This window comes from Osmerus mordax, chromosome 9 (genome assembly GCF_038355195.1).
Source record: "Osmerus mordax isolate fOsmMor3 chromosome 9, fOsmMor3.pri, whole genome shotgun sequence".
Taxonomy (NCBI): Eukaryota; Metazoa; Chordata; class Actinopteri; order Osmeriformes; family Osmeridae; genus Osmerus; species Osmerus mordax.
The window spans coordinates 9,083,713-9,155,801 of NC_090058.1; the positions used below are offsets into that span (position 1 = coordinate 9,083,713).

The 72,089-nt window shown below is 44.9% G+C and overlaps 1 protein-coding gene across 1 annotated transcript; it reads right to left on the minus strand.

Moving 5' to 3' along the window:
* Window positions 1–11,327: 11,327 nt before the first annotated feature.
* bcl11ba (BCL11 transcription factor B a) lies at window positions 11,328–60,019 on the minus strand. The gene is given in 4 exon segments (XM_067243155.1): window positions 11,328–13,899; window positions 44,967–45,468; window positions 45,470–45,513; window positions 59,086–60,019. Coding segments are annotated over 4 exon segments (2,589 nt in total). The 5' UTR covers window positions 59,144–60,019; the 3' UTR covers window positions 11,328–11,914.
* Between the last annotated feature and the right edge of the window lie 12,070 nt (window positions 60,020–72,089).

The following is a 72,089-nucleotide window of genomic DNA, read 5'->3' on the forward strand; positions in this document are numbered from 1 at the left end:
ACAAAGGACCTTTTGAATATGATGTGCTCGTTTTAAGAGTGTTTTTTCTCCTTTTACTCCTGCTCTCCTGTCCCTTTCTCGGCACCTCTGCCTCTCTATCTCCTTTTCCTTTTTCCCTGGGCCTGTGTCCTCTCTCCTTCGTCTTTCTGTCTTCTTCCCCACCACTGGTTCTCTGTCTCTCGTTCTTGATCCATCCCCTGCACAATCTCTCCCTTTCATTCTCTCTCGCCCTCTCCTTTCCCTTCCTTCCTTCCCTCCCTACCTCCCTCCCTCTTTTTTTCTGAAGAGAAATAATAGCGGGCCTGCTTGTGTAGATCCCACCTCACGGCCCTGGGAGCTACTTTGTCTTAATTACCGCAGGAGGAGCGAGCAGCCCCCGAAGCAATCATCTTTGTTTGTTAAAACAGCCGTTATCTGCCTCAGTAAGGCCCATAAATAAAACATGGCCGGGATTACAATGTCATGTTCCTGTATACGGACTCCCACACCCCGGCCACTGATCACAACAGAAAACAAGGAGAGGTGGAGAGAGGTGGAGAGAGGTGGAGAGAGGTGGCGGAGACGAGGAGGAGAGAGGAGAGGAGACGAAGGGAGTGAAGGGAGGAGGAGAAAGGAGAGGGGCACGTTAGAGGAGGCGAGACGAGGGGAACGCGTGACAAGCTACGATAAAGAGGAGCCGATGACAGGATGCACACCTCTCCCTGTGTTTCCCCCTTGCATCGTCTTTGTCCCTCTCTCTCCTCTCTCCCCTTCCCATCACACCTCTTCCCCCCCCTCGCCCCCACCCACCCCACCCCCTTTTCCCTCCGTCGTTATCTGATGTCGGCTGGTAGGGCCTGTCACAGCTGAGTGATCTAGTGCTGAGGGGCCAACGGAGTCGTCGTCGTCGCACCCCCCCACCCACCCTCCCGCCCCCCACCCTCACAAAACCACCGATGTAAATAACCTCCTCCCCCGGTTCAAGGTGGGACGTCAGTCCGCCATCATTTGTTTATTTTAGTACCACCGAGGGAGGGGGGGGGGTGGGGGAGCAGCCCTGTGTAGCCCGGGGACATGTGTGTGGAATGGGGGGAGGGGGGGGGGGAGGGGGGGGGAACAAGGGGCGTAGATGGGGGAAGGTGGCGTTGAGAGAGGGTGCAAGGAGTGGCATACAGAGATAGAGAGGGAGAGAGACACAGAAAGACAGAGAAAAAATGGAGAGGGAGAGAAGGGATGTAAGGTAGCATTGGAAGACAAAGTATAGGGTTTGAGAGGGAGAAGAAAGAGATTTAGACAAGCGTGGAGAGAAGGACAGTGGCAGGGTGGCATAGAGCAAGGGCAGAGAGGGAGAGGTAGACAGAGAATGAAAGGGAGGGGAGAGGCAGGAAGGGTGGGATAAAGCAAGTGGGAGGGCATGGGGGTGGGAGGGCATGGGTGTGGGAGGGCATGGGTGTGGGAGGGCATGGGTGTGGATGCGATGCTTGCAGGTGGCACATTGAGAGGGCCGCGTAGCATATTGCGAGGTTGTAAAATGATGCACAGACACAGAAAGAGATGGGAATAAAAGACAGGCCATGGCAGATGACGAAGAAAGATTGTGCATGTGGTGTGTCTGCGTATGTTTGTGTGTGTGTATGTATACATTTGGGCTAGGGGGTGATAAATAATCACTTTTCTATAGGAGACAACTTGGCTATAGGGATGCCAGGGGGCTGTGGGGGCCCTGTCCCCTCCTCCCAGCAGGAGTTCCTGCAGGCATATGTGGGACATATGGACCCTGCCCCGGCCTGGTGTCACATATGCTCTGGGAAGGTCCTAACTGACATACATGAGGAGAAACACTGGATCAATAGGGAAACACACAAGTTATCTGGGGAAGATTGCACGGGCACTTATAAGAAAGAAGGTTAAAATACAAACGAAAATGTACATATTTGCTAGCTTAATACTGATTTTGGAACTAACTTGTTTGAAGTTTCGTTTTTTACTGGAAAGGCCTGAGAGTCTCCTAATTAGGATTGGTTGTAATTGTCCCACTGTTCTGCAGCGATTCACCAGTTCATATTACTGTCAATTTGAGCTAATTGGTCTTACAGTAAGTCTATTTACCTGTTCAATTAGAAGACTAGGCGTTGACACTCCGAAACTGGACAAGACCAATGCCCAGTAATTGAATAGACATAAATGTGCTGTAAAATGAAGGCAATAAAGCCAGTAGTGGGAGAGGAAGGTTCTGGAAGCTCTCTGATAATGATGCTGATAACGTTGTCTCTACTTCCTTCTTACTTTGCCTCCTTTCTCTTTCTGTCGCTTTCCTCCCCTCACTCCCCGCTATCCCTCCCCTCCCTATCTCCTTCACTCTCACCATCTATTCCTTCTCGCTGTCTCTAGGCCTATAATCTCCATTTTACAGTAACCTCCTCTCTATTTAAAAAGAGAATCGCCTTCAGTGGTCAGATTTCTGATCCAATCTCGGGGCTTTAATGTAAGCAGATCCACAATCACGTCAGATGAATCCAATCAAGAGGGGCGGGGAGGCGCAACAATCTAGGTCACTTTTCAGAATGACTGCTACAGGCTATAAGATTAGAGAGAGAGAGGGAAGGAGAGTAAGAGAGAAAGACAGAGAGAGAGAGAGAGAGAGAGAGAGAGAGAGAGAGAGAGAGAGAGAGAGAGAGAGAATGAGAAAAATAGAGAGACGATGACAACCAAGAAAGGCTTTCACAAGCTGGAGATGAGGACGCACCGCTAAATCAGCGCTGAATACGCCACTTTCGGCCCTCCACCCCCTCGCTCTCCCCCCAGTGATACAGCCCATGCTAATGTGAATCCTGCTTTTCTTCTCTCTCTCTCTCTTTCTTTTTGTGTACACTTGGACGCCAAAAAGAGAGGGAGGGGAGGAGTGGGGGCACAATATATCTTTCTATCAACAGCACGCTGGTACGCACATGTACTTTTATTTAATTCCTTCATTCCATCCCTCCATCTCTCCCTCCTTTAGTAGCGTCTCCTCCTCCACGACATCGTCCCTCCATCCCCTCCAACGTAGCCACCGCCGCCCCGCAACTTTCTTTCCTCCTTCTCTCCTCTTCCCCCCCGATTTCCAAAGCTTAACTTCATTGTCTCAGACCCCCTTTTCTTTCATCTTAAGACAAAGATTTATGTAAATCTGTGGGCCCGTCGTTAATGCGAGGCGCCGTGTGAGAAATAGCATCCCTAAATCGCCGTATTGTTGTTGAAAATGACAAGGCAGCCCGTTAATCCCACAATGCGATCATCCAAATGTGTCATAATGCTGTGTGTAGGCAGGCGAATCTGAATATCAAAAAGGCGCCTTGCACCTCTACTGAGGCTTCAGTTCCTCGCAGCGCACGACTTTTTTTCTTTCATTTTATTTTTTTACAACAACCCACCCCATTTGTCAGAGAGAGAAAGAGAGAGAGTGTGTGTGTGTGTGTGAGTGAGAGAGAGAGAGAGAGAGAGAGAGAGAGAGAGAGAGAGAGAGAGAGAGAGAGAGAGAGAGAGAGAGAGAGAGAGAGAGAGGGAGGGACGGTGGGAGCGTGAGAGAGAGGAAAGTAGAAAAGCAGAGGATTCAGATATTGGAAGTTTGACTGACTGTGTTTGTAGTCATGCAGAAATGATGGAAAACAGTCTTCTCCTTTATATTGTTCTTTTGTTAAGATTCTTTTTTCTTTGCCTGCAACAGAAGAGGTTCTGATTTAAAGAGATAATGAGGGAAAGCGTTGAGATAATTGCCTCAGTGGGTGTAATCACAAGATAAAATAAATTGATCAGTTTCTTTGTCTCTATGGCGTATTTATTTCTTTACGGATGAATAGGGTTTTGTAATAAAACAATGCGACAAATACAACAAACAAAAAAATTCAGTCTCATGATAGATGTATCAAGCCTTTAAATGAAGCCACATACTGGCTCGTATTCCATGCATACCTATTCCCTGTGCATTGTTCATTTGGAGAAGTGGGTTGTGTGAAATTAGAAAAAGCCTCACAGTCAATAACCTCAAATGATCAGACTATGGCCCTGGAGTGCTGGGCTTCATATGCATGGCTCCCCATTCCAGGGATCAAATTCTCCCAATAAAACTTTGATTAGGCTTGTCCTCATTTTGCATGCTTCTGAAACTGTCAGGGAGAGGGAGGGAGGGAGGGAGGGAGGGAGGGAGAGCGAGAGAGAGACCGATGGAGAAAGTGAAAGACACACATGAAAGCTAAGAGTGATACGACTACTTCTTTTGGAAACACCCATGAAACAGGCATGCCAATCAATTGGACAGGGACAAGGCTAGTGAAAAATAATGTTAATAATTACCAGTGAAGTCGAGGGACTCTTCTGATTCGCCATGACACCCTCATTCAAATGCCCTCCTCTGAGGCGTCTGTTCTTTAACCATAATTAAGTGTACCACCCCCCCCCCCCCCCATACACACACACACACACACACTCACACAACTCACCAATCCTACTGTAGGTGTCTGACACCCTGACATCAACCCCCTCCCCTGGATGTCCCCTCTTTCCTTTTTTCTCTCCCATGTCGCAGTTCCTCATTCCCCCTCCCCCCTTCCCCCGCCCCCCTTCTTCCCAGGCCTGCATTCCTCTGCCATCACTCCCCCAGGCCCCCGTGGGGTGGATTTTGTCAGGGAGAATAGCCAACGTTGATCTTGACGCCTTAAGACCTACTGTACCTGTCAACACAGTGGCTTTGGTGCTGACGACCGGGGCTTAAGTCATTTGAAGTTGCCTTTTAATGAGTGGAGGAGGAGGCAGGGCTCACTGTTGACAGGCCTTCAGAGCTGGATATAATTCCATACCTCCTGAACTACCCAGGGGTTGTCTGTTGACTTAATCCCCTCCCCAGCCAGTTTTAAGGTAATGGGGATAAATTCGCTCTGAGGTTAATGAAGGGGGAGGTAGCACTTAAGTGTGCTTCGAGATATCTACACAGACATTTAAAAGGTAAACACACTTTAATGATAAAGTCTGTTTTAGTGCTGTGACTTCTCGGTGCTTCCTTGTGAGGCTGGTTTCAATTTGCCATTGTGATGAGGTTTCCTGCTAATTGTAGATTGATGATGATGATGCAGAATTGATGTACAATTATTTAATGCATGACTGAGGCGGGCCTCCTGAGTTCTGTTTGCCAGCTCTGTCATCAACTGAGCTGGTCACTTCTTCAGGAAAGGCCTGCGAACTACATGGCACTGTCAATCATTGATGGGCCACTTTAATTGGCAGGACACTATGAGGTATTGCAAAAGCTTAAAACCATCCCATACGACTTATGAGTCCACTCAAATACCTCAGTTTGAAATTTGACCACATGGCAGAAGGCAAGTCTAGACAAATCTCCTCCTTTGTGTGCTTTGCATCTTCACGATTATTCGAAATTGTATTCATCTGTTTGTGCTCAAGTTTGTTCATTCAGCCCAAGCAGCAGCACCTTCTCAATGTCCTTTCAGTTCACATGTCGGCCGTTCTTTTAATTCAGACCGACTTAAACTTTCCCCCAATCCTCCTATCGCTTCCTCATTTTATTCCTCCCTCATTTCCCTCTTTCTCTCATTCTCTCTCCTTCCGTTCTTTTTCTTCACCAGGGATAATCCCCCCTGTAGGGCTCTTCAAAGCGCGGGCTAGTCAGGGTTCGGCTTAATTACCCGTTTGCCTTGAAACTGAAGCCAGATCGCAGCTCGCCCCGGACCGGCTCACTCCTGTCTCCTCATGACTAATTGTGCGTCTAGATTTACTCGGCAGAGGAAATAGAAAGAGGCAAATTAAATCAAAATAAGAGGGAAAAATGAGAAATTCTCAAGAGGGTGACTACATAGTTAATGACCCCCTTCGTATGTATTGATTTGCCTCCCTGGGTCTCTTTCCTTCTTTATCGAGGAAGTGTGAAATGTGGTCTTGTGGTTGGAGTGCTATGTGATATGGCCCTATTAAGAGTATCTTTGCTTATTGAAGATGATGTGTGCTGCTATTACTTTTATTGCTTGGTTTTGGTTTTGGTGTCTATTGCCTCTATGGATGTCACATAGGAGAAAAAATGGTCATGTACATGACATAAACAATATTAAATGGGAGACTACCGTTGCATAAAACATGTACAGCTCTTTTTTCTTAATCAGTGTTTTCTAACTTACCTCTATAAAGGTCTCATTCATGAGAATGTATTTTGTTTTTATTGTGTGTCAGTCAATGCTTGAAGCAATGGAACAGATTCATTCAAAAAAAGTGTTTATTCTGCATACTACATAACTGCTTTCCAGCTTTATGTTTAATATTTAACTAAAATTAAACTATATTGTTCCAGGAAGGGTGTGCTGGTATGTGTGTTACACTGAGGAATAACTGGGAATGCTTATGTCTAATGGATTGATTAAGCGCTGACTTAAAGTTGAGAACCAGACATTGTAGCATGAACTGAACTCCGATCCGGCACCTGCAGTGCTGGCCCGTCAGTCAGCTTAACCAGCCTCTGCAGGGACCCTCAGCAGGAAGATGGATCCATATCCATCCAACACCACTCCCTAACCCCCGATGGGTTTTCACTGCTTGGAAAAGTAGTTCAGGAATTGTACCCCCCTCTATGATTCTAAATCTAGGCCTGTTTGTGTGTGTTTGTTGGTGTTTTAGAACTCACGTTTACGTGTTTGATTCCACACGTGTTTGTGTGTCAGTGTTTGATTATGCACGTGTATATGCATTGCAGTCTGATTATGAATGTCCACATGCACATGTCTGAGTGTATGCAAACAAGCCCAGGATGATACCTTATGCTTTTCAAATAAAGAGAAGTAGACAGTCGGATGTCTGAATGTCATGTTTACTGTAACGAACCAATGGCATTGGACTCAGGCCTGAGAACGCTGTCCGCACCTCAGTGACATCATAGACAACACAAACCGCAGCCTATCAGAATCAGTTCATGTATTTAAATAAAGTGACATCACACACAGCATAACATCCCTACTCAAAAAGCCCCCAGCCCTCCCCAGCTTCATCCCATCCCTCTGGATTTGAACATTATGACATTATCAAAATTACAGATTTTTCATTATCATCCCAACCCTGTATTATTCTTAAATACAAACATGAAAAAGAAAGGAAATAGTCATTATGGAATGTAAAAACCAAGAGTGAACAGCAGCAAAGCACTTTTTTCTCTCCATTTTGAACCTGCGCGTTGAATTCAAGTCCGGTAAGAGGGGACATTAGCTTGCGCCACAAAAACGTCAGAAAAACAAATTGTAACAAAAGGACGGTTCCCCCCAGACAGAGTATGTCCCATGAAGAATGGCAATACACAAGTGAACACCGTGGTCATCCTAACCTAACTCTGCCCAGGGCATGGCTACGGTGGCCTGGGGCAGACAAACAATGCAGCCAACAGGAAATAGCTCTTAGCATATATCAAAGCACCAATTTCTTAGAGAAAACTTAGGAAGAAATGACAGATAAGGGAGTTTGTGCTGCTGAGCAAAGAGGTCAGTTTCATAGATTCTAAGAAAGCAGTTTTTAACTACATCCCCCGGGAATGCCTTGATTGATATGCATCCATATGATTGTGGTCAGTTTCAGTAGCACTAAGTGCCTCTAATTGTGGCCTATGGTTTGAGGCGAGTGAATGCTTTGATCGTATCCTGCCTCCACTGTGCTGCATAAATAGTTCTGCCAGCCGTATTGTGTGGAATTCCAAACAGGGTTTTTAGATGTATAATCTTCCTGGACTTCATTAAAGACCCACACACCCCCACCAATCTTTCTGCACTCAATTTATTGTTAATGCAACCTATTGTCATACTTCTAGATTTCCGTTATTGAACCAGTACATTTTAAAAAGGGGTGAGGTGTTCTTCATCAGGGCCATAATCAGACAGGACTCGATTAACACTGTTGGTGATTGGAGTTGAATAAGACAATGGGGAACAGTGACGGCTTGTATTTGTGCTCTCGTTTTCTCACGCACAGAAATGGAGTTGTGGGAGGCAGGTACCTGAAAACTGACTGGGAGGTCACCAAAGGTCAAAGGTCAAAGAAAAGACCCAAAGAGGGGCAATCACTGTCAGTGCGAGTTTAAAGCATAAACATAACATAACAAAAACGAAAAGAAGATAATGTCAGGGTAATCATAGAAAAAAACTATGTACAACCAATAGAACAGTAAACAAAACATCTACTTGTGTATGTTTCATCTCACTAAAAAGTTGTCAAACAACCTTTAATCCCTTCTGTACAATTCATTTTAACAATACAAATTCATCAGGTATTTGCACTATATTTTATTCTGCCAAATTAAAGAAAAATATATTGTGGCAGCCTGTGAGTTGTATCTTGAAGTCGGAATGATGTTCCGATGCCCCAAAGTAAAATAATGAGAGCATGGGTATTTTAAGTACCCTTTTCACAAAGGATGCACAAACAAGTTAAAAAATACAAGCTCCTGTATAAAGACAGCGAGTGCCTACACATGTATTTCAAACCAGCCATGAAGAATATCCATTCCAGAAGAAGAAAAATAGATACAGATCAGGAATGTCAGTATTTTCCTGCAAAGCAATAACAATGTTCGATTGCTTCTACATGAGAAACGTCCTTTACGTTATGCAGCTTGTCACATTCCCTCCATCCAAGTTTGTTACAGGTCAATTTTTTTATTCCTTTATTTTTATTTTTATTTTATTACACCCAAGGCAGAATAAAAGTTACTAAAACTTAAGACTTTACAGTTACAGTGACAAAAAACATTTTAAGAGACCCACAATTTAAATTGGACTGTAAAATAAAAATAAAAAACAACCTTTTTTCTATTTTTGTAAAATGCCCAGGCATTGTCCAATATTACAAATACTGGTATACTTTTACAGTAAACAAGAAAAATGTAATATATATTCATATATATTTATATATATACTAAAACCCCGTCACCAAAAAAACAATATACACATCGCCACTATGGCATTCAGAGAAACTTTATAAGCAAACTTGAAAAAAAAAAATACTTGTTTGTTTAAAACACACATACACACAAACATTATTTTACCCTTGTACTTGTTTCAATACTGTAAACGTATTTTAAGACAGAGTGCACTAAATTATTTTTTAGTATCTGCAGTTCCTGATTTTTGTCCAGTCTCTTCCTTGACTATTGTGTTGCGTAACAATCCACTCCGGTGATTTTTCAATCGAGGGACGCAGTCTTGTCCTGAAGTGAAGAATTTGATATATATCTATATATAGGTTTGTGCCTTTATATGTACATATGCATACATATATACACACACACAGACACATCAATATTGTGCTGGGTACTCCTAACTTAAATTCAGTTTATTTTTATTTTTAGAAGTGATATTCAGTGGAAATTTATTATGCAAATTAGAGCAAAGTTTACACATAATTTGATAAATTGTCTTTTTGTTTTATCAATTCCTTGCTTCACAAAGAATTAGCTTTTTTTTTCGATCTCAGACAATAAATAGGAAGATCAGTATTCAAGGCACACTCATGTCAAATTGAACGGCAGTACAAAAACTGTCCCAAATAAATTACTTTCATTTTTTTTATAGTGCCAGCATTGGAAAAGCCAAGCCTAACAACACTGGCACTTCAATCTCAGGTGATTCCAAACTCAAGAACCCTTTAAGCAAGGACCAGTATCAGTATATCCAGTAATTTCTTGCTCAGAAGCCGTACCTTCCAATTTCCTGTCTTTTTGTGTGTGTAAAAAATAAAAAAAATAAAAAATCATAAAGTGCGGGTCAATTGCGAAGAGCTGTTTGTTTCTTCCTTTTTTTTGACAGACTTTGCCTCAATCCTAAAAAAACTGCTTCATCTTGGATGTCTGGGGAGGAAAAGGGGAGCTGTCGGGTTTGCATTTATTCAAAGTAACAAGGAGGGAGGTGGTGATATTGGGCAAAAGATGGTGCTTGCTGAAGATTGAGAAAAGGTTTTCCTAAAAATCTCAGCTGTGCATTCTGTGTGTGTCAGAGTTGCTACTTCTCAGAATGCGTTCAACTACACATCACAGGGAGCCCTGAATGAGAGGAAAGAAAGAAAAAAATAGTCTTACTGTTTCGGCACACGCTCAACAGATATCTACACACAAATTGTATCTAACTGTGCAATTTTACTGGTCTGCATAACTGCCACTGATTTGGGTCTCACAGGGGATGTGATCACATTAACCAGAAAACATTATTGTATATAAACATTTTTGACTATGGCACACTATACAATCAAACTACCTACACAGTATAAACCCATTCATGTTTTTAAAAATGACAAATAGATATTTCTAGAAAAGAATGCATAGGGCTGTTTTCAAGTGATATCATAAACATTGTCGCATATTGTAGTTTATTTTGAAATAGAATCTGATTTAGAATCAAATCTGGTTAAAGAGGTGACATCCGCCTTGGCTGCATGTACGACTGACTAAGTCCCCTTTCTTGGATAAACAATGCATTTAATAAATGATGTATCAATTACAAGCAGTATCATTTAAATATGAGTTAATGACTGCAATTGATTAATCTTAGATTCAGTATTGTTTTGAAATTCTACAATATTGCCCTTTGCCGTAACTATAACATGTGCGTTACATCATTTAAAATGTGTCTAGGTTGTTTTGAATAAGATTTTAATTGTACTACTAGGTAATAGAATGTAACAAACTATTTTTGGATCTAAATATTGACTGGCAGAGAATTGAGCAGGGCAGGGGAGGGTTAATTTGGGCATGGGCAAAAACAAACATTTTAAGCTCATCCAAGGAATGATAATGAAGGGATGAAAGAGAAAACAAAAAAGGCAGGTCCTACAGCTCACCCTGAAATGTCCCTGTGATCCAGCTAGATGCTACACTGCCTGGCGCTATAGTAGCGGAGGCTAAAACAGACCATCCTTAAAAACAATTAAACTTGTCCTATAGCTATGAAATCAATATATATACAGACCATGACCACTATCTGCTCTAAGTGCAAACGGTCTAGTTAGATTGGGGATAGGTGGGTTTAGGTGAGGTGTTTTGATGTAAACAGTTTGAAAGTACAAAGTGGGACTTCTACAAGAATATATGAGTAAGGTCTTGGTGCTCTAGAGTTGTCAGGGGGTAAGTACTAGGTACCAGTAAGCAGCTGCCTTCACCATAATCAGTTTCTTCTTATTGGAAGGGATGTCCTCTACAGGAGGCATGGTTTATGAACCTCACAATCTACTTTTGATTTAGATTTACTGTCATAAATGACACTCAGTGCTACATATCCAATTAAATTGACATGTTTAGAAATCAGTTCATCCTACAATTTCAAAGGATTGTTGTCCGCGCATATCCTGTCATGTAAAAGAAACAAAAAATAGTTTTCTCAGTTTTGTTTTTTTTAAGATTTGAAGATTAAATTCGGCTTCTCTTCAAGAAATTACATGTGTAGCTTTAATGTACATGTCCTATAAGCAGCAACCTATAGATTATTCAATGGATTTCTGTCTGCTAAAAAATCTCAGGATATTATCTGGGTATTTTTAAAAGTTAAACAAAACTCCCAGCAATTTAAATCAAAAAGTAAAACAAATTTTAAAATGACAAAATAAAAATGTACCTGCACATGCCACAATACAAAATCCAATAAATACAGAAATTATTGCACAGTTAAAGGCTCCACATGTTATGACTTAATTTGTTGTCTGATCTGTTGTTTAAAAAGGAACGCCAAATGAGGCAGCTTAGACCGGCTTCAAATGGTGCTGTGTGTTTGTCTGTCTGTTTTCTCAGTTGGCAGTTTCTTAGGCAAAAACATAAGATTAACCCAAAATCAATATTTATGAAAGAGTATCCAGCTACCCCCTTTGTACTTTTTTTTTTATTTTTTTTTATTCAAGTTGTGGCGAAGAGCTTCAAAATAGGAAATCTGGCTTAGCTTCTCTCTGCTTGTTCAATTTTGACCTCGTTGGTCATCAAATGTTCCCCGTGCCACTTTTTCATGTGTTTCTCGAGAGTGCTGTACACGCTGAAGGGCATTTGGCAAATGTCACAGCGGTATACTTCCTTACCCAGCTGGCCGTGTGTCTTCATGTGGCGCGTGAGCTTGGAGCTCTGGGCGCAGGCGTAGTTGCACAGCTCGCACTTGTAGGGCCGCTCCCCCGTGTGGCTGCGCCGGTGCACCGTCAGATTGCTGCAGTTCTTGAACACCTTGCCGCAGTACTCGCACGTGTCGCTCCGCCGACTCTCCTTGGAGCCGGGCCGACCGAGGCCTGCGCCGCCCAGGTGAGGGGTACTGCCCCCGCTGGCAGTCCCGCTGCGCCCCGACAGCCCTCCGTCCAGAAGGTCTCCGGGGGGTGTGGAGAAGCGCAGGCTGCCGTTCTCGGAGGAGTGCTCGGAGGAGGTGGCGAAGGGCGATTGTCTGGAATCGGTGAAGCCCAGGAAGGGGTCTTTGATGAAGTGCCGGGACGCGGCGTATCCCACCAGCCACTGGGAGTAAACGTTCTCGGATGGGATGAGGGGTGCCGCGGGCATGTCCAAGTCCTTCTCGATCTTGATCCTCTTGTTGGAGGAGTTGGACAGGCTGGGGCTGGTGATGGGGGTGGGCTTGCGAGGGAACAGCCCTGAGAAAGAGTCACTGGACCCACAGTTTCTGCCATTGACAGTGGTCCTCTCCACCCTGTGGTGGTCCATCTCCCCCACAACTGAGTCCTCGTCTCCGGTGTCCCGCTGACCGTCTAAGCCCCTCTTGGTGAAGGGCATTCTTTTACGATTGTCGACTATCATGTTATTGTACTGCTGTATAGTGCTAAGGCCCACACTTTCCACCATCTTTCCCAAGGAGAGTGAAGATTTCTCGTCTGAGGAAGGCTTGGAGCCGTTCTCACGGTTCCGGTAGAACTCCGACTCCATGCTGAAGTTTGACTCCGGTCGGCTTTCGTTCTCCAGCTCCTCTTCCTCCTCCTCTTCTTCCTCTTCCTCGTTGCCCTCGCCCCGGAAGTCCCCGTCACGGTTCTTCATGCCTTCACCCGTTACATCGCTGGTTCCCGGTTCTGGGGAACTTGTGGCAGACAGGCCATCGTCAGAGCGCCCGGTCATGGAACCTGCCTTGTGCATGTGGGTCTTCATGTGGCGCTTCAGCTTGCTGGCCTGTGAACAAGCGTGGTCGCACAGCTGACACTTGTAGGGCTTCTCACCGGTGTGGCTGCGCCGGTGCACCACGAGGTTGCTCTGGAACTTGAAGGTCTTGCCGCAGAACTCGCAGGACTTGGATTTGTTCGTCTGGGGCGGGGTGGTGCTGCTGGGTGGCATGGGCGGTAGGGGAGGGGTGCTAAGAAAGGGCGACTTGGGGCTGGGCTGGAAGGGGTTGGGATTGAGCAGGCGGTGCATAGGGTTGGCCCTGCTGGGGGAGAGGGGCGGAGTGGCATTGTTGCCCGCAAGTTCGCGAAGCCGCCTGGAGAAGTCCATGGACTGGGACTCTATGGCCATGGGTGTCAGGCGCATTACCCGCTCAAAGGCACTGGGGTGCTGGGAGATGAGACCCATTTCCTCTGCGCTAAGGCGTTCCAGACGGTGTGGGTCCAGGTGGTGGCGGGGTGGCGGGCTGACAAAGGGGGGGGTGTTGGGGAGGCGGTTCTCCACGAAGCCTGGTGGGGGTTCCCGGAGCAGGGGCCCAGTCATCCTCAGCAGGTGGAAAGGGTTGTTGTCACCCAGAAAGTTGGTGAGGGGGGACTGGGGGATAGCTTCTGGACCCATGGGGGGCGGGATGGTGATGCGTGGGGTAAGGGAGGCGCTCGAGGGGTTGGACTCCAGGTAGATGCGGATACCGTGGGTGTTCTGGGCATGCTGGAGGAGGAACCAGGCGCTGGGGAAGGGCTGCTTACACGTGGTGCAGATGTAGCTCGATGGCTCGTCCCTTCCTAAAACACAGCAAAGGTAGATACAAAAAATTTGATTAGGTTTGACTCACACAATACCTTAATATATAATACAGCTACAGTATATAGTTTGATGAAAACAAAATGGAATTCAGTTTTGGTGTGTTTGTGTGTGTGTGTGTAGGTGTGTGTATGTGTGTGTGTGTGTTACAAGTCATCCCCCAAAACAATAACCATTCCCATATTCTAGTCAAACAAATATCAATAAATATTAGTGGACATGCAACATCTGTATCAATATGATTTACAGTCACTCACTGAGCTGGTTCTCACTGAGGTTGAATACAAACTATACAAAGAGGCCGAAAACAGTGGACATGGTTATGCATTTTATATTTGCCTCATACTTCCAGTGGATCAGACCGTCTTGGATCATCATGTTGTCACATAAATGGGACATACTTATCACACTTTTGACAAGTGCATTTCCACAATCACATAGGATTGGCCAACACTGTAGAAACAACGTATCTACGCTTCAAGTGCTTTTTAATCTTTCCTCTCAACAAATCTCTAAATTATTACACCAGACAAGTGCGTGTGTGTGTATTTTTATGCGAATGCAAGAGAGTGTCTGTGTGTTCACATGGATGTGTGTGTTCACATGGATGTGTGTGTGCAATATGTCTGAGCGTGTGTGTTAGCCTCTTAAAAACCGGGAACCCCTCCAAGCGGAGGGACTTTCATCATTAGCTAGCCCGAAATGCCAAAGTAATATGGCTGTATACTGAGAAAGCACAACTTAAACTGTGATTTAAGGAACTCTTATCACTCTCAAGCAAATAAAGAAGCAGTGCCTCTAGGAAACAAATAAAAGAGGGAAGGAAGCGAAGGAAAAGAAAATAAACCCTAATCGAGAGTGCATCAAGATAAATGGCCTCTAATAAAAACAAAAAAGAGAAGAGACTGAGAGGAAAGAGGGTAAACGCATGCTAGTCTCTGAGATGTGATTTGGTGTTTACTGTAAGCTGTTGCTATTTAACATGGATCCCCAGGGTTGTTTATGTCTCTTTAGCCATTCAAACTCGATCAGTCACTGTTAGCAATACCCCACCATTTTGGGAGGAGTCTCTCAATACATGTTTACTTCAGACTCATTGTACCTGTTTAACTGCAGTCTTTATGTCCACCATTGAGCTGTGTAAAGGGACAGTTGTTCAACTACTTTCCATATATACAGAGGAGGAACTCAAATATTGACTCAGCAATTATTGACTGAGAGGACTCCGCAGCACTCCATCCTGTACTACACCACTTTCCCTCCAACATGGCATGAAGGGAATGTGACAAACCGACTCAACAGCTTTCCATCCAAGAGCGTAACTCATAGAAAAAAAACCAGAGAGGGGGAAAAAAAAGCAATATCCTGGGCTGTTGTGTTACGTAAGAGATGCTTCAGAGATCAATAGGGATTTGAGAGTGTCAAAGACTTGCCTGTGATGGAACTCTCTGGCTATGTAAGAGTGAGACTACAGAGTGAGAGTATGTTGTTGTTCTCTACCTTTAAGCACACAATGACTAATTCATGCCCCATCATCTGTGTTATTCAGAGTCCCTGAATGCAAAATTGACTTGTTTCTGTCATGACACAAACAGGTCGGATGTGCAGAGGATGGAAAAGGATACTTCACATAACATGCATCATGCGTCTCAGAGGTGCTGAGACGCATGACACACACACACACACACACACACACACACACACACACACACACACACACACACACACAGACTCTGTATAGCTGTTTTATGTAAACTCACACACACGTGTCTGGTATTATAATTTAGAGATTTGTAGAGAGAAAAGATTAAACCGAAATTACATCTCTGATGTAAATGTTGTCTTTCGTAAAATAATGAAATATAATCTAACTGGCTTGAACTAGTCTAGTGCATCATTTTCTGACACATTTAGGACAGGCTAATTCATTCAGTGTGTGTGTGTGTACTAACTGGCCAACACACGTGCCCAATTAAAATTACAATATTATTGTTAAATAGCATAATAAAACTGAAATATATTTAATAGCCTATGCAAGTATTGACAAGATGTCTTTCCTGAGGGAGATTGGAAGGGAACTTGTGGGTGAGCCAAAGTGGTTCAAGGTTAAACCCTGCACGAGTTCCCTGCACAAGATAAACACTCAGAATTACCTTCATACCCTTCACACACATCCACAACATCAACATGCAATGCAGTTTCAGAAAGAAAAGTGAATGGTAATTTTTTGTTAAACATCTTAACATTTGCATCCTGTCAATTATCTACAACTGGTTGCTGACAGTAGAATAGCTTAATCCATCCGGTTGGACAGAAAACTTTTACACCCAGTCTATTCCCCGTAGCACTTAGCGGTGAACATCAGAAAGGTCTCTTTGTAAAAGCTTTTCTTTCTTCCTCTCCTCTGGTTGGTAGTTTAATGTACTTCTGCGTTGAGGAGAGGAGGCGGAACAGCTGCTTACCTCTGCAGTCCGCCGTGGTCCTATAAACCTCTCTGACTTAATTCTAGTGGACATACATACAGACGCACAGGCACATGCCTGAACTTACACACGATCACACACACACAATTCCGCATGCATGGATAGACCCCCCCCCCCCCCTCAGACCTCAGTCAAAAGGCTACCCCCCCCCACACACACACACACACACACACACACACACACACACAGCCTCCTGCCCCATTTCTCAATATTTTTCCCTATACAGCCCCCCCCCCCCCTCCCACCTCCACTACATACAAACATAACAACAGGGTCCTTATGCCAACCACTCCATCTTGTACCTCCCCCTCCTTTTCTAACACCCCACCATTCTCTTCATTGTTTTACAGCCTTGCCCATTCAAGGGCCATGACATTCCATAAAGAATTTGCTGCTTGTGCCCCTCCTTTTCACCTGCCCCCCCCCCCCTCCCCCCGCCTCCCCTCTCTCTTTCTCTCACTGCCTGGGTATAGCAAAGAAAGGATCTTGTCAGCGACACCCGACGTCTTGCAGGGCTACAAAAGTCATCGGGGGTGCTAAATGTTCATTTCTGCCCACAGTGGAAGGGATGGGGGTCGAAGTGACAGAAAGATTGAGAAAGGGAGGAGGAAATAGAAGGAGGGAAGGAGAGAGTGGCTACTGCTCGCCTGAGATGGTATTTCTTTCTGTGATGAAGGGAGTCGGGCGTGAGTTTATTGAGGAGTGTTCAGTGCTGTGCCCTCCCGGGGGGAGACGAGACCAACGCAGATGGCAAATAAAGTATGCAGCCCGAGGCCACAGCACATTATGCTAATTCTAATGTCAGCTGTACTTTAATATACAGCTCTATTTAATCACCCCATTATTTCCCATTTCCATATGAAAAAAAGAGAGGCGAATGAGAAAGAGAGAGAGGGAGAGAGTGTGGGGGAGAAAGATGGGGAGTAAGAGAAAGAGAGAAAAAAGAGAGAGGGAGAAAGGGATAACCCTGGACAGCCACTGCTGCTGTGGTAATGTGCTGGGTGGAATGGTGGACTTGCGTGTGTGTGTGTGTGTGTGCGTGTGGAATGTGTGTTTTATAACGAGTCAGGTGGCTGAACGGTGAGGGAATCGGGCTAGTAATCCGAAGGTTGCCAGTTCGATTCCCGGTCATGCCAACTGACGTTGTGTCCTTGGGCAAGGCACTTCACCCTGCTTGCCTCGGGGGAATGTCCCTGTATTTACTGTAAGACGCTCTGGATAAGAGCGTCTGCTAAATGACTAAATGTAAAATGTAAATAACGATACATAAGTTGAAAGAAGCCCTATTTATTTCTATTAATACACTCTTGCATTCTTTCTCTCTCTGTCTCACACACACACACACCTCATCACTCAGTCAGAGATGACCCGTTGCCATTCTATTCTCTCAGAATAAGTACAAATCGAGCTTCTGCACTCCACAAGGCCACACTTCCACTCAAGCGCGGCCACCACTCACACGCCACCACCTCAAAGTCATTCAATTGCCAAAAACTCACTCCACAAAGAAAGTTCCTTAAGCATAATCAAAAGTGACTGAGGGGCCCTGAACAACGCTCTTTAAGAAAAAAAGAAGAGTGAGTAATGATCTTGTTTTCTCCGAGACACCCTTGCTGTGCAAAGCAGCTGCTCCGCTGAGGGGCGAGCGGGGAACGCCACTGTGTGTGTGTGTCATCCACGGACGCCGCCTCACACCACGCAACGCCCCAGATTCAATTAAGCAGAAATTATGGCTAATAACCGTCTTAGGTTTCCAAACAGGCCATGTCAAACGCTGCATGCCAATCTGGGACTTTATGGAGCACACACACATGAACACACATATACATATCCACACAAGTACACGCATGGATGTTTGATCAGACATGCACACACAAACACACACACGCACATCTACGCACTGCCACATGTGCTCACTATGTGTGCACAAAGACACACACACAAACACACACACTTAACCATAGAACAAACACCGACAGCCCTGAAGTCTCGCTCATCTTAGAAACGTTGCCAAGGAGACATGAGGCACAGGACCAATCATTGTCCTCGCTTTCCAGGAAGTAACCCGCAGAACGCTACAGTTATCCAATCAAAAAAGCAGGTGGTTTACCAATATTTTCTCACGCTGAGGTGTATCACAGTACTACCTCTATTGTGATAGATTGAACCAATCACGCTTCACTCATTCCCTTTCCCTAAGCACTGGAAACTGAGGGGGAATGAAGCAAATTGGATGTCTGTGTGTTTGAGAGTAAATCACTTCAAATAACTGCCGCTGTGATTGTGAAACACTGTCCGCTCTCCCATTGTCATCCGCTGCATTTACGGGATTAAAATAAAAGCTCTGGAATCATTACGCCATATCATTTTAGGCGTAGGAGGCTGGGGAAGAATAAGACTATATTCTTTTCATTCATTGGACACATTGAGTATTCATTTGTTGTCGTGGGCTCTACTGGTTTAGAGGTGTTTGTGTTTGCCCTGAAAATAGGAGATGCAAAAAGAGAAAGAAGAAGAGACTGAAAGACCGTAAAAAAGAAAGAGAAGAATCCACAACCAAATTGTAATCACCAGCTCTTAAAACATAGAAATCCAAAACACAAAAACAACAAATGTCATGTTTTTCACCACCGCCGCCACAAAAGCCTGGGTGCTAAACTGGAAACGAAGCAAAGAAAGGGGGGAAACGATTCGACGAGAGGAAAAAGAAAGAAGAAAAAAAAAAGAAAAGAAAAAAAGAAGAGTGTGGAGCAAAGCTATAGCATCTTTCTAATGAGGTTCTCATTTGCTGACATTGGTTTTTACAGTGGGGACTTCATTTAGGCTGTCATTAAAACCATTATCCGCCGTGAAGAATTCCTACGTTTCGTACGAGAGCGCCGCCCGCCCGCCCGCTCGCTCGCCCGCTCGCCGTGTTTGGGTCTGGAAGCCCTTTCTCTCTCCATTAGTGGAAGCGTGCCGCACTGGTCTGGCCCGCCGCCTGTGTTTTGTTTGGCGGCGGTTCACACACATCCTTGGCAGCGGAGCCTCGCTGGATGCTTCACAGAGCGCAGAGAGAGAGAGGGGGAAAGAGGCGCGCGAGAGAGGAGAGGAGCGGACAAGAGGAACGCAACAGTGAGGGAGAGAGGGAGGGGTGGCGGTGATTGTGTGTGGTGAGCTGGATATCTAAGGGAGGGTGTGTGTGTGTGTGTGTGTCAGTGTGTGTGTGATTTCTCAAATGAATTGAGAGAGATAATATTCAGAGGTTGAGATAATACATCAAATTGTGTCAGAATAATAAAACACAGACATTATAGAAACACTGAAGGAATCAAGAGCCGCAATTGAAAGGATGTTATAGATTAATTCGAAATTGCAAACACTGATAAGAATAATAAATATTTATAATAATTATGGAGTATTTCACACACAGAGTACAGTACACACACACATAATACTTCACATTTTCTGTCACACAGCAAAATATCTACTAAATGGACCCTCACCAATAGTTCATGCACCTCACATCTCTTTGGACACACACACACACTCTCACATCCTGCACTTTGGGTGAAAAATAATAATAAAAGGGTCTAATATATGCATGCATACCACCAGAACACACACTGGGTCTCCATCATCACAAATGCCATTGTACTGTGCTTCTCAATAGTCTGAAGAAGAGTAAAGAGAGAGAGAGAGAGAGAGGTGGGTGGAAAAAAGAGAGGAGCAGCCTGCCGCTCGGCATTCTGGGTTCTCCTCTTCCCCCTGGGGCGCTGTGATGTGTGTCTCTTTAGAAGGGCCCATGTCACAGTACCCAGCCTCATACACAAACGCCCCGCAAATTTGCATCTTTCCACGTGGTACAGGACCAGCCATATGTCACCAAGCGAGCAGAAAAAAAGCAAACACGAAACGGGAAGTCATCCACCTCTCCTAAAATCATCTTGTCAAAGAGTATTTATATATTCTAAAGATTGGAAGAGGATTGTGAGAGGATAAAGATAAATTGATGATGGGTACTGTGATCAACACAAGTCAACGTTAATCAACACAAAAATTTGCCCCCATTGAGAAGAAAGAAAGATCATCAGCTAGCCATTTAAGAGAAATTAATACCATATTTTATTTGGTCAAGAGTGTTTGTGTTGGGTATGACTGCATGTACACAGAAGAAGGTTGACCTTGTTCATAAACTGAATGGAAAATAAATGCTACAAGCTGTTAATTTAGAACCAACGCTGCTGCACTTGCACGTTTCTCTATCTCCTCTCTCTACGCTCTCTCTTCACACACACGCACACACACCCACACAGGCGCACACACACACAGGGATGCCACACTCCGCTGGCCAGTGGCACTTATGAGCAGCAGTGACTGCAGCCAGCTAGACGAATAAAAACACTCATTACCCAATGATTTCAGTTTTCACTATGATTCAATTTGCGGTAATTACTGTGGCCGGCGCTAATAAAAAAAAATTAGAAACGAGAGAGAGAAAAAAGAGAGAAAGAACGGGCTACAAAAAGCGGAAGGTCAACCACCAGTTAGGAGTGTTCATTTTCATCTCAATGTATTCATCCTCTGCGCCTAATGGCCCAATTTCCTCCCCCTCGCTCCTCAATAAATATTGCTGGAATTACAGGTTAAATAGCTAAATTAAATCATGGCTATTATGGCTGGGCCGTGTTGCACCCGCTTGGCTTCAGCTCGAAAGAGAGGGAGGGAAAGAGAGAGCGAGCGAGAGAGATGGAGAGAAACCAGACACAGAAAGAGAGGGAGGGGGAGAGAGAGAAAAAGAGAGAGAGACACAGAGAAAGAGAGAGCTCTTCATGTACAATTACTGGGGAAGTGCCAATTGGTAGACAGTGGGCGATTAATGTCACGAGTGTCGGGGCCATCAAATTATTACATTCATTTCTCTCGCCTCGGCCCTCGTCGCCATAGCCGGGAATAGAGAAGACTAACGCAGAGAGGGGGGACCCTTGCTACTGGCAGACAACAAGGCTTTATTTGTTCCGCTTTATGGGGCTGATAAGGTACATGGGAGAAGGAGGCCAAGGACAATGTACAGCTAATTATAATGTAAATAACGAGACATAATTCAACTGTGCTTTTTTAAGGCTAAGTGATTGTCACTGTTGTCAGTTGTTGCAAAGGCTTCGTGATCCGGTTTGAGAGGGACTACTTGCGTTGGAAGGAGTCACAATTAGCTGGAGGTGATGAGTCATAATAGTGTGCTATAGTAAGATCAAATCCAAGGCAAAGACAGAAAGGCAACAAACTGTACATTTCTCATCATGGTATCGTCTCGTCACTGTGAATTTGTGTGTTTGTATGCACACATTTGTGGATCTGTATATTTCTGTGTCTGTATGTGTGTAGGGGAATTACATTTATAAATGTATGCACGTGTTTGAGTGGGTGTAAGTGTGTGTGCAGGCAAGAAAGGTCGGAGAAGGCTGTATCCCACTTCAAAACTGGACATCCTGTTAAGCAGGGCTTACTGATATAACCTGGTACTTAACTCTGTGTTAGAGCCTGGCTTCACTAAGCTTGCCTTGGCCCTCTTTCAACCTGCAGGAATACTCACAGTAGGGTGCTTAAATTATTAAGAACTAAAGATTATGTTCATTATATTTTCACTCTTACCTTCCAACTCAATTCCTTTCAAGTGTCCTCCAGTCGTTTCCTATTCTGTCTCTCTCTCTGACTCACTAGCCAAGCACTCTCACTCATTCGCCTCTCTCTCTCAACTTTCCATGTTTCTATATTTCTCTCTTCGCTCCATTCTCTATCTGCTTGCACTCTCTCTCTCTCTCTCTCTCTCTCTCTCTCTCTCTCTCTCTCTCTCTCTCTCTCTCTCTCTCTCTCTCTCTCTCTCTCTCTCTCTCTCTCTCTCTCTCTCTCTCTCTCTCTCTCTCTCTCTCTCTCTCTCTCTCTCTCTCTCTCTCTCTCTCTCTCTCTCTCTCTCTCTCTCTCTCTCTCTCTCTCTCACCTACTTTAATTCCCATTTGTGTAATCACACATTGATGCAGAAATCATTAAGAGTCTACCGGGCACGTCCACTCGCAGCCAATCAAAAGAACTCTAAGCGTCCTATATTTGCATACAGGAAGTGCAGGAGTGTTCTCAGTAACTCAGGGACATAGACCCCGTGCGTGAGCGCTGTGCTCTCTGGTGCTCTCGGGGCATCCGATTTAGCAACCTCCTCCACAACTGTGGAAGGAGTCAATGTCACCACGCGGCTCATTTACATAGAGAACAAAGATGACACGGGCCCAGGGCACAGGGGGCTGAAGAAGAGGGGAGGAAGTGTGTGTACAAGTATGTGTGTACGTGTGTGTACATGGATGTGTGTGCATGTTTTGTCGTGTGTGAGTGTGTGCGTGCATGTTCGCCGCCTTTGAGCTGTCCGCTACAGCTTGTGAAAAGTTTCCTGACATTTCTTGCATTATTAAGCCAGGGGCTTCATTAGCATGTCTATGATCCAGTGGTCTCCCCAAGCCCCTCGATGGCTCACCTTGCATGGCTAATGCCTTGTTTATGACTATCATAGCAAATCAGGAGGCAACAATTACATGCAAATCAGTGTGTGTGTGTGTGTGTGTTCTTGGTTGAACAAAGCCAGCTGAGAACTGAGGTTACACAGGGTATACAGACCTTCGTTCTAGACTGGTAAGCATATGCTGTATGAAAATAATTGTGTGATCTAATAATAAACACAATTTGTCTGTATGCATGTCTGTATTTATTTGTGTTAGTGTGTAAGAGGGACAAGGTGAGAGGGCGAGATCGACAGAGAAAGTAAGAGAGAGAAAGGTAAAAGAGGGAAAGCAATAGAGAGAGAGAGAAAGAGAGAGGGAAAGGAGAGAGAGTAAGAGATAAAGAGAATGAGAGAGCAGAGAGAGAGATACAGAGAGAGAGATGTAAGAGGGCGCATCCGATGGTGGACAGCATCTCCTTTTCGTTGGCGGTGCAGGGAATCATGGGTGATTTACTAAGTGTAAATGAAGCGGAGGAATCCGGCCGAGCAGCTGTTTTTCCTGCCACTTTGGCACACACACGCACACACATGCACACATACACACACACTCGGACTGGACACTGATCTAGCCAGAGAGACAACATCTGGTTTCTATTCTGTTGCCCTCACTGGCCAAATCTCACCGTGGACAGATTTCCTTTCAGAGGAGATCAACACACACTCCTCCACGGTCTGGACACCACTCCTCTTTCATCCCCCTCGCTATTTATCAGTCTGTCCATGTGTCCTTGTGTTTTGGCAGTGTCTGTCTTTCCCTCGATCTCTCTTTTTCTCTCTCTTTTTCTCTCTCTTTTTCTCTCTCTTTTTCTCTCTCTTTTTCTCTCTCTCTCTCTCTCTCTCTCTCTCTCTCTCTCTCTCTCTGTCTCAGTCTCTCTTTCACTTTATGAAAGAGTTCTCCCCCCTCCTCTCATTTAGCCTCAATCAAATCCCATTTATAGTTCATTTTGTGTGGCAGTGTTAAATTGTTTTGTTTTTGTTTGTTTTGAATTAAGTGGCTGGAGTGTATAAAATGCCTCATATTCTCAAAGGGCCTTTTTATGAGTGCGTTTAATGTATCTACAAAAACAAAGACCACACAGAAACTTTAATTAAAAAGTTAAATGTAAGGAAATGAAAATCTAACACTATCCACTGATTTAATTGTACTGTATTGCACCTGCAACTGCTTAATTTGAAGATGAATCCCACATGGCAAAAAAAATCTGTTTTGAAATGTAGTTATGAATTACTTTATGTTTGTAAACTTAACTGTCCATTCCTCGATAGTAGAAATCGGTATTGCCAGTATTGGAAGAGCTTGTAAACACCTAGTGTGAAATAAAACCACACAAGGTTGTGGTCTCATCTTGTAACCAAAGTTAATTTTGCACAACGGCCAGTCAAAGAAACTTTCCATAACCCCACACTGTGCCTCACGTCATGTCATCAAGTCGGATGTTATTCTTTTCATTTTAAAGAGAATGAGGGTGCAGGGGCATTGGTGTTGACATGGCGTTTATGTACTCGTCAATGTCAAGTCTTTCTTTCTCTCTGAGTGACAAAGACTCTTTCAAAGACGCATTTTTTTTTTTTTATGGACAAATGACATCCTGGCATCCCAGGGTGCTTTGCATTACACTGCGAGACGTCTATCTCCTCACGTGAGATTAGGAGACGACAGGATTAACGGGGTCGTGAGGGGAGGCAAGCGTGTATGTGTGTGAGTACGTCTGTGTGCGTGAGTACAGAGCATAATGTTTGCGTGCATGTGAGTATAGGTGCATGTGCAGTATGTGTGTGTGTGTGAGTGAGTGCGGATGTAGGTGTGTGTGTGTGCCAGCCTACGCATGTACTTATGTCAAGACCAAGCTCAAGGTGGAAGGGCGAGGCGGGGCCGGGTTGAGGGGGCGGCGGAGGGGTTTGGGGTCCTGGCATTCTATCTTATGAATTTTAAAAGGAACACTGCAAGCAGCTTAGCCAAATCAGAATGAATTAAATTCATTAGCTGGGTCCGGGTGACAGTAAGTACCCCGGCAGAGCTGGCACAGGAATTAAGCCATTCTCTCCTATAAAGACCCGTCACTCCACGCCTAGCCTGGGGGGAAAGAGGGGAAGAGAGGTGGTGGAGAAAGAGGTGGAAGGAGGACAGGATGAGAAGGAGGAGGAGAGGAAAAGGGGTGTCATGACGTTCATAAAGGTCTGTTGGAGTGCTGGTTGGACACCTATCGCCCGAAGGCCTGGCATTGCAGACGGGAAAGGGAGGAGGAGAGGATGGGACAAGAGAGAAAAGACTTCTCCTCCTCCTGTCGCCCCTGCTCGGAATCCAACTGCTTACTGGGACACACTGCAGAAACTTCGATTGAACGTTAAAATAAATATTATAAACACACATTCGGAAATGTATTCAGCCACAAATGGTAGAGTTGCGGTTGTAGTATTTCTGATACACTATTAATTACATTTCCTACTAACAATAGACATTTTTAATTGCAGGAATAACAACTCAAAGACACCACATTTGATATCAAACATCAAATACAATGTGTAAATATGTTTCAAATTCTCAGCGACAGGCACTGGTATTTCCTGGAGTGGTGAAAGCCTGTGTTTGGGTCCCTGTTAACAAATTAGAGGGATTACGCCGGAGAGTGCCAGAGCGTGCTAATCCCATGCACTGGCCATGGACAACTGCACCTGGGGAGTGTGTGCGTGCGTGCGTGTGTGTGTGTGTTTGAGGGGACAGGATGAGGCCCTGTGGGGGAGTAATCCTGACCCCTCCCAACACACACACACACAGACACACTCGAACACAGACTAGAGGACCTGTCAACACCTGCTACCCATGGATCAGAGAAAAACACAATGTCTTCCAGGCGGGTTGAACAGTGAAGGGAGTGTTTCTGTTTCCATGGTCAGATTGCGTTGTTTAACTTAAGTGCTGATTTGTGTGAGACTTGATTAGGACTTGATACATGATACATGTGGTAAGTACAGGGTTGTGTAAGTTTGAATGTGTGTGCGTGTATGTGTGTGTCTGAACCAATGTGCCATAACTCAAGAAGCCACTGAAGAGATCGTGCCATAAGCCAGATTTGCTCAGGACGCCATGGTCCAACAGATTTTTGGATGCTGCCCACACCCTCCCCCAGCCCCTCTCCCCCCACACACACACACACACACACACACACACACACACACACACACACACACACACACACACACACACACACACACAAACATACTTTTAGGAAGGCGGTCCAAATCCAAGTCAGCCTAGTAGGAGTCTCCTGGAACACACACACCAAAAGCATGCAGCACGCACACATGCACTCTCTAACACACACGTACCCACACACACACAAACACACACACACACAGAAGGCGCTTTCCCAGACTATGATGTAAGGACCTCTCCACTGAGTAAGATGTATTACACTGCAGACTGACTCACAGCCATCCTTCACATCACAGGAAGAAATATCTCTATTTTCCTTCATTTGTTCATCATTCCTCTTTTCTTTTGTGGTAAGCAGCCAAGCAGTCCATTTATATCAATGTTTTAGTTATCAATCTGTAAGATTCAATAGAAATGTCAACACATGTTAGTGTAAACGATGACCAAGTCATCTTGAAATTACCCAAGAAGACTGTTTTGGTGTGTTTAACTTTCTAGCCTCTGAGCGTCTTGCTAGACATCTTTAAACCCACACAGATAACATAGGTTTAAGGACAGGGAGAATGGGTTTACAAAATGTATATGCTCATTTGGACAGTAGTTACTTGGAACTCAGTGTCTGTCTTTTCTGAGGAATTTGAGGAGAGGGAGAAGAATACAGGGAAGCAAGGGAGGAGGAGGAGGAGGAGGAGGAGGAGGAGGAGGAGGAGGAGGAGAGCAGGGAGCAAGAAGGAGGGAACAGCGGGTATGTCAGTGCTAAAAATAATCATGGTTCTCCTCCAAACTACAGGTTGACATTATTATTACCTTATAATTAAACAGACAGAGAGAATGAAAAACACAAAGAGAGAGAGAAAAGGGATGGGAAGAGGGGGTGAAGAAGAGAATACAATAAAGAGACAGGGAAACAGAGAGAGAGAGATATTAGGCAGCCCTAAAGCAGCAACCTTGCTTTCATGCAGCGGGCCCCTTTCAGGTTGAAGGGACATGAAGGTCAATCGAGTTGAGGTGCTGTAGCTGGTTGTAGTGCTCTGGCGTTGGGGGTAGCAGAAGAGCAGAACGGAGAGAAGGAGAGAGGAGGGGGATCGAGAAGGAAGGAGCCAAGCTGGGTCGGTTGTGTTATGGTCAGGCTCCAGGTGTTTATACAGAGATGGCAGAAAGAGAAAGTGAGGAAGGGAGGGAGCTGGTGGGTAAGAGTAAGAGAGAGAGAGACAGAGAGAGAAAGAGAGAAAGAGAGAGAGAAAGAGAGGGGGAAAGAGAGAGAGAGATAAAAAAAGAAGAGAGGCTTGGTCTGCTTTGGTCCTGGAGAGCAGATCCAGACCAGATGAGGGCTGGAGCAGGGCATGGGGAAGGGGAGGAGAGCGGAGCAGAGGGGGGAAGGACGGAGGGCTAGAGGGATGAGGGGACATGTCTGTTCCAGAAGGCCTTATAAGGTTTGACTCTAGAGGTCCCAGAAGACACTAAAAGACTACAAATCCCAGTAACTAAACATAACCGAAAAGGTCACTTTCACCACCCGTTTATTGCTAAGAACACTTTGAAAGCTAGACTTTAAACCCATCTCCATCCTCCTTTAATCCCTTTCATAGCCAAGGCCAAAGATTTCCCAATTCATCTGGGACAACAAAAATCCAACACAACACCAGAGGCCCATTCACTATCCCTGTCCATTCTACGGAGTGTGAATACCCCACTTTGCCTCTTTAACAAGCACCTGTAAAAGGTAATGGGCCGTACCAGACAGAATCTCTTGTAGAGCCAGTCATTGTGCTGAGTCTCGGGTGATGCCTCAATCTCCAAACGAGGGAGGGATTGGACTAATTACGCAACCACCAGCTCCCATATTGGCCCTTGTTTAAACTGTTGTGCCTGATTCTACTGGGTTGCCAAACATTATAATCAAAAACAAAACAGAATGAAGGAGAATTGCCATCTCTCTCTCTCTGTCTCACTCTCTCTTTGTCTCTCTTTTTCCCTCTGTCTCTGTCCCTATCTGTGTCTTTCTTCCTCTGAACAAATCAACAAAAATCCTTTAGCACCTAGAAAATAAAGCCCCATAAAAAGCCCAATCAATTGAAATGCAGGGATGGAAGAAAACAAAGAGAGAGAGAGAGAGAGAGAGAGAGAGAGAGAGAGAGAGAGAGAGAGAGAGAGAGAGAGAGAGAGAGAGAGAATAAAGACAAAGAGAGAGAGATCTATCCTCCAAATAAACTACCAGGCCTGCTATTATGGTATGTGTATGTGAGAGAGAGACAGTGTCTGGATAAGATTACACAGACATCTTAAGACATAAGCAGCTCTCACTACTTTAAACACAGCCCCTAAACAGAGCAGCCAGGCAAACCAACCAGTCAACCAGCCAGCCTGTCACCAATGTCAGAACGTTTCCTTTTGGTCAAGGCTAACATTGCTTGCATTCACATGATATTGAGCAGATCTTAAAAAAAAAAACAATATTGACCTTTTTTTGAAACCTCAAATATCCTTTCAAACTAATTTCAAAGAGTTTGAAATGAAATATCCTATTCCTTATTGCATATTGGGCTAGTTGATACTAGTTGCGCCATGGATCATGTCTGAAGAGTAAGCAGGGCTTGGGAAGGTATGTTAACAGGCACTGTTCTTGTTGGTCAACCGTAATCTTTCCCAGAGTTTCCCTTTGCAGTATATTATGCGGCACTGCTGCTAATTGAAGCTAGCATTCACATACACAAACACATTCCCAAGACGCTAAAAACGAACCGTTCAACATGATAATCAGGATTAAGGGCGCGAGAATCGCCACACCCTCCTTCGTTTTCCCAGGTGCAAAAAAAAAAGACAAGAAAGAAAGAAAAAACTGAAAGAAAATTCAAGAGTGAAAAAACAAGCAGAGCAGAGGAGTGTAGCGGTGGAAAAAGTCTGTCAGAGACTGTAAACCAAGCAGAGAGGGGCAGTGGTGGGGGGTATGGCAGTCACACAGTACGGCTGTCTCTCCTTTAACTAGAAACAGGCTCGCTCCCATAACCAGTCCAATCTGTTTTCATTCGCTGGGGGAACGGAGTCTCAGTACACACACACAAACACACACACACAGACAGACATACTGTACATACAGTACACATCTATCCATATGCACGCATGAGCACATGCAAATGCACACTGTCAGTGAGAGACATTGATTCACTCGCTCACTCACTTACTGACTCCCTTATTATTGTGATGTACTCACGTGACATACTTTCACACACAAACACATTCATAAAGACACACACACACACATGCACACCCCTTCCCCACACTCAGCAGAAGAGGGACTTCAAATATGTAGCATAAGGTCTCGTCTCTTAAAGGGACAGTGTATCACTTTCAACCTCTTCACACAAACAAACGCACAGACACACACTTAACTTCTTCACTCGAGTGAGTAAATGAAAGGACTGAGTTGAGCCTGATTTGGTACAATGCACCTCCAGCTATTCGGCTCCCTTTCCCTGTACCTATCACAGGTGAAGCGTGCTTCACGTGGACTGCAGGAACCAAATCTCGTGTACAGTAGAGCACACATACGCAAAGTGAGACACACACACACACTCACTCACACAGGAAACATGCAGCGACACGCCTCTTGTCTCTTGCCTTACACACCACTGCTATTCACCCAGGTGTGTGGAGCTCCAGCCTCGTATTTGAAATACAAGGTGTAGAGTAACAAGTGAAAAGGTGAAATGACAAAAAGGGGTGGCAAATGGGTCCCTCAGCACGTTATCCTGCCAAATATGTGAGGGCCAAGGAGAGAGGGAAAGAAAGAGCAAGCGAAAGAGAGAGTCGAGAAGGGCAAGAGAGAAAGAGGGAGAGAGAAGGCGACGAAACTCAACAGAGATGCCAATGAACAGAAAACCAGAGAAAATCTACGATACGGAATAGGCTATGTGAGGACCCTACCTCTCAAATGTAGTGCCAAGAATCAGGATCTATTTCAGTATCTATTTCGAGCTTATCTACTTGACGAATGAGCCTAACCGGCTTCTGAATGATCTGTGTTTGGGGTCCATGGATGAGGCCCCTGAGCCTCCAGGGCCTCCTGGTGGAGCTTGTCCGTGAGGCCCCCAGAGAAGGGCAGCTAAGGTGGAGCTCAGCAGGCAGGTCTGTGAGTCAGTGGATTCATTATAGGTCCATATTGGGCGTGGTCTATACAGTACCCTAATGATCCCCAGCTGGCACCCTACTCCCCCTTACAAAAACAAGGAAACACTGGAAGAGACCATAAAAAAGACTGGGTATTTAAAAACACAGGGCACTATAAAACAGCTCTGTGATGTGGTTTGTGTTGGGGCCTGGGATTATGTGTGTGTCTGTGTGTGTGTGTGTGCTAAATATGTGTCTTTAAGATAGAGATTACATGTCATGGGCACTGGACCTCTCTCTGGCTCTATCTCTCTTTCTGACTCTCTTTCTCCACAGAGCGGTATCCAGTTCCATCTGCAGTGAGCCCTACTGTCTATAGACAGTAATGATGGCCTCAACACCTGCTTCCAGCGCAGGGCTAGTGTGTCTGGTGTGTATAACCCCCTGACCTGGTCAGCCAGTCCTTTTTGTCCTGCATCCCTCATAAACTTTAACTAGGCCCATTTAGGTCAAGGATTTACAGCTGCATGTGCAGTGCGGCGTGTATGTGTCGTGTATGTGTGTGTCTGCATCAACTTGCCAATGAACAATCATGCATGAAGGCACATGTGTGTGTTTCATCTTGGCTCTCCGGTGGTAGGTAGTAGGTGTGTGTGCAGTCATGTGTGTGTGTGTGTGTGTTTGAGCATGTATACTGTATATCTGCATATGCATGTGTGTGTGTGTCCTCCAGTAGACCAGCACTAGTAGACAGACAGGCTGGCTGGCTTGCACAACAGAGAGCAGAATGCCCAATCATTCAACTTTCTCCAATTAGGACGGCCCGTTGCCCTGTGCACTGGCCGCACTCTGATTTGATTTCACATGGTACCTCTCACTTTCAAATTAGGCAGATGGCCAGCACTGTGCCGGCGGCCATGACGCATGGCACACTTTTGCCAACTAACAGCGGCCGCGGACCTTCGACAGGGAGACGAGCACTGGGGGGGATGACGGGCGGTGACTTCGACCAATCACGTTGTAGGCTGGGTCCAAAAACGAGAAGTGGGGACTATATGGGTGGCCTAAGCGCACTGCTTTTTGTAGCCGCTGAAGAGCATGGGGTTATCTCATATAATAATGCGATTTGGCTGGGACAAAATATGACAAGTCCTCGGGTAATTAGGGGGGTGCAGGGCTTTTGGGAATGTAACAATACAAAACACTCCCCAACCTTCAATTTACTAGGAAGCATGCCTTTTATCTCCACGCTACCTTCAGCTAGTGCAAGGTGTGTTAAAACTCCTTGCCACTGAGACAACGGGACTGCCAGTTTGTAGTAACATGCTTTCTCTCTCTCTCTGTCTATCCTCTCTCACACACACACACACTCTTCCTCTGCATTTTTCCATCTTGGGTAAGCCCATGGATTCAGGTATGATTGAGCTACTGGGATGAGATAGAGGGATAGGAAGAGAGAGAGAGGAAGAGCGAGAGAGGGAGAAAGAGGGAGGGGAAAGAGAGAGAGAGAGACAGAGAAAGAAAGAGAGGGAGACAGGAAGAGGGCAGGGGAGGAGGGGTGGGCATGTACGCGTTACTAATCAGAAAGATGTGTAGGGCAGCACTGTGAGTGGCAGCTAGTGGCTCTGTGCCAGTATTGTTTACCAGTAAAAAACCCTCCTGCTAGCATACATAAATACTGTATGCCTGGCAAGCAGGCCATTTTAGTTAACCAACAGATACAAAGACTAGGAACAGAGCACATTAAAATACAACGATTGCAACGGCATAAATATCAAACAAAATGTTACCTGCAAAACAGATTTTTTTTGTGGTTCTTGGGAAAAGAACTGAGATTCTTTCTCAGTGGGAGAATACACATTTCTTATTGATAAAAAAAAAAAACTACTGTCCTCCAGGCTTCCTTTTTGTAATCTGTGATGCTGTGCAGAGAAATCAATAAAACTTCTGTAGCCAGCATCGTTTGTTTGTTTTCTCCCTCTAAGTGAATAATTTGCGGCTGTTTGCTGGGGCAGAGCGAGCTTTGATACGACCGGCTTCTGGTGTGAGGAAGCCTTCTGCATGTGAACCTCGACAAACCCCCCAGTCCCCCATCCCATCCCCCCTCCTCGCCATCCCCCCCCGGCCTAATCTCAGCTCTCGTTTTATGGCACTGTCTGCCTGCCAGAGTGGACACATGCAAGCGTCGAAGTCAGTGGCACTGTCCAGTTGCCCTGTGTGGTGGGGAGGAAGGAGAGAGCATTAAACATTGGGACCTGTGTGCGTGAGCACAGCCTACATGGCTGGCACACGAGGGGAAGGAGGTCTGGATGGATGTGAGCTCTGTCTCTTAAAGAGGGTTAGGGTGAGCCTTAATGTGCAGTGCCTTGCTGACTCTCTGGCACACATGGGAAGGGAGAGGGTTAAAAGTACCCTGACAAAGTCTTAGCTCTAACCTCCACCAGACCCAGCCACCAATCCCACTCCCTACTAGGTCAGTATGGTTTGTAATAGGACACATTCTCCCGATTCAACAGATGGGTGCAATTCCTGCTAAAGGTCTGATTACAGGCCTCCCATAAACAGGCATTTCCTCTATACATACAGGGGAGAAAGCAAGAGGGGGGGAGAGAGAGAGAGAGGAGACCGAGTATAAATATCGATACTACAGGCCTCATGGGACCACAGAGTTCTGTAAACCGTCTCTCTGGACTGGCCAGGCGTGTGTGCGTGTATGTGTGTGTGTGCGTGTGTGTGTGTGTCTGTGTGTGTGTGCGCAAACAGACCATTTTTTTTCTAAGACTGGCTCGGTGCGATGTGAAATTGGGCAAACTTAAGCCCCTTTAAACAAGGGAATCAACATGGCACACAAACAGACACACACAAGTACAACCATGCGTACACGCATAAATACACCAACATACACACACGCACGTACACACATACGTGCTCACATAAAAGTGACAGAGCTGTGGGTAATGGGCCTTTGCAATGACAGTACACCAGAAGAAGAAAAAAACCTCGGCCTCCCCACCTTCTCCACGGACACAAAAAGCCCTCTCGGTTCCTTGTAATTGAGGTTTAAATCCTTTTCTAACATCCCTCCATCCCTCCATCCCTACATCCCTACATCCACCAGGCACCAGCAAACATGCGTTCCTGCGACACAGGGCCCCTAATCCCCCCTAGTTTAACAGAGTGAGAAATTAGCTTTTGTTAAGTGGTGATTTCTTCACGACTAAACGCCAACAGCCCATTGTGGAAGATACTCCAGGTTGGAGTGGCCTCATTACTCCGGGACTGGGGTTTAAACTGGGAGAGGTGGGCTAATTCCCCGGGAACGCTGCGTGTTTGGGAACGTGGTTCCGACCCAGGAGAGGCGGCGGGCAGCCAGCCGATCAGAGTGGGGCCCTGGAACCAACGCTAATCCCTTCCTGTCACATGTCCACCGAGCGATGTGAAGCAAGGAACGGCGTCAATTGTGCCATGGCGTGCCGGCAACGTTTTCCTTTTTTTCTTTCTTTCTCTCTCTCTCTCTCTCTCTCTCTCTCTCTCTCTCGCTCTCTGTCTCTTTTTTCTCTCTCGTCCAAAGAAGCTTTGCACCGTAAACGTGTCCCCCCGCCTCAGCCGAGTCCTGCTTAGGCAGAAGCCTGAGGGGTTTATCTCATGTATTACCTCCACTCACAGCTCCACCTGAATGCGTGTGTGCGTCTGCGTGCATGTGCGCGCGTGCCCGTGGCTGTTCTCCCGTCACTGCCCGAGCATGTGTGCCTCCCACCAGCACACCTTACACCTGCCCCACCACCACCACCACTTTACACATTCAAATCTTCAACGAGACACTACTTGTGAAATCAACCAGTGCCAGGTGAATCCCCCACCTTAGCCGTGGCAGAGAGATAGAAGGACAGGAAAGGGCTTGACTCTTGAACATTGCTATGGATTCTGTCTCTCACTGCTCCTGAGTAAGACAGTGCTCTGTCAGGCTGCGGAGAGACGTTAGTTCTGAGTAAGAAGGAAAAAAAGAAAATCTATTTTCAACAACAAAGAGAAAGAATCTGTGACTGGTTTCAATTTTCCTTCGAATTGTGAAGGTGCCTATAAAAAAAAAAAATCATTCCGGAGGACTTAGTTATATAGTTCGAAAGCTCTCTGTCAGCACACCAATCCAGACAATTAAGGGGGAGGACTCTTAAGTGCGAGGAGAAAGAGCTAGCCACCAGCGTGTGCAAACCATTTTTGCGCTGGCGGTCGCATCCAAATCAGTGTCAAGTTTATTCCCCTGCAGTGGAAGGAAAATACAAAGAATCGACAGCACCACGAAGCACCTTACGCGCTGTCGGGTTTGATGTCCTCATGCAGGAAAGTTGATGTCCTCACACACCCATGTTTATTTGACAGCACAGGGTGTGTAGACACTATTCTACACTAACACCCCCAACTCATCTCCCTACTCGAATAAGAATGAGAAATAAACAATGTGGTGCTAAAGCAGTAGCTCCAAAACAGATGGGACTTTTCTATAAGGGACTCGTCTTAAAAGCCATTGTTACTTTTGAAGTAGACCTCAAGTGTTGTTGAGAGTATGTTTGGAAAGGACCACTTTCAGGTTTAGCTCCTCAATGTGCACTCAACGTAAAAAAAAACATAAAAAATAGGTTTATTCCAAGCTTTAACACTCAGGTGTTTACGGTCGCACGCCTGTGGGGGCCAACCAAAGACTTTCACAGAGTTTCTACTTCTCACAGAGGCTGTGGAGGCAGTGGGGATTTCAGCAGCAAGAGTCTTGCTCTTAGCAAAACATTGGCAAGGTTAAAGCACCTTGATTTTCTTTTGTGAAAGTCATCAGCTTCTGACCTCAGAGAACAAAAAGAAAGAGAGAAGGTCTGTCAGCAAGTATGGGAGTCAAGTGGCTGAGTGGTTAGGGAATCGGTCTAGTAATCTGAAGGTTGCCAGTTCGATTCCCGGCCATGTAAAATGACGTTGTGTCCTTGGGCAAGGCACTTCACCCTACTTGCCTCGGAGGGGCATGTCCCTGTACTTACTGTAAGTCGCTCTGGATAAGAGTGTCTGCTAAATGACTAAATGCAAATGCAAGTATGCCATGCACCCTCAACTGGGCCTAGTTGATTTTCTCCTGTCACTTATTCTTCTCTTTCTCAGAACTGCGCACACACACACATTCAGTGTGCACATACTTGTGCACACTGAATGTATATCTTAACACAGTGGCACACATACATATACACACACACACACACACACCCTACAGTGACATTCACAAAAGGAACACGAAGAGGTACAGCCTTTCCTCGAGGGTATTGGGATATAATAACATCAGTTAGCGTTTTTAAATGTATACGGAAGTATCCTTCTATTGGTTTGCATGTGTCTATTGTTATCTTGAAAAAGCTATCTGTGTGTTTCCTTTCTTCTCTGTCTCACTCCTTTTCACTCAACCAACACCTGTTCATCAATGAAAGAGCACAGCAAACATCCCTTTATCAATCCATTATCAATGTATCTCACCTTTAAAATGTATTTTAAGGCAAAACAAATCTATCGCCATTTGATGAAAGCAATGTGTCAAATGATCTACTGAGGCCTATATTTTTGTAAGATTAAGTTTCCCTCTGCACAATTCTCTGTGTTCCTGTGACAACGCAACTTGAGCGAAGACCTTTTAAAATCTGAGCCCATCTCGTAAGGCCCTGCCAGAGCTGTCAAGCACAGGCCGATGCGCTGCCTAGCTCTCCCGTGCTGTGCGTCTGTCTGCCTCTAGAATATCTTTGTTTTGGCCCGAGCCCCAGACTCTCCACGCTGGTAGACTCTCTGGGTTTAATTCTGTCGTTATGTTCAAATGGGCTAGGAGACCACCAGTTTCTTCTCTCCGAAAAGAAAACACACACACACGCTCTTCTCTTTTCCACACAAGTTTCCTTTCATTCTTTTTCAGCAGGCTCTTGGTTTCGCTAGCTTTTGTGCATCCCGGAGAATCACACATGTCCGATCACACACACAAACACACACACACACACGCTCGTACGGCTGTGTGAAGCTTCTGCCAAAACCACTAGTGAAAGGCCAAAATTCCATGAGCAAATGCTCAAGCTCGGAAGGCCAATGAACAAAACCTTTCAGCTGAGCTTTGGGGTCTGACATGTAGCACTGCTTCTACAAACCAATCTGATAGCCCCTGTGGAGCATTTAAATGGGTTTCGTCTTGAGGGAAAAGCTTAAAATAAAACAAGAGGCGTTTAAAAATCAACATTTGTTGAACACCACCTGGATAAAAGGAAGGTGGTTTTTATGGAGCTATTACCACAGGAGTGTAAAAAAATAATCTAGCACACGTTGAAGTCACCGGTGATGCTGGAATGAGAGTTAAATTATCCAGAATGCACTCATTGGTGAGGGTCAGATCAAAACTAATTAAATCCCTTTAAGCTGTAACTATTGACCAGAGACCAACACAAAAAAAACAGACAGTAAATCCCTCTTTAAACAATAGAGCTAAAAGATACCCTTAAGAACTCATTGTTAGAAACAGGGTGATAGGTGCATAAAATCATATCTTGAAGAGGACAAATTTTAGTTGGCGTCATTCAATATATGATACACAACAATACACAATCAGGCCTGCTCCCCATATTGGTCTGAAAAATAAGTGGGTTTTGTTTGAAACAAAGAAGCAAGAGGTAAACAATAGATTTGAAACGGCTGTCGGAGAGCAAGAGTATTTTCGTCTGGCTTCTGTGTATTGTTCTGTTCGAAGGGATTCCTTCGGAAAAGCTCTGCTTTTCTCTCTCGCAGCAATTAGAGGAGATTTGGTAGAATGATGTGCAGAGTAGCAACAAGAGGAGGAAAATAAGCCTGCCGCAAGATACACAAATATGCTAGCATCTCTGTCTCTCTTTAACACCCTTCCATGCTCACCCCCCCCCCTCTTCTCTTCCACATCCTCTCTTCATTTCAGCCCCGCTATCCTTCTGACCCCCCCACTTCCTAACAACACACACACAAACGCACGAATATGCACATGCACACGCCTCCTCCACCAATCACATCACTGACGCCAGGACATCAATTCTCGCAAGTCGCCGAAAATTACCATGCATGAATGCAAAAAAGCCTGATCAGGAGTAATTAACACGGCTTCATATGCAAATTTTATTAATGCAGAACTACAAAGTCATTATGCAAATGAAACTTTCGTCAAGCCTCTTGACAAATATTCAGAGCTCCAGCCAGGGAGCAGGTTTTGCTCTCCCTCCCTGTCTCACTCTCTCTCTCCCTCCCTCTTTACCTCTCCTTTCCACCCTACCTCTCCCTCCCTTCCTCCCTCTTTCTCTCTCTTGCTCTTCCTCCCTCCCTGTCCCTCTCACTCACTCTCTGTCTCCCCCTTTTCTCTCCTTGAGTCACCCCCCTCTCCCTCTCTCTCGGCCCCTCTCTTTTTCTTTGCCTTATTTTTTATGGCATAGCGGAGAGAATGTATGACAAGTCTGTTAAGTTATTTTAGACTTGAGGGATGGCAGTGTTTTTACGGGGTTTGGCGGATTAGCATTGGATAGCGCTGATGGCTAAGAGTGTGTATGTATGTGTGTGTACGTGTGTGTGATTAGAGAGCTGGCTGAGGCTAATGGCTGTTTGGCTGTTTGGCTCTGGAGCGAGGTAATGAACCTGTGATTCAGGGGGGGAAGACGAGAGGATGGAGAGATGGAAGGGAGGGAGGGCGGGGGGAGAGAGAGAACATATGAATATGCATGAGACTTGCTGGCTTTGATGATTAAAGAAAATTTTAATATTTAAATGAGTGCATGCAAAGTGATTAACTCGGGGAAGAGGCAACGAGGCAAAAATCGCAAAAAGGATTTTGAAGATGCTAAGAAGTACATAAGATGCAGCTTTCCCTTTTTATGCTGTATTAATGACTAAAACGGTTTCTCTTTCTTTTCCTCTCCTCTCTCCCTCTCTCTCCCTCCCTCTCTCCCCAGTCTTTCTCACTGTGTTTCCTCTAAGGCTTTTTTTCTCAGCTTTTTTTTCTCAGCTTTTTTCTCCCCTGTGTCTGGACTCAGTCCAGGGGTAGAATGAGGGGCCCATCTTAAACTAGGTGTAAAGGTACACTTTCCCAGATTAGGAAGCAGTGGATGGAGAAGGGGAGGGGGAGGTCATCAAAGAAGTCTCATGCATTGGTGTGTAAGGCCATCTAATTGCTACAGCAGCAAGTCTCTATGCACACACGTACCAACACACACACACACACACATGGTCCACAGAGTAAGTAACAGATTTGACTGTGAACTGCCAGTTCACTTGGTAAATGTGGACTTAATTATTGAGATCAATAAGAAAAATGGCAAATACTCGACATGTGTGTCTCTGTACGTGAAAATGTGTTAGTTTGATGTTTGTTATTTTTGTATCCACAAGCATTCCAACTAGGAAGTGCAACTCCTCAATACCTGTTAAATATGTATAATGTCTGCACACACAGGCAGACACACTTGCCTTCATGTGCATTACAAGTAAAAAAAACCTCTCTCATCAGAACATTCCCAACAGCATTAGAAAAGTCAGAAGGGAGAGAGGAGGACAGAGAGAGAAAAGGGCAGAGAGAGAGAGAGAGAGAGAGAGAGAGAGCAAACTGAAACGGTGTGTTTGTGTACGCACACATACTTGTTTGCGCATGAACAGAGATGAGGGAGGGGGGGGGGAAAGAGAGGGAAGGAGACAAAAGTGAGCAATTACCACTCCAGAAAGGGTCCGCTTGGTTCCAGCCTCTCCTGGTGTTATCGGAACAACAGAACAACAAGAGCACCAGCCACGGGGGGAGAGCGTGTTCAATCAAACTCACGTTGACTAGACCTCACATAGCAATCTCCAGATATTAGTAACTGATGCTGGCATGGCCCAACCCGAGCTGTATCATAACCCTGGTCATAGCTACACCTTTGTGCATTTTAGGTTTGGCGTGAAAACATGCAATGAAGATCTTTGATGCACAAACACATGGTCAGTGTTATTGCAACACATTTTTCCCATCTCACAGCCAGTCCTGTGCTATTAATTATTAAAGAAGTGTTCAGGTGTCTGTGTGTGCGTGCATGTGTTAAGTGTGTGTCTGTGTGTGTGTCTGTGTGTTTTTGTGTGCGTGAGTCTGTTCTCCTGTTTAAGTGTAAAATGTCTGGATTGAGACATGCTTCCTTGATGACAATTTCCTCTAACTTCTGAGAGGGTGTGTGAGTGTGTGTGTGTGTGCGTGTGTGTCTATATCCTCAAGGCGAAAGGGACATTTGATATTATCGAGACGGAGAGAGAGAGAGACAGAGTTGTGTGGAAGAAAGAACAAGAAGCATGAATAATAAGGTAAAAACATCCCTCACATCAGCAGTGCACATTTGACATGAGCCTGGCACGCTGGCACGCTGGCAGACAGCTGGCACGGGGGGAGACATTCTGACGAAACACCATTCTCTGGGCACAGTGTCAGACATAGGGAGGCGGATAGCTGAGTTGAACAGGAAGTCAAATTGGCATGCCTGTGTGCATGTGTGTGTATACAACGAATGTGTGACAATGTCTGTATCTGTCTCTATGTGTGAATCTGTCTGCGTAGGTACACCTGTGTATGTGTGCGTATCCGTATGAAGGCGAGCCCGTGTGTGTCCTGGTAGTCGATGCACGCCTTGTAAGGTGCTCCTCAGAGACAGAGTGTGGCAGTGAGTCGGGAGAGAAGCAGTGGTGTTTGAGGTAAATATCTTTATAAATATAGCAGTGCGTCTCATGAAATATTCAGGGAGTTCTGGTGAGACCTAGGTCAGATATGACTCTCTCCCTCCCCCCCCCCCCCTCTCTCTCTCTCTCTCTCTCTCTCTATCGCTCTCTCTACTCATGCTGCACACCTGTTAGCAGTGTAAACCTGGCAGACTTAAAGATGGATATAAGAGGGGGACAGGAAGATGGTCGGAGCGACAAACAGAAGGAGAGCGTCGCTGGGTTAGGAGAGGAAGAGAAGACTAAAGGGTACAAGTCACATCCAGGAAATCAAATCATTCTTTGGACAGAATCAAGGACAAAACAAAATGGACTCAACTGCAATTTCAATTGTATTATATAATAGACGCTACAAATTCCAAAGCCACGATCCCTGAATACGGTATTTCCTCTCCTCATTCAGCGGCATCAAGACTCCTCTGCTCTTCCTTCCCCTCCACAACACTGAGGTTCTCTACTTTACATTCCAAAATTGAATTACTTGTTTGCATCAAAAGATGCTCAACCTTGTGTTGTCTTTATTATTCCAACTATTCAACTGAACCGGTGCCTCAGTATAAAACACACAAGCACACATGTGTAGCCATCAGCGACACACAATACACATCATATTTAAAAAGGTGCTTTCAATCACCTTAGAAAAGGGTTTTTGCGTTTCCATTTTGATCGTATGGGTATGTTTTTCATTCTTTCTCTCTCTTCCTCTCCAGCCCTGTTCAAGTGGACTGACGTAAAATATCTGAATTAAAACCCTGGTTGACAAGTGTTTAAGAGGTGCAAACCACCATGTCAGTTACTGTTAAAGCTCTTTGTGTGCAGGGTCTGAGGGAGGCTCCCTCTTTCTCTCTCTCTCTCTCCATCTCTGTCTTTGTCTCTCTCTCTATCTCTCTATCTCCTTGTTTATTTCTTCCACCCAGCCTGAACCTCTCTCTCAGCATGGACGCATACAAAAACCACTTCCTCTCCTATGTACGACAACCACACAGGCCTCCAATCAATTAGCAATTATTAAGCTGTACTCATGAAAACGTTCAGGATGCTCTCAGTCAGTTATTCAGTCCATGAAGGTATGACCAAAGACAATTACTTTTTTCCTCCTCCTTATATGTTGATTGGTTCAAGATTGATTATCTCTCGACAATCTCATTGGTCTAAAATCTGGGAAGATGTTTTAGATCACCCCACGACTTCAGTGTGTGCAATACAGTGAATATTTGATTTAATTAAGGCTTATTAAACATAATTGCATTTCACTGAAACTTAAGACGGCTCCAGATAGCGACGTGAGAAACATTTGAACTCCAGCCTCAAGTGGTTCCTCTTCAATAGCGCGGGTAGATAACATTGACTTCCCTTGCCATGCGAAGGGAGAGGGAGGGAAGGAGGGAAGGTTTTTGTCTATGAAAGAGTATGTGGTAGGAGGTATAAAGGCATTAACTTTCTCTGCACAGTACATACTTTCTCTCTGAGTCTATCCCATACACCTTTAGATCAAAGAACTATATTTTTTCATATAAAAAGCTTCAAGGAGAAGAGTTACAGTATGCTTCCACCCCAAGTGATCTAGAAAAATGAAATAAATAAGAGAAGGAGAAAGAAAAAGAAGAGTATACAGAGAAAAGAGTGTTGGAAAGGTCTTCTCTGCCATGTGGTCTACAGTAAATCCATGTCTGATGTTTATCTCCAGCACAGGTAAGAGGAGAGGAGATACGGGAAGGCAAGGCAGACTTAAGGTGGATGTGCTGACAACAGAGAGCTCTGAGTCTGATAAACAAGTTGCCTGTCTGCCTGTCATAGTCTATTTTACTGATTTATAGCCACCAAAACCAAGGTTTTCAGAATATGTAACACAATTCATGTCACTTTTCCAAAAACGGCACCTGTCATGTGACAGGAAGTAAGTGTTGAGACCTGCCCCTTCCCTTGTCAATCAGCCGGAAGGTTCTGAGGCAGTGATGTGGTGGGAATTGGCGTATGAACAAAGCATCAGTGGACTCCTGACTGCCAGCCCGGGCGACGTGTCCGGGGTCAGATGGAGAGAGGCAACTGACAAAACTGGTGTTTGATTTGAGACACTAAACAATGTAGGTGCCACCGCCCCCTCAGCCCTGTAAAGTGATAATGTTGTTCCTCCAATCAGATTTTTTTGTGATTTTGTGAGCGCTGAAAAACATCTCTCCCTCTCTCTCAGTCTTTCACACTTTTTTTTCCCTCACTAGAAGCTGACAGATGGATATATTGAGGAGAGAAAAAAAGAAAAAATTATCGGTGCTTTGGAGAGCAAGGATACGACACTTACATTTTTTTCTAAGACTGGCTCGGTGTGAGACAGTGTGAGTTTGATGTGTGTTTGTGGATGTACTGTTTATGTGTGTCTGTGTGTGTGTGTGCGTCTGTGTGTACCTTATTTTTTTTTCATTTTCCATTTCATGTGGGGAACAAATGGAAGTGGAAAGGTTTAGCATAAAAGAATACTTTAACCTGCTGGGAGGCAATTACAGAGCGTTGTCGGCTACGCGGGCGCTGGCGTTTTAGCCCGGTGCACAAGCTGACATTCAGGCTTCTTAATCACTTTCTGAGGACGCCTCTTTCTCAGTATTTCCTTGCCTTGACACCAGATTCTTTCTCCTTCTCCCTTCCACTCCTTCTCTGTTTCCCCCATTCAGTCTTCCTTGATCTCACTAAAGACCCTTCCTAACGAAAACTTAACACAGAGAAAACAACCAGAAATGGTTTTCAAAGGCAAAGTCATATTTCACTGTACTTTTGTAGTATTTTCTAGAGGTGGCAAGAGAATGTGCTCAAAATAAAATGTGAGCTTTAAGAAGAATTTTGTGCTTTTTGGAACATAATTCAAGTGGAAATTGTAAAATACTGAGGGTTCATTTAAAAACATTAAATGTTATTACTGTAATATAGTTTACTGTTGGTGCAGTACACATCCAATTGAACCGCTATAATGTTTTGGCTTTTAATGTGAGAATTATTCCTTAGTATGTTATTAAGAAAAATTTTGCACTTTCACTTTCAGACTTAAGCACAGCTAATACCAGACATTGAGTTATTCTCACAAAGTGCAAACAATAAGATCTAGATTATGTTAATAAAAAAGCTTTTTCGTAAACAAAATTCATACACATATACATAATGTGTCTCATTAATATGACCTCAAATTAACAATACCAATCAATTAGTGCACATGCGTGAGCAGATTTCTGAATACTGCAGCAGCTGTGTCATATCATTAAGTAGTGGCCTATTTGTGTCCTTTCTATATTACTTCCCCCTTTGAGAATATACGTGTCAAATACGTGTCAAATGAAGCTTAAGCTTTTTTTTGTTGCAAACATTGTAACAGTCCTCCAACAACAACACTGAATATGTATTTTCTGTGAGTCAAAAACATATTTGTCATGACATTGCCCAGAGAGCAGTTAGAAAGTTGTATCTTGGCCAGAAGAGAATGGGTCAGGACAGGCCTCAGAGGTGTAAGAGAGAGTGGTTGTAAAATATTGATGAATTCCCCTCCCCCCAAACAGTAGTTTACAGCTTGGGCAAAACCACAGGACAGCACACTTAGGAGCTAGCTACTCAGTAGCTACATGCTAATACACTCAGAAGTAGTTGTACTAGTCCACTCAGAATATATAAAGATACATTAACAGGTATAGATAGTAATACACTTAGTACTGCCGCACTACACATACTGTAGTGTGGGGAATGTGTTGGTACTATTCAAATATGTTGTATTGTGAATGTCAGTGGGTCTCTGACTCTGCAATGAAAGCTTGCGTGTTTTCACTTCCAATGGCTGTCTGAATAAGAAAATAACAAATATTCGATCGGATGATAGGTAATTGTTTCCCTTCCTTTTATCAGGAACATTTAAACTCTTGAAGTGTAACGACAGCTTTGGATAATTGACCTCTGGTGCCGCAAGTTAGCTTCATAAATAACTATTTCAGACCCAGCTAGGAACAAAAAACAAGGACAAAAACGGTGTCGTAAGCCTCTTCCTGCTCCCACCTCCCCCGGTGATCGTCCATGCCGGAATATTATTTTATGAGCCCCATTTCACTGAGTTCCCTCCGGGTTCTATGCGAAGGACTTGATGGGCGCTGTTTTGAAAGATAACTACTCAAGCTCTTCTTCCCTGCCTGCAGCTGGTCTCAAACTAAACTACCTCTTTACCCCACAGAATAGGAAACTAGACTCTTTTTAATCCCTTTTCTTCACCCCCCCCCCCTCCTTTTTTTCTTTGCCTATTTGAATTTTAATGAGCTTTTCACCTTTTTAAGCAGCTGGGCTTAGTCTGGATTTCTCACTGAAAGTCAGGGCGAGTCTCTCCTTCTTTCTTTTTGTCACATTTGAAGCAGTTTGTTTCAACCAGCCAGTCGAGGGGGGGGGGGGGGGGGGGCGTAGAGGCCCTGAGTGGGTAATGTGTAGGTCCTTCTGCCACCACGCCCCCCCCTTCCCTCACTGTCTCCCCCATACCCACCCATACACACACACACCACTGAAAAACAACCCCTCTGTATTCACACCCTCTCCCACCTCCCTCCCTCTCCTCTCTGTCTCTTCATCTCTGGGTAAAGTACACCATCACAATCTCTCCAGGAAGCCCTCTCAGTCTACCAGAGAGGTAAATGAGCATGTGTGTGAGGGAGGGAGTCGGCAAGGTGCTGTTGTTGTGTGTGTGTGTGTGTGTGTGTGTGTGTGTGTGTGCACATGTATAGGCTGAGTAGACGAGGAGAGGGAAGGAGGCATCTCTATTTTGTGCCCTTGTTACTGAGAACGCGTTTGCCTTTTTCCCCAGTGCTGTGTATGGCCGAGACAGAACGGAAGACTGACAGACAGAGAACCAGGAAGTGACAGCCTATGACACAACCAATGCCAAATAATCCCAGATCATATTTACTTTCAATCTCCTTCTACCTCCCTCTCCCCAACACACGTGTTCGTGTCACGCCACGCCCTATCCTCAATAATGATTCTTTGGAGTGCTTGTATCTGTGTGACCCTTACCTGCTGGAACGTTCTCTTGCTTCGGGCAAATTCCTTTGCTGGGCGTCCTCCTCCCTCCTCTCTCTCGTCCCTCCTCGTCCTCCTCCGGTGTCACTTGGATTCCGATTTCCACCGGTTCGACCACTTTGCAAAGCTCGCCGATGCCGTTGCGTTGGTGGTGGGGATGATGATGGTGATTCTGGATCAGGTGATGCGTCTGGCGGTGGTTGGGCTGCGAGGACAGGACGCCGTTCCCTCCACCGCCCCCTCCCCCTCTGAGGTCGGTAATCTTGTCGTAGCAGCCGGCGGGCGCCAGGCCGTGGCACTGCTTCTTCTTGTGTTCGATGAAGAGCAGGATGTCGCCCAGCGGGAAGTTGGTCTGGCACTGTCCGCAGGTCAGGAGGTCGTGGTCGCCGCGTAGCTCGGCCGGCAGGCCGTCCACCAGGCTGGGGTCCAGGGGGTGGGGCAGGCCCAGCGCCAGGGCTTGGGCCTGTGGAAGGGAGAGGGCGTGGGAGAGAGGGAGGGGCCTCGGAGAGGATGGCGCCACCGTCCACATGGTCAGTCTCTGCTGCGAGACGGAGGAGAAAGAGACAGAGAGGGGAAGAGAGGGGAAGAGAGAGAGAGAGAGAGAGAGAGAGAGAGAGAGAGAGAGAGAGAGAGAGAGAGAGAGAGAGAGAGAGAGAGAGAGAGAGAGAGAGAGGGAGGGAAGGGGAAAAAGAGAAAATATTATTAAAGTTGCATGCTGAAAGTGTATTTCAGTTGGTGATATCTAAATAGGAGTCTGCTTATAACCTCTTTGTGTACACATTCTCTCAACATTACAAGGTAGGGGCTACAGGAGCTCATCTTTCAGGCAAGTTCTGTACTTGTATAAAGATACAGTAGGTCTTGCTTCACAGTGGAGCAGAGAACTCCTGGGTAAAGACTCGCTTGTTTTGCTGAGGAGACAGTTATTTTCAGTTTCCCCTGATTGCCGCGACGACCACACACCTGGCAGAGCCTTCTCGGTGTGTGTGTCTGTGTCTCTCTTGCTCACACACACACACACACACTCAGGCGAGTGGCGGACATTTTGATAAATCTGCATGTGTGGGGCTGGGAGCAAGCAGAAAAGTCACAGCGCTATAAATATGCAGCCTAGAGCTGGAGACAGAGGGATGGAGGAAAAAAAAGAAGTGAATGAAAAGAGATAAAAAAAATCTATATGCACAAAGTAAAAAGAAAGACAGAAAGAGAAAGTAATAAAGGAAAAGAGGAGCGAGAGAGGGAGGGAGGAGTCGAGAAAGATACAGAAATAGACAGAACAGACAGGAGGCGAAGGAAGGGAAGATGAATGGAGGGATTGCAAGAGGAGAGGTGTTTGCACGGCCGCCAAAGCATGAAGCTATGCAGATGTGCAGGTTGAGTCCATCACCTAGATAAACAGAACCTCAAAGGTTGTTCTTTGTCACACACACACTCTACCTTTACCCCCCTGTCCGTTCTGCTGTCACAAGACACTCTCTGTCTCAGTACACTGAACATCTCCATTTATATCCCCCCCCCCATACCCTTCATTTTGAAGTCACATTTGAACACTTCTCTAACATAACATCTCTAATGTCCGGGTGCCATCACCACACTGTGTAAATGCCAGGTGGGGGTTAACGAGAAGCACTCATTAAAGAAGGCAGGGAAAAGCCTGCCTGGGACAGTGGCAGTGTACAGTACACTCACCTCTTCAACCAGAGCAGCCACACAATCACACCATCTCACCAATCATACAATCACCCCTTTAGCTGACAGTTTACACACACGCACACATACACACACGCCCTCGCTTCTCTCCACACTTACATCCTCACACACACCCCTCCCCGCCTCTGAACTGTTAGAGATGAAATAAACTACTTTTTCTGACGGACGGTTTTCTCACAGGGCGCCATTTCCTGCGTGTGTTGTACTGCGACCCTCCTGACCTCGACTCGCCATAGCGCATGTCTTCACCCTGCACCGAGCACTAACCTCAGCTGCAGCTGTTAGCCTCGTTCTGAGCAGCCCTGAGCGAGTATGAGAGTGTGTGTGTGCTCGCCTGAGTGAGCCTGTGTGTATGTCAAAGCCTTTGATTGTGACAGGCTGTGTGTGTGTGTGTGTGTGTGGGGGGGGGGGGGGGGGGGGTGTGCGTGCGTGTGTGTCCTACTGTATTCGACCACTCTCTGGTTCAGGTTTAAGCGTGCAGAGAGTTCTGTTTGTAGATGCGTGAGGCCGAACATAAACTGTGATGCTATCGCAGGAACTCTGGGTAAGATGTTATCCACACACACCAGCGGCAGAAGGCGGGTAGAGGAATAGAGGAGAGGGAGGGAGGGGCAGGGTGAGTACCGAGGCAGAGAGAGAGAGAGAGAGAGAGAGAGAGAGAGAGAGAGAGAGAGAGAGAGAGAGAGAGAGAGAGAGAGAGAGAGAGAAAAAAAAGAGAGAGAGAGAGAGAGAGAGAGAGAGAGAGGGAGGGAGGGAGGAAAGAGGCTGTTTTGGTGTCATCACCACAACGATGATATTTGACAAACACAGAGGAAGAAACACCTTGTCACAAACAGAAGGGTGGAGTCCTGGAGGTAGGATTACCAGACCAGGGGGAAAACACAGAGAGGCAGAAGAATCAGAGGCAGAGCAAGCCAGAATCAGAGTCAGTAGAACAGAGCTCCAAGAGAGCCTCGGAGCCCCTGGCAGTGTGCTCAGGTAGCCCTGTTTACATCTCCCCCAGGACTCGCTCTCCTCTCCACTAATTTTAGATGATGGATCACCACCAAGCTGGCCACCCTTCTGCCATTTGTCCACGCTCCAAATTATAAATGCAGACAGATTTGTAATGTCAAGCTGCAGCGGCAGGCTCCAGATGCAGGAGCCCACCTTTGGCATCCATGTTGATTTTTGGCACAGGTTTATTTTCTCACCGTCGGCATTGCCTGTTCGATTTGCTTGTCGACGCTAACGCTGTTAAAGGGAGAAGGTACATTTCCTCTCATCTGCTTCTTAAGGGCTTTCGTAAATGGCAACTGAAAGTGAAAAAAACGGCTGACAATCGTGTCGCGTCGTGTGAAGGCAGTTTGTGTTTCATCCACGCCGGATGATTTGACGTGGGTGAGAGGATCGCATGCGGCGTCTGAGGAGGGGTGGTCATCGTTGGTCCACTATGCCGGCATCTTGTCTACGTGTGCAGGACATCGCTTTGTACATGCAACCACTGTGTTGTGTTATAAGACAAGGGGGGGGGGGGAGACATCAGCTGGCTAGTCTGTGTGTTTGCATGCCATGACGTGTGTGTATGTGTGTGTGTGTGTGTGTGTGTGTGTGTGTGTGTGTGTGTGTGTGTGTGTGTGTGTGTGTGTGTGTGTGTGTGTGTGTGTGTGTGTGTGTGTGTAGGCCTGCGTGAGTGTTTGCATGTGTTCATGTTTCTGTCTGTCTGTGGTAATGTCTTTATTGTGTGTGTGTGTGTGTGTGTGTGTGTGTGTGTGTGTGTGTGTGTGTGTGTGTGTGTGTGTGTGTGTGTGTGTGCGTGCATATTTATGCCACGGCCTGATCCTAACGACCCCCACACACAGATAGTCAGAGAGCCTAGGAGCCCTGCAGGCAAGACTGGGCCATCTGTGCATCAAATTAGGCTGCAGAGGTTCACGTATGTAAATGAACAGGCCACAGAGATCAGCATACAACAACTCGCGCTAAACAATACTGGAAGAACACTCTGTGTGTGACCTAGAAAGTTGACCACTCCAAGCCTCGGCTCACCATATGGAATATAAGCAGCTTAGAACGTCTCCACTGCTCCGAAAATATGTTAATTATTATCTTAATTAAGGGAGATGAATGTGAAATCCAAAGTATTGGAAATACTGACGAATACAAAATGTATTTCTTCAATGATGTCTTATTTGATCACATCACTGAATGTAAGTATAGTATGGCTCTGTTTGACAATGTGAGGGATAGGTTGTTCCCTCTAACTCATTTTCTTTAAGAGAGCTTCTGAAGACTGCCAGAACAGCTCAATCCAAGAACACATTTCTAGGCCAAGCTAAGTCAGACGAGATGGGACTAGTCTAGACTAGACTGGGGCTGCAAGTCAACAAAACCAGTAGTATTCAAAACATGAACGGACGTACACCTTAACTAAGAAGAATGCGAATTGCCTATTTGTCTTTGACAAAATATTGTGAAGTTCAACAAGCCAGTACAGGTAGCACTGGTGGGTGAACACACACACACATACATACACACACACACAAACATTTATAGCACCCTTTCTGTACCACCCTGGATAACAACACTGTCTCCTAGGTAACAATCCGACTCACTCTCATTGATCATTATCAAATACTTCATCTAATTCCAGGAAGAAATGTCAAATGGCATTCATCTTTGTCCAGCACACACCCAAAAAGGGACGGGGGGGGGGGGAGCTGGACAGGGAGCTGCAGACATAAGAAAGCTGTCTTGATAGTTCAGTTCAGGAGACATTGAGTAAAAGTCTACCCAGGGTGTAGGCTGTAATGGTAACCTATAGAATTGAAGTTCCTGGGTCTTCTAGGATGTTGAGACCAAGTGACAAGGTATTTTCCAATTATAATTTTTGTATATGTATCTCTGTCACGCATAATTTGTCAGTTGCACACGGTGGCCTTGCAAGTCTTCATCTATGCAAATAACAGATGCAATGATAGAAGAGAAAGAAAGCCCCAAACTAAGACCTCATTTAACTTACCTAATAAGGTGTTGAAGTGACTCAGAAAGATCATGCGATTTCCGGTGGTAACGTAAGAACAAAAAATCGACATATGTACAGTAATAATAGGATGTGTTTAAAAATGATAGATTGGCAAAACAAGGTATTTTCGCGAGGGCATGGAAAGATGCTGTTGCTGCATTGTTAACCTGCCATTTTCTTGGCGCTGAGAAACTCCCATGAAACACTTTGAAATCCTAAAGGAGGAACACAATTGCTACTGACAGGTATTTGGACAATCGTAAAGGAAGTCAGGCAAGGATGCCCAAAAATGCCTGCAGAGTTTGGTTCCAGTTGGTTATGTAACTAACACCTCCAGCAATAGTAGCGATATTCTCAGCTAACTTTTCGCCACGGTCATCTTTCGGCGCGGAGCGGAATGTCAACGCGATGTTTCAGAATACACGTCACGCCATTTATGTACTATGATTTCCCCCTTTTGCTATAAACACCGTTAACTAAGCGAAACCACTCAAATTTGCTATGCGGCAACATGCACAGATAAGAAAGACAGTCTACAAACACAGAGCTGATAACGTTTAAACTCCAACTGCTTTTTGACTTTTCTCTCTCCCGTTAAGCTTTTGATACGAAGTGAAGGTCGTTTATTTGAAAAGACACATATTTTCTTTCTTTATACTGATTTCATATTGTTTTATTTATTTATTAAGAACTGAAACTGTACATTTCACCATTGAAATCATGAAAGCTTCTGGCCAGATCTAAAATGTATTCTTTGCTGATTAAAGCCATTCATAGTAGTACATTTGTAGAAGAGGAAGGCGGTCTGGAATTGAATAAAACCAAGAGAAAAGTCCTAATCAAACTATAAAGGCAAGAGTTTACAAGTGGGCTTATTGTTTCACTGCTTGTGGTGGCGTCAAACGGCTAGGCTGTTGACATGTGAGATTGGAGACAGATACAGCACACACACACACACACACACAAGACATATGACAGACACACCTGTCTGGCGCACAATTCAAATGACTCAGAGGGCCAAAGCCAAGCATCTAACCCCAGTCTAATATTCACCCACTGTCAATCTTGGTCTCGCCAAACAAGCCTGTTAGTCGGCATACAAACAGATGCTGAGTAACAGTATCACACAGACACACGCTCACACACATAAGATGCACACATACATACATACATACATACATACATACATACATACATACATACATACATACATACATACATACATACATACATACATACATACATACATGCATACATACGTAGTACATCCTCATGCACAGCCCAACTAAAACACACACACTAATTCAAACCAGCAAACACACACACCCTGCCCCATTCCGTCTCTGCCAAATCTCAGACAGCGATAGGAGACTGTGACAGGGTCCATACGCGAGCCCGGGAGAGACAGAAGGCGTTTGGACAAACCCTCCAATTCATCCAGCACACAACAAACAAACAGGCCCAGAGAGATGTCACCGCGGCTCAGAACGAGGCACCGTGGCCAGGCTACAACACCCAGCCACCCTGGGCCTCTCCCTGCAGCCTGTGAATGGAACATGAAACATGTGCTAGGGGCGGAGAATGTCCAGTATGGCCATATATGCAGTACAAACAAGATGTAACACATACAACACACAGTAATCTGTTCAAATGCTTACTGTATTTACGTGCATCTATCAACAATCCCACATGCTGACAAACATTTCTTCCCAAACTGAATAAAGACTTATACTCCAAAACAAACACATCGTGTGTGTGTGTGTGCGTGTGCGTGTGCGTGTGCGTGTGTGTGTGTGTGTGTAACAAAGGCATTACTGTGGACAGTTAAATCCTCTTGTTTCCTACAATTCTGTCTTGAATTTTGGAAATTCTTTTTGTATTTTAAATATATTGTGAACCTTGAATGCACACGTGTGGGCAGAGAGAGAGAGAGAGAGAGAGAGAGAGAGAGAGAGAGAGAGAGGGAGAGAGAGAGAGAGATAGATAGATCGAGAGAGAGGGAGAGAGAGAGAGTTGCAGACACCAAAGCCTAAAGTGTAAATAGATCGAGAGAGAGGGAGAGAGAGAGAGTTGCAGACACCAAAGCCTAAAGTGTAAATAGTAGGGTTACTGTAACAAAGCAGTTAGCTCTGTAGTTAGTAAGACAAACTTCTCAACCGACCAAGTCTAGTAAGGGTGTAATTTAATATAGGGAGGGTGCAAACATGGAGAGGTCGAAAGATAACCGGGAAAGGTTGGGAGAGAGAGTGAAAGCGAGGGAAGGAGAAAGGGAGAGAGAGAAGGAGAGAGAGGGGGAAGGAGAGAGAGGGGAAGGAGAGAGACGAGGAAGAAAGAAGCAGAGGGAGAAGGAGAGAGAAAGGTAAAATGAGATTAACACAGTGTTGTCTACAGGGAGACAGTGTAAGCAGGGCTAACACTCTATCAGAGCTGGCTCACCAGGGGAACATTAGTGGATGTGTGTAAGTGTGTGTGTGTGTGTGTGTGTGTGTGTGTGTGTGTGTGTGTGTGTGTGTGTGTGTGTGTGTGTGTGTGTGTGTGTGTGTGTGTGTGTGTGTGTGGTATGTGTGTGTACGAAAGAGAGAAGAGTTGGTTACACTGACTCAAGGCTACAGATTAGAAAGGAGAGATTCAGAGGCAGAAATGCATGGATATTAGAAGAGGTAGAAATAAACACACACACAGTGTAAATGAGAGATTAGAAAAGGAGATTTGACCTCTTTTACATACATAGAAATAAAGGCTTTTAGTATGTGCTAAGTATGTCCTCGCACACACATATATTTGCACACGCACACACATTGACATACACACACACACATTCAAGTCCGGCTGTGGATTCCACACAGTAAAACCTCTACAGACATCCTGACATCTCAAGCTGGAAGACACACACACCGTAAGCACATAAGCACTTTTCCTACATGCCCTTAAAGACACAACCAAACACGCACACTCTCACACAGACACACATCTTCCTCGCTAAACATCAGACTAGGAGTGTGCCTCTCTTCCTTTTCTCCTCCATGAGAACAAAGACGCTGGATATCTGAACGTGAATGAGGGGAGGGGAGGGAAGGGAGGGAAGAGAAGGGGGGAGAATGGGGGGAGAATATGCACATGTATTAATCAGAGTGGCCGGGCAGACATTTTGTAAGATTGCTCAGGGGAGAGAACCTCATCTGGGGAAGGAGATGGGACCGAGGGGAGCTCACCTTATGTTTCAGCCCTGCATCTGTTTATGTGCCGCTGCATTACGATGTGTTCCGTGTCAAACAGGATCTACCTACCGCTGCTTTCTCCGAAAATACACGACTACGACATTGTGCGGAAACCTAGAGCCCAGAACTGAGATTACTGGAGCTGAAGTTCTCACTTCTCAAATGATACATGTACAATAGGAAACACATCGAAGATTGTTCATTCACAATTTACAGTAGTGCTGTTTCCAGTATTTGCCAGTTCTGAAGTTTCGTCAGTTGAGGCCAATTGATCAGAAATCTTTAGATTGAGAGAAAGAGAGAGGGCGGGAAGGAGAGAGAGAGGGAGGGAGAGGGAGAGACACAGAAGAAAGATGGTTTGCGGATGTTGCGAGGCCAGCTGCCAGAGTCGAGCCGTTGACAGTTGGAGTCGAAACGCGTTGGTGTGTTGATGTCGATATCATCAAAGACATCAACGCAGGGTCGTCAGAAAAGGCCTCACGCAACTTCTAGCTACTCCCCACTCCCTCGCACACACACCCACAGTCTTACAAACAGGCGCACACACACACACACACTCGTACACAGATGTACACCTCCTCCCCTGTGCTCAGACACGCTCGTACTCGTACAAACAGACTATCTCTCTTTCTCAGACCAACATTACTACACATGGCTTCAGCTGCGCACACACACACACACACAACCAGAATACACACACATACACGTTTACAGCATCAAATGTGCTGCCTTTTTTAGTCTCTCTCTCACTAGAACTGCATGAGCCACCAGCACTCACAGACTAAGAGCTCCCCCTAGCAGTGGAAGGATGCAGGTCCAGAAAGAGAGAAACAGAAAGAGGGGGGAGAGAGAAAGGGAAAAAGAGAGAATGGGAGAGAGAGAGAAAGAGAAAAGGGGAGCAAGATCAGTCACAACTGAAGTCAAAGAGTCAGGACAGAGCTAACAGGTTCAGTGACGACAGACAGACAGACAGCTCACCATCCCTAAACTAAGCAAACCTCCATTCTGGTATGCAAGCTGTGGAGAAGGAAGGAAGGGAAGGGGGAAAGAGGAAGAGAGAGAGAGAGAGAGAGAGAGAGAGAGAGAGAGAGAGAGAGAGAGAGGGAGAGAGAGAGGGGGGGAGGGGTATAGAGTGTGTATGTCTCAGTGAGAGAAAGGTGAGAAATAGAGATGCAGAATGTGTGTGTGTGTGTGAGAGAGAGAGAGAGAGAGAGAGAGAGAGAGAGAGAGAGAGAGAGAGAGAGAGAGCTGCTCTCAGATGGTATTAGGGGCAGGAATAGCGGTCGAACAAGCAGACGTCCTCCTCATCAGAAGAATGAGTTTAGGCATGCTTTTCTGAAGCCTTTGTCTAACACTAAATTATTCACCCACTCGCAAGATACTTTTTGTGTTTCTGTGTCACACACACACACACAGAAACGCTATCGGGCTATAAGGTAAATAACACACCTAATGTTACCCAATACCAGGGAGTTGATTTCTGAGGCTTTAAAAGGGAAATTTAGAGACATTTCCTTGTCCCAGTTTTGCTTCAATTAGGTGAATTTGAAAACTTTTTGAGGGACTGGTAGGAATACCACTTGAATAAATAACTGAGTTTTTATACTGTGTGATCATATAGTGTTGTTTGTGAAGAGGCCTTTATAAAAAGGTCAGATTGAGAAATGTAAAGTATTCAGTTATCTTTTCAAGGGGTGATGATTTTTTAAGAGGAGGACACAGTGTTGTACCCCATGCAGGTGTTTCATTTACGCAAAGCAATATACACACACCGACGGTGACACTTCAATCGCACGTCCAAGTGTATGCCATTCCTCTGCTTTGCATCTCAAGGTCCCCCTCCACCCCACTCTCTCTTTCTCCTTCTGTCTCTTTCTTCTGCACTTTCCCCCCGCTCTCCTCTCTCTCTCTCTCTCTCTCTCTCTCTCTCTCTCTCTCTCTCTCTCTCTCTCTCTCTCTCTCTCTCTCTCTCTCTATCTCTCTCTCTCTCTCTCTCTCTGTCTAACAAAGACGGTGCACAGCAGGGTGTCCCCCGATTTGACAAGGCAAAGAGGAAACGTGCATCTCAAGTGGCCTACTGCAATTTACACACGTCTCTCTCACTCGCTCGGTGTAACATGTGTTTAAAGTGTGTGTATGCGTGTATGTACGTGTGTGTGTGCGTGTGTGTGTGTTTGTGTGGTGCTGTAAGAGAACAGGGAGTTGTGTGTGTATGTGCACTTGTGTGCGTGCGTGGGTGTGTGCGTGTGTGTGTGTGTGTGTGTGTGTGTGTGTGTGTGTGTGTGTGTGTGTGTGTGTGTGTGTGTGTGTGTGTGTGTGTGTGTGTGTGTGTGTGTGTGTGTGTGAACAATGTCACCAGCTGAACGGAGCCTCTCAACATCGTTTTATCTTCTGTCTATAAATCACTGGTCTGCAAATGTCCTTCTGTTTTTGTTGAGAAAAAAAACTTTAAAATGGTTTGTAAAAAATATAGAGCAATATAATAAATATTTAAATGATCCACAAAACAGTTGGATATTCTGATTCAAATGTTCAAGTAATACTGGAGGTGGCACGATAAGTAACAGCAAAATATGTTGGGCTGAAAGAAAATATGTATTTGATAATGTAGTACTGGTGGAGAACTTTAGGTCCTTCGTGCCAAAACACACACTTCCACACAAATGAACAGCTAGAACTGTACCTAAAACTGGCTTTGACACAGAGGAGAATCCAAAAGGAAAAGCAATACTTAACTCACACTACATACCACAGATGACATGTTGATTATGCCTTGCGCTCACACACACACACGTCTTAACACACACACACGCTTAAGCCCACACATTTACTACATTCCCAAGACCTCCCCCTGAAGTAAAATAGTGGAAATGACAGAGGAGATTAAACATCTCTTCACTGGTGCTATATTTATAATTCACTTTTCCAGAGACCTAACCAATCAAATCTGCCCCAAGATCGTTTTTTAGAAAACTCAACAGACACTTTAAATCATTCAATATCACCATATAATTGAAAGTATAACGTTCTTAATTGTTTCCCTTCAAAATAGTCTTAAAAGTGTATTAGACACGTAATAAACTGCTTCTAATATACTCTCTAAGGGCACAATATAACAAAATAAACAGATAGTGGTAATGCTGTGTACGGGTGTGTTCATTTTCATACATGTGTGCATGCACGTACACTTAACTATCATTCTAAAACCATTGTATATATTCCGCATTTAAAATATGCAATTTTCAAGGGTCGTACTTCTCATTGTGTGTCTGTCTTAACTTTTCGACTGGTTGGACCTGCTGAAGATTAAGGCTTGATAGTACACAGACAGCTCACTGCCTGCATTCCCTTACCCAGATCTGTATGTGTTGCATGAAAGCATGTTGAGGCGCGCAAACACACACTCATGCAAAGAGTCATCTGTATCAAATGTGTACACACATGAACGTCTTTGTTGTTTTGACACAAGTATGTGTGTGCACGTGTGTGTGTGTGTTTAGCTTGCATTTTCATTCATTAGCAATGCACTCACAGCCTCTCGTTCCTACCACAAACTGCCTTCACTTTGACAGGGTGGCAGGAGACTTCCAGGCCCTGCAGTGTGTGTGAGAGTGTGCGTGCGTGCGCGACACTGTACTTGTTTATACTGTATGTATATACTCCACATACATGCATACATGTGTGGATACAGGTGTATTGCTGCACAGCGTAGAACATCGACCTTAAACTGGAGACGTCTTACACTTGCTTTACATTTGCCACACAGCCATCTCAGTGTAAAGTCTCCTGCAGAGTTTAAGTCAGTGCTAGTTGGCCATGCTCGCCCCTTCCATAGGCGATGACAGAGCTGTTATTTGAATTCATTTGAATGCCAAGGACAACAATGGAGAGAGGATACTGTTTGGGGCTGCACGGTTGAGGAAATAATCTCAGTTCTTAGATTAATAGTAGCTGACTGACTGACTGACTGACTGACTGACTGACTGACTGACTGACTGGCTAGCTGGCTGGCTGATTAGCTCAATAGACAAATGTTATCCAGAAGATGTAGTAGGTAGGCTGACTGTGAAGTAGACACTGTGCTAGTTGACAAGCACACACACAATGCAGTCATACACACACAGTTAAGCATGCACATAGACTGACAGCACCTCCACACACGCACACACAAAGCCCATAAAAAGTAAAAGTGGTGTGTGAGAGAATGTGCAGAGTACACAATCTTAACCCAGAACAACACAAAACACATTTGAAACAAATGACATCAGCGGGCTCTGTTATGAGTTAAGTTGGATTTAGGCAACAGGACTTAAGGCACACAGGAGGAAAAATATGACTTCAGTGAATTGCTCCGGTCACATCTTTAAAATCCTTTAAACATATTTTTAATTTGATTAGGTCTATTCAAGCTTTGCAAGAGGAGGCTTTATTTGTCACACATTTGGGGGAAATGTTCCCTTAAAAATTATCTGTAAATTTTGAGTTGCAGTAAAAACTGAGAAAAATGTAATGAAGGAATGTGTTTAATTATTGACATTGATGCATAAGATAAACGCAGGCCTCCATTTGCGTTGTTTTTCTCACGTCCGCCTTTCATGCCACCTCTCTACTCTCTGATCTACCCGGTACGGCTCGTCGGGGACTGGATAAGAGCTATTACGGATCAGGCACTTCACGTGCAACCCAATGTTTCCCTTGTCAGCTGAATGTCCACCTTTTACACATATAAGTACTTCAGTTCCAATTTAGGTCAAAGAGCACTGTGGTTACATTAAACGACACGTAGACAGACTCCAAAACGTTTACACAACTCAACGCTTCCAATTCAAAGTAGTCTGTATGTAGGTATTTAGACTGTGCCTGACTCTTCGAGCAGGCAAGGTGTGACAACGAAACATATCTCAACATTGCAAAGTTCACTTCAAAAAACAATAAATGGTTATTGTCTACATTATTAAGATATATATTACCTATATCTTAACATATATATTGTTCTCTCTAAATATGCATTTATTTTAACGCCATGGTTATGTCTGTATCTATCGATTAAGTCAAAATGCTTTAAATTAGCAAAGCTGAAAACCTAGCCGTAATGGAAATTCCCTTCGGATGTAAAGACGTTCAATCTCAGACAATAAGGTTGGTGGCATGCGTTGACTTACCTAGATGGCGCGAGAATATCTGACTAGTGCAGAAGCAGGGGGAGGGGGAACTATCATATTTATATATTTAAATTGTCTGAGTAATGTAAGTTTTTAGTCTTTGAGTATTTTCAAACCACCGCTCCGAGACGGTATAGTGTTCATTCAAAGCACATTAGTTGCAAATGTCGTAGATTGGAAGAAAATCGTTTTTAATTGATTTGGCAAAATGCATTGAGAGTAGGCTATTGAGCTTCTGAAATACAACACCCTAAAAGAAATAGAATCTTGGCATCATATGTCTCATTGTTGTAATCATGTTATTTAATTTTTGAGAATCATTTTGATGGAAATTTGTCTTCAAGTTCAAGATAGTATTCGAGTGCATGTTCTCTAAGATTAAGTGGATACAATTAGTCATCCGTATCAAGTCATCCTCCTTGTCGGTATGAGAAATTATTGTAAAAATTAAAATATGAAATATAAGGATTATTCACTTGCTCTCATACACATACAGAGTTTGTCTGCACTCACAAAGGTAGCCGACCTGCGTGGCCTAAACAGCACCTCCAAATCGACACTTCACATCATCATGTTTAGATTAGCTATGATATGTCAAACAATGTTTGAATTACGTTTTGTTTGTTGCCTCCCTGCATGTATATTGCTAGCCTTGTCAAAAGGAACATTTCATGTTCACCCAATTGGCTACTTTTTTATCAAGTTCTTATGAATGGTAAGCATCTCAAAGTAATAAAAATGTATTGTATAAATGTATATGCATTTGTATTTAAATTGTAGAATCTATAGTTCACGTTAAACTCATCTTGAATTACAAAACATTACAGTCACCAGTTTTCTTTATCATCCAATGAAACTTGGTTCAAAACTGTTCCTTCTTAGTTGATTTTACGCACTGATAAAATACTAATGTTGATCTACTGTTTAGACAGAAAAGGTCCTGAAATCGCTTAGAACTTAAGGTGAATGGCACATAATATATTCTTCAGTTTGATTGAGATTGAAAGTCAGGTACTTACGTGCTATTAATTCTCTCTGTGACACGTGCTGCGGGTTCCCCTGCTTACGACGGGACATTGCCCTGGCATTTACAGTGGCATCGCCCGGAGACCTGCACTGTAAAGAATCGGCTCGATTCCCTCCTATTGCGTCCCTAAACTTGTCCCGGGACCTCCACAAAAGAGACGTTGCTCCTGCGCTCGCACCGCCGGCCGTGGTGGGTTGAACAAGCGTCGTGCTGGAGGGCTAGGGGTCCGTGGGTCGGAGATGTCTAAGTGTCTTTTGCGCTTCTCCTCTTCGGTCCACACTGTGAGAGCGCCTTTGCAGTGTGTTGAGACCACGGATAACCCGGCTACACCTTTCGCGTTTGCACTGCGTCTCTACACAACTCACACCATTTGGCAAAGGTGTAAGAAGAGAGAGATCTGTCCGAGTCCCCCCAAAAGGGAATGAAAAACAGAAGGTGGGAAAAAATATCCTTGATGTTTCACGCTTTGCTGTGAGTGACAGGTAGGATCAAACCCAGGCGAGTGTCCCCTCCACCTTCTGAGAAAGAAGAATCAGAATGCGGTGGTCAGTGCGCGCGTGGGTAGGCTGTCTCTGCGTCCAGTCAGCGGCTCAGCTTCTGGACCACAATTACTTCGTTTCTTCAAAAGGGGAAAAAACAATCAAAAATTGTTCAGAAAATTGTACAAAATATGAATCCAATTCTGTCCACGGTACTTGGGTAGAGAAGTGATGGGCACTTCTCAAGAGTGCACGGGCATGCGATGCCAGGTAGGCTACTTTCTCAGTGTCCTCAACTCGGAGTGCTCTCGCCCCTTGTACGGCTCTGTGGAGAGCGGGCACATAGACTACCACCTCCTTTTCCAATAAATCAAGACCCTACACGCTTTTTCTCCCCTTTTCACTCTTGCTCTGTGTGAAGATGGCGGAGTCCTGCTTCCCCCGAGCTCTCTGTCTCTCTGTGGCTAGGGCTGCCTCCGTACAATGGGATAAAATTCAAGTTCAAGTGCGGACGTGACGTTAAGTCTACAGTGAGAAAGGAAAATTGGAGACTGCAAGAGCACTGGGGGCGACTAGTGGTGGCTTTTCACAACTATCGGATCACCAGCAAGGCATGGACAGCAGCGCACCACCGAGTCGCACAGTGCATCGGTGGACGGAGCCGCTCACAGCCTTCGTTCGTACCAGACGCGACAGAAAATGCACTGCGATAAACTTTATCTTACCGCTTTTACGGAAAGACTAAAATGATTAAACAAATAAATAAAAAACACTTTTAATTTACTAAACGAGTGTCTCAATTGTGGTAGCCTATAGGTTACCACCTTTACAGACCAAAGGGGCAGTTATGCACATTGAAGTCTTTTGAGTTTCATTTCAGTTGCATATGTCGTCGGCACCTGTCAAATTCTATAAAACGTTTTTAATATCTCAGAAACGTGGAGGATTTGTCTAAGGTCAATAGCATTAATACATTTGGTGACCTTTTAGCAAAGTGGTCAAGAAAGTTGTTCTTGCCAGTGCGTTATTCTGTTCTGCGCATAGGACTTTTCTTTGAATATAGTCTACAAACCGTAATGGACACACAGGGCCTACAACTTTGCAAGGATGATTTACACCGATACGCGTCTAACCAAAGTTGCATCAAACATATGATCTGTAGCCTACTGTGACATTTTTCTGAAAAGAACTTCAGGATATAAGATGCTTTTGCTTGGAGTCTATTTTGCATGCGTAATATAGCTAATTAAATAGCCTATAATATCTGTAAGACATCCGAATAATAGTGATCAGGCCCTTTGTAGCCTATCTTACTTATAGCCAACGATTTTGTGTTTAGAATCGCATTTTACGTTGATTTATGTGAGCAACAATAACTGTTCCAACCAAATGCGTTAGCAAGAATATCTTATTTATCTGTGAATTAGGGTAAGAAAATGCTGAATTTAGATTTGTTGCAATTTTGCTAAGACTATCAAGACCCAGTAATAGACGGAATAATAACTGTACATCTTCGAATATTAGTTATTTTAATTTACAATCTGGCCATGTATTGTTCTCGATAACCTTATTGTCATCTTATTTTATAAACCTTTGTTAACTTTACTTATCAAAGGTTCTTGGACTTTTGAGTTAAAATGCCCTATAATCAACCAAATTACCACGCCTCTATAACCTACAATCGAGGTTAAATGTGTACAATTATTACAGAGTAAATTCTATTTAATCATGGACTATTTGAAAATGTTAACAAATTCAACAGCAAAATACGATTGAGTGACCACCTCATAAAGCTGTCAATAATCAATTAGGCTGTATTTCTTCTTCCTCCCTGGAATCTTTCGACGTATGACAGATAAGATAGTTTTGAATAACGCTCGTGTTTTCACCCTTGCCTTATTACTACATTTTAAATTCCAAGAGAAAACAGAAACTAATTCCCAGGGCCTTACCAACATCACACTTATCAATTACAAAACAACACCTGTAAACAAATTTGAAAAAGGAGTGAAAATCTATATCTTCATACGACACTGTGCTATAGCCTGTAAAACGCTGATATGACGCAGTCCCCCGGTGTGTTGCAACCGTATTGCTTGCTCCGGTGACTGCGTGACACACATGAGAGGCACTTAGTGCAATTCTCAGTTTCAGATGAGATGAGCTCTCTCTACATGGGGCTGGGCTGGTAATATCCCTGCATGTCTTACTGGAGCTGATTGACGAGACACTGGTTACCGGGATGAATGTTTGTTTTCTATCCCTGCTCAGCAATGGAGGAGGGGAACTTGGGGGTAGGCAAATGTAAGCTAGACTGTGTCGACAGTAAGGGAGAAAGGTGCATCAGGGTACCGTGTAAGGGGGAGTAGGTAGTGTGTGTGTGTGTGTGGGGGGGGGGGGGGGGGGGGGGTGGGCGGGGGGGGGGGGGGGGGGTATTGGAGGCTGCACGTGTTTTGGAGTAAGTGTGTATTTGTGACTGTGTGTGCATATGTATTTAATGCATTTGTTGCATACTTATTTGGTGAAGAGAGAGTGTTCATGTGTGGAGTGTGTGAGGCTGTGTGTGGCTGTGTGTGTGTTTGTGTATTTGCTGCATGCGTTTGTCTGTGCACTTGCATATGTCCATGACTGCAAATAACATGGACATGAAAGGGTCAAAGTAGGCCCTAAACATGATGTCACTCACAGTAAGATGTTCATTCACGAATGAATTCAATGGAGTCGGTGACCAAAAATCAATGATTAAATAACTTTTCATGACATTTGATGATCAGGAAATAACAGAACAGAAAACTGGACAGTGTGAGCTGACAAGAAAGGGCTTCTGCTCTGTGTCCGTGTAGGGTTCCACTGCCTGCAGACAGGCTGGGGAGCAGATGAGAGATAAAGCCTTGTCTGTACTCGGGTGGAAGACCATATGGTTATGATATAGAGAGCAATGCAGGAGCTGCACATTCTCCCCCAACACTCACACTTAACCTGCCTCCCCCACACGCCCCCCCCCCCCCCCACACACACACACACACACACACACACACCACACACACACACAACCGCAGCCTTCCCCTGTCCTTCTGTCTGTATCTGTGTGCCTCAGTCTCATCCCTCTTTTGTTGAACCCCTCCACCGTCTATGTTTGTCAACTTTTTGGGGGTTAAAGGGATGGTTTACTGTCATAACTTCCCGTTTTTTCTTGTCAATGTTGATGTACCCTAAAAGGGTTGTCCGTAAAGCATGTCTGCAAATTAGACCACGTTACATACTGTACTCAGTCAAACAGTAGGGCTTACATTTTTATAAGGACACATAACAAACTTTTAACTTTAGAGAGAGACTCAATTTGGAGAATGAATAAACAAACTCTTAACTACTTTTTCTTGAACAAAACTGAACCACAAATATCGAAGTGGTGTAAGAGTTCTCTTGAACAACCAACAGTTTATTGCCACGAAAAGTGAAACCAGCGGTTCACACGTCTGTTTCACCCCATTGATAGGCCAATGCCAATGACTTAAACCCTCCTATCTAATGCCTGGAGGCAAAACAGCTGTCAGATATTTAATCCGTACATTCGTTCGTGTCTTGAGAATTTTAACGTATATAGGCTATTTAGGATATGTAACAGGGTCATATTCTCATATGAATCTCTCAATTTCTTCCATCGGTGGGGGATTCTGCACGCCTAGTATCCAAAGGTTTTATTTTATTCCGATTTTCGACATCCCCTTACACAGCGGCCTACCTGAGCCGCCCTCTCACATCAAGATTAGAGGAGATGGTTTGTTCCGTTGCCAGGTGTTGTCAGGTAGGCAGATCGTCTCATCTGGTGGACGGGGGGTGGTGGGTGGTGGGGGGGGTTTAGCGTGAAAAAGGCCTTCTGTAATCCGTGGTGGCCCTGCCGCAGGTTTTACGAGCACCATGTAACAGCATGCGACTGCGAACAGCGTTTTGGACTTTTGTTACTTTGTTCGGCACCCATTCGCACCGCCTTGAGTCCCCTTCCTCTGGCTGTCAGTCCCAGTGTCTTCTCTGTTTCTTTTTTCTTCTTCTTCACGGCTCGTCTTGGCGCGGCGGTATGCCATTCGGGCGTCTTTACTCACCAGCTTGACAGTCTTCGAGCCAAGCTTTTCCCTTCTATCTCTTTCTCTCTCTTTCTCTCTCTTTCTCTCTCTCTCTCTCTCTCTCTCTTTCTCTCTGTATCCCTCTCTCACTCTTTCTCTAGTGGGTGTATATAAATAGATTTCCCATGCTCATTTACAAGAAAAAGAAAGGATTGCAGGTTGTTCCAAATCATGCCTTTGTAACACGTACAACAAAACTCCCACTTCTATTTAAGAAGCATATTTCTACTGCTTTGTCCTCATAACGCAAATCGGAGAGCATTAAGTTGAAATGTAAATCATTGTCAGTTTTAAGACTGAAGTCGATGCCAGTGTTTTAACTGCTGTGGATATGAAAGCTACAGCGTGGGATTAGATGTGATTTGTGTTTATTCTCAATGGGTGACATGGTTGAAGACGGAAAACCAGGTGAGTATGGTGACATAGATAAAACTTTACAACATTTACATTACATTTACATTTAGTCATTTAGCAGATGCTCTTATCCAGAGCGACTTACAGTAAGTACAGGGACATTCCCCCCGAGGCAAGTAGGGTGAAGTGCCTTGCTCAAGGACACAACGTCAGTTGGCATGACCGGGAATCGAACTGGCAACCTTCGGATTACTAGCCCGATTCCCTCACCGCTCAGCCACCTGACTCCCCTGACAACACTTTTACTTATTTTTTAGAAAGGATCTAAACACACGATGCACCCACAAATATTTTGGCAACCGCAGCACCATGGCCAGTTATCACAATCCCATCAACCTTTATTCTTTATCTAATTTAAACAACTTATCAGCACGTATGCCTATATCATGATGTATAAAGTGTTGATGGTCATGACTGTGGTAGTCCCATACACTCAGAGCCGAAAATGATTTTGAACGATGTCTGTGGTCAACTGCTCCCGCAGAAGTGGGAGAAAGTGGTGGAGGCCGTTGCACTAATTGATGGGTTGAGGGTGTCGTCTGACAAATCCTCTAAGATCTTCAAAGAACATTTTGACGGCCATCATTGCCTCGGCGGTGAAAAGTTTGATACCACAAAGCATTCAATCATTACTCTGGGGGTCAACAAGAAAAATGTCCATTTGGAGTTAGCTAGCACGCATGGCGCCCCCTCAGAATGTGCATCTTGTCCTTCCGCTTTGATTGGCCCATTAGTCAGATGGTGGAAAGGTGCAGTCACCTCTCAATCGCATCATTTCCCCTCCTTATTTCAAGTTTAGAGGGCTATTCTTCTCATGAGATGATCGGTTTAAGGACGAAGCCTGTTCCAACCTTCAGCTCAGCTTCCCAGTTTTGCCCTTCATTTGCATACCTTTGGGTTTATTATAATCCCAAATAACCTTTTTGCTTTTGGTGATGAAAGTCAGTTATTTTACCCTGGTCAAAATCAAACTGTATTTTGAGTCCTGGAAGTTACCCAATGAAAACAAAAACATGATATTTATATAGATTGTACAGTTTGGCTTTTGGCCAAAAGTGACAAACCCTGAGTGAGGTTGGATTGGACAACATACATTCTGCCTGTTATTTTACTGAGATGGTCTCAGTGTTTGGAGAGGTGGACTTGATCGTTCAGTTGATTGGAAAGACTAATTCCTCCACTCTAGTCCTGTGTGTCGTTTCCCCTGGACTTGTAAGGCAACAGTACCCTCTATTGGCTAGCATTGCTGCCACATGCAAATTACAACAGTCTCCCCTTTTTCTTCCTCTGCAGTGCCCTGAGCAGGCTCAGCTTGGCGCAATTTACATCCCCCCCAACCCCCACCCCCAAACTACCACCACCACTACCTCACCACCCCTCCCCCTTCTCACAGGGAGAAACGGGGGAAGCAAGCGAGTCTGGTCTATTTCTTCTTCCCTGGATCACAGTTTCACCCCCCTACTCCTCCCCCAACCCCCCCCTCGTCCCAGAAATGTCTATCTGCTGACTCTATTTGAAAGTCAGTGTTAAATATGATTGATCACTTTCATTGTACAGCGTTGGCTTGTGGTATGTATCTTTTACATATGGGCGCTGGAGTTTCTCAAGCCTTCGAATGAATAGATAATCGGTTGATTTTAGACCATATCTACCTTGGAATAATATTCACTCTGCAGTTATTACTGTGTGCGTATGTTAATGTTCCATTAAAGGCCATGCAAGCCCTTATTATGGATTCCCAGAACTAAAGGCAACTGTTAAATGTTGGAAAAGTTCCCCCACAACGCTCACAGCATGGGTCTAAGAGGGGGTCTTGAGCGTTAGAGCATTTGAGGACAAGCAAACTAGCGAATAGGCCCTTAAGCACAATTAAGAATATCAAAGTTGAAATTATTCCTTTTAAAGGGAAAAATGCTAATGATAGGTTTATTTAGAACAAGTTAACACATTCCGCAGCACAGTCGAGTACTCATTAAGGCCACTCCAATAGACTCCTGGCAAGCTTAATCAAGCTGGATGCCTTTCTCTCTTGCTCTCTTTCTTTCTCTCTCTCTCTCTCTCTCTCTCTCTCTCTCTCTCTCTCTCTTTCTCTTTCTCTCTCTCTCTCTCTCTCTCTCTCTCAAAAAGGGTTTTATTTTCAGTATAATTAACGTTACAACAATTATGTAGGGTTGGCGGTTAATGCATGATGGTCATTATTAGCAGTGTATTGTATAATGAGCCCTAAAAACAAGAAAAAGGGATCGTTTTGAACTCAAAGAGCCAGAAGTGTCTTGTCCTAATTAGGTATGCTTTCAATTACAGGATTTCTGCGTGAGTTGGCTTTCTGATGTCATAATAAGCCAATACAGGATATTACTTTGTGGAAAAAAGACTGTAAAGTTGTTATAAGGTATATGGAGATTCTGCTGTGAATTTAGATTCAAACAAGAGATTAAGGGTTATATTTGTATGTATATATACATGTTGAGCAGGCTCTAATATTAGGTATGTCTTCAGTGGCAAAGTTGAAAACTATAGTTTTCATAACTAACAAAGTAATACTATAGAGACCGTAGTTACAATGAGGTTTCAAAATATGTTTTTCTTTTGTTATCTCAAATATGGTTGCATTATTAATAAACAGTAGTGGTTTAAAAATATTTTGATACTGGAACTTAAAATAAATTCATCTTTACTTGATTCTATCGCTCTGTCTCTCTATTTTACTTTCTTTCCTTCTCTATGGCGTTTGCACAGGCACACATGTTCCTCAGTAATTGAATGCATTCCTCTAATTGCCTCTCAGTCAAGATGGAAACATAACATCCGAACAGTTTACACACAGAAGATGTGTGAGACAATGCACCAAGACACTCCTCATCTTTAGCTGACAGTCCCCCCCACCCCCCCCACCCCCCTCCAGCCTCTCTCCCCACCTCCTTCAAACCCCCGCTCTCTCCCCACCACCTCCAACCCCCTCCCCACCATTGAATGTGGAGGCCGAGAGGCCGGCTAATGGTGATCTGCTCTCTGGCCTGGGCCAAATGAGAAATAAACCAGATTGGTGTTGCCGAGGGGGCCGCCGGATCTCTTCAGGAACCCCCCCTTGGAGCTCCACTACGGGGCATCGGGGGGCCACACTTGGAGAGTCCCTGACGAAAGTCTGCTAGGGGGGTGGGTGGAAGGACAGGGGGGCTAAATGCGATTGTTGTGGAAAGAAAAATGGCAGCTGAGTGTGACTAAATCAGTTTGCTTGGCAGCCGGACGGCAGGCCCACTTTCACCGCTCCCGGGAGAAGGGGAAACGAACGAAGGGAAGAATGAACAAAACGAGCTTGAGGCCCACCACCAAGGGAACGAGAACAGAAAAAAAATCCTTTGGCATCCGACAGAGAAGTTTTGCGCTGCCAGAGGCCCAGTATTCACAACAATTAGCTACCTTGGATCACCCCAGACTGACTAGTTATCCCACCTGCTAGGTGACTGCATTATTGGCCCAGACTTGTGGTTCCGATTTGGACATTTACTGTCCAATCTCAACTGGGTGTGGGTGTTGTTGTTGCTGTGACTCACGGCCATCACAAGTAAATCAAGAAAACCATGATGTCACTTGTATAACTTTGAACTTTGACCTTCGGGAGGAAACTATATTGTGTTGAGGACAAACACACACATTCCTGCAAACGGTACTCATGATCTAACACAGAGATACAGTAATGGATGCTCAAATGGATCACCCCCCCCACCCCCCCGCACCCCCACCACACACACACACATACCCCACACACTTTGGTGCTGCATGTGACCGAAGCCCCTATTTACCTTCTAACTGCTGTAATCAGGTTGACTGCAGGTGACTCCTGTGTTAGGGCAGCTAGAGATGAAGACACCTGCATTCATCACCATGATTTATGGTCTCCACACACACACACACACACACACACACACACACACACACAAACACACACACACACACTTGTGGATCTACCTACTCACTAAACAACCAATCCTCAAATGATACCTTATAATTGTTTGAAGCTTGACAGTCTATACTATTGAGATGAGTCCTTATTATGCAATTACAGAAACGCTAACAGTTTCCATCGTACTCCTGTCCCAATCATTCTGTCAGCAAGACGTCAAGCTACAGTACAACCAGCAGGTGGGATTGCTCTGCAAATAATGTGTGTTGTGGAAATATTCCATTCCAAGTGGATGGGATGTTTTTTTGTTGTCGCAGGCTTGTAGTGTTGCTGGGAGGTTTTGAGGGGAAAGGTTGTGAAGGTTCTTATTGGATAGATAGTGAGCGGAACTAAACCTCTGCTACCTGGATCTGTTTGGGTGCTAGAATGGTTCCCATTCAAAAACCACAAGCATTAATGTGGAATTGGCCTCGTGTTGTGGCTGTAGCACTCTTAAAGGAAAGCTGTCCACAAGATTTTGTGTGTCTTTGTGAATTTGTTCACATTCATCCACCAGAGCATTAGGGATGTTGAGCACTGATGTTGGGTGATAACTATACATGCATTTGATGGTGTTAAGGTCAGGGATTTTTGGTCAGGTTTGATGGTGCAGGCCAGAAAAACTTTTTTTTCACACCAAAGTCAACAAAACATTTCTGGAGGGACCTCTTTTTGTGCTTGTTTTTTGGATGCTGTTTTTCATGGTTTTGGGCTAGAGCCCTTAGTTCTACTGGTTGCAATGCTAATGCTTAGATTGTTGTTCTAGACCATTCTGTGCTTCAAACTTTGTGGCAACAATTTGGGGAAAGTACTTTCCTATTTCGGCTTGATAATGCCACAATGCTCTTGTGGCTGCATGGTGAATTGAAGTCAGTTATAGAAACATAGCAGGAACCAAATCCAAATAAATTGAATTTTGGAATGAGAGGTTCAACAATCTGATGTCCACATACTGAGAGGTGTCCACATAGTAGTGGCCTTATACTGAACACACACAGACACACAGACACATACTTACCCATTTGGACTTTGGAAGTCAGCAGCTCTGGCGACAGCCCCCAACCCCATCCAGCACCATCAGCACTTTGGGAGATTAAGTCCTACCCTCTTCTACCTTTCGTTATCTCATCCTTGTCTTTCTTTCTCTCTGCGTGTCTCTCTCTCTCTGCGTGTCTCTCTCTCTCTGCGTGTCTCTCTCTCTCTCTCTCTCTCTCTCTCTCTCTCTCTCTCTCTCTCTCTCTCTCTCTCTCTCTCTCTCTCTCTCTCTCTCTCTCTCTCTCTCTCTCTCTCTCTCTCTCTCTCCCCCTCTCTCTCTCTCTCTCTCTCTCACCCACTCTTTGAATGTATGTCTATTTCTCTGTCTCCCGCAGACTCGTGGTCCTTCTCCGTTTCCCTGTGTCCTCCTCCCTCCGTCATCATTCCTGTCTGGCCTATGGCATCTGCACCCCCCCCCCCCCCCGCCCCAGCCTCACCCTGGCTTTAGCCTAGCCCCCTCTTCAGCACCTCCCCCTCATCCCCCTTAGACCCGTATCTGCTTGTTTCACATTTCACCCCGCCGACCCGCCCGCTCCGCCATCTCTGGCCCAGCGCTGTGATTCATCACCGCTTGGCGGGACTGGTGCGATGGCGGAGGTGGCGGCAGCGACGGTGAACAGCGAGCAGCCCTTCTGTCACTGAGCTTTATCTACTGTCTCAATGTCACATCCGCCTAGCCCCCAGACCACTGCAGACCAAACCTGCTCACTGAGAGAGGGTGTGTGTGGATGTGTTGTGTGGGAAGGTGTGTGTGTGTCCAGTGTGTGTGTGTTGGTGTTTGAAGTAGTTGTCTCCCTCCTTGTTTGTGTCTGTGTGTGCGTGTGTGTGCATGTGTGTGTGTGCATGTGTGTGTGTGCATGTGTGTGTGTGTCCTGTGTTCCAGCAGGAGATTTGTTATCCAGGGCTTGAGGAGGCTTCAGGCAGGGGTCCCTCTGAACACAGCACCTCATGTAGGAACACACAGATAGGGAAGATAATAAACTGTGCTCAAAATGGCCTTCTCTGGCCATAGTATATCTAGAACGGGAAATAACAGATACTCTATGCATGCAATGTAGCTTCATTCTCCAGGTCACCGCAATATTACAGGATTACGATCAGGCTATACATTGACTTGGCTGTTGTGAAACTCCAACTGGAAACTTTGTCACACTCTCAGTTACTTTACACAGTGAAACAGTCCCATCCTTTTCTTCTTTTCCTCTCTCACTATTTGCTCGGGTATCTGACAGACAGTAATTAAGCAGTGGCTTATTAACTGTCCTCCACTGCCCTCTTCTGGCCAAATATCTCTAATACTGAGATTCTACCTGGCACTCTAACAGTTACAGTAACAGAATACTGTACAGAACATAAACACTCAAACTATGGACACGCCTTTCAACACATCATCACATAGCATTGAGGTAGACAGAAGATATGTTGCCAATTTTCCTTAAAAAGTAAAGAACTGCCCCACCTCTTCTGCAGCTGCTACAATACTGCCTTCCTTTTTCTATTTGTAAAAGCATAACCCTATTCTTTTATAGGAAGGTTGTGAATTACCCAGTACAATTAAACATTCATAGAATTTAAATAATTCATGAATAATTTGTGTGTGTATGTGTGTGTGTACCCCTTTGGTCTAACTTAAATAGAAGTCCTTAATCAAGAAATAATGAGCGTGAGCTATGTCAACAAGAGATTATTTGCTGTGTCCTATTAGCAAGTAATGGAAGAGAATTAGCAGAAGTGCAATACCCCTCTCTACCTCCTTCTTCACCTCCACACACCTAAACACCCACACGCATACACATGCTGGAACCATTAAAAACTGTATAGGTTTTCTGTTTGGTTGGTTAGTAACTAAGAGACCAAGTGTAATCACTTGGTCGGAAAGGCTCTTTCTCTTCTTGAGGCCAGAAAACGTTCTCACCCTCCTCTCTCTCTTTCTCTCTGTCGTCATCCCTCCTTAGTTCATTATCCTTCCGTACTCAGTATAGGGTTTTCTCCCTCTTCCTCTCTTTCATTCTCTCCTCTACTCTCCGGACAGTGTGGGGACCCCTTTCTTGCCCGCCCACCTGTCACTCAGGGAGAGAGGGAGAGAGAGGGGTGAGAGACGACAACATCAGCTCATATCAAGTCTGATGGGCCTCACGTCCCCGCTCACCCACCGGTGAGCCTTGCTCTCCCCGGCCGGCCCCACCGAGAAAGGGCCAGTGCCTGTGTCCCTCCGCATCTGTGTCACACCCCCAACCCTGACCTAGAAACCACAGACCTGTCGCCAGTACCCTGTGTGTGCCTGTGTGTTTGTAAGAGTGTGTGTTCATTTCACCTCCATTCCTCCTCTGTCCCGTTGACCGGTTCGGGGGCGAGGCCCTGTCGGAGCCGCCGTGGTGACAGGAAATGGCCGCTCAGGTGGACGGAGTGTGTGTGTATGTAGGGTGTGTGTGTGTGTGACATGATGGCATGTGGCACGGTGGACTCTCCAGCTTCGCCAGTAGCCTGACTGTCAGGCCGAATGTCTGCATCAGGGGAGAGGAATGGAGGGATGGAGGGTATAGAGAAAGAAAGAAGGCGAGGGAGCGGCGAGGCACGTCAAGAGTTCAACCTGGAAGGGAGAGAGGACATGTCGTCTCTCAGTCCTTAAACTTGAGAAAAAGAGAGACGCTTACTTTCCATGAAATGTGTACTCACAACTCGGAGCTGTGTTACAGGGGGAGTCACCTGGTGTTGTTTAGGCAGTCTTATGTTCCACTTGGAGTTCGATATCCCACCGTTGCTAAACTAACAGTCAATCGAAACTCATCTACAGAGAAAACAAAAGGACACACAAGCTCATCTATTCTTCTCAGTCCTGCTTTCTCTCCTTGATTTGTAAGTCAGACTCTCTCCATCTACTGTTTATTTTATCTGTTTATCGCTCTCTCTCTCTCTCTCTCTCTCTCCTCTCTCTCTCTCTCTCTCTCTCTCTCTCTCTCTCTCTCTCTCTCTCTCTCTCTCTCTCTCTCTCTCTCTCTCTCTC